Raw genomic sequence first — 72,089 nt, forward strand, 5'->3', positions numbered from 1 at the left:
GAGCGACTCCCCAGTTCACCTTAGCATAGCTTCCCGTCACTCATTAACTTAGTTGGAACTCCTCACATGGATTTGGGCAACCAAATAGAAAAGAGTGTGGCTGCTGCTGAGATCTCTTGGTCCTCCACCAGCCAAAAAAAGTGTGTAGAAGTGTAACGCAAAAAAACTGGATTTTTACACCTATTTTGAATTTTACTCGAATACAAATACAAATACAAATACTTTTCTCCCCTCAACAAATACAAATACAGATACAAATACCGGCTGCTTTGCACACCCCTAGTTGGCAGTGTATGTACAAATCTATCCTATAATGATAAAAATCCATGCAGTGGTTTTTAATTAATCTGTAAAAATAATATCCCCTTTTTCAAATCGAGCCGTTCTCAGATGCCTGTCGTTGTGGCGTCACACCCACAGAGGCCGCTCCCACAATAGTTGATTGACATCAGCGTCTTACCTCAGATCAGCTGTAACAGTCTGACCTCCATCGTTTTGATGCTGGAGCAGCGATGTAAGTTAAACAAGAATTGAGCGATTGAAGTGTTGTGTTGTTGGATGTAATAATGAACATAGGGGTTGTCATTTACTCATCTGAGCAGCTGAAGATGCAGTGGATTATGTTTGTGAAGGGAATGCGCCTCCCAATCTACATATATCGGTCTATGTTCATGCAAATCATTCGAGATCCAGCTTCACTTACAGCAGAAGTGAGTATAAGAGGGTTTTTTTTATTAATCTTTGCAGTCGCCTTTCCTAACAATGTGTTAGTTAGCAAGTTTAGCGGCTAAAGTAAACAAACAGGCTCGTCACTCCACAGAGAGAAGAGAGGGGCGGGGCGATCAGAGCTCATTTGCATTTAAAGCAGCCTCGACCAGAATGAGATGATTTTGCAGAGCTGATTTTGGCAAGGTAAAAAGGGTGTTGTTTTACACTACCATTGAGAATTTTTAACCAAAGTATATTATAGACTTTTCGTTGAGACCCAAATACCCTGCTGTGAAGCTGATGATGGAGTGGAAGTTGTGGAAACACAGTGGACAAGCATTGTGGTTTAAAAACAAATGTAACTGTTCAGGGACAGCAAGGCAGAATTAATTTGAGCAAATGCGCGCGTTAAGACGGTTTCAGCGTGATTTGTGCGGTGAGCGGAAGCTGAGGCGCGCTTTGCAGGACATAAAGGCGCCAGCGCAATCACTGGCATTTTTTCAGTGGAAACCATTGAAAATATTCCGTCTTTTTTGCTCATAAAGGTAAGAGTAATACATCATTCTGAACTGTAAATGGTCTAATTTTATATCAACAAAACGTTAACGGTGCTTTAATCTATAAAATAAAGAAAACAAACATGATGTCATCTCAACAAGCGCTTCACAAAAATGAATAGAAACTCAGCGAATAAAAGCTTGTCGAAGCAGTGTATCGATTCTTCCGGTTATGTATATATTATTCAATATGCTGTAATCACTACTTGAATAAAAGCCTGTTAAAATGATTCAAAATCCGGACATTTTGAGAGACAGGCGAAGAAATATTCTGATTATTACCGTGCACAGAATCTTCCATTTTTCTGAGAAACTCATGGCTCAAAAACTTGCGTGATTTCACCACACTGCGTCAGTCAGTGTGTGTGAGACCTGATGAATAAGATCAGAATCAACGTATTTATTTATTATTTATATTAAATTTTAATCTTTATTCTGTCATTTTTCATTCACAGTCATTTCACTGTATGTAATTCACGTTTATGCCAAAATTCTTAAATAATACTAAAATGTTCAACATTGTTATTTCTTTAAGGCAAAGTCCGCGCATTCATTCATCTTTTTTAATACCGCGCTTACGAAAATTAACCATGGTATGTGTAGTAAAACTATGACAATACAATTGGAAATCTTTTTTTTTTTTAATTCAGTTTCATCATCAAACAAAAAGACAAGGCCACATTGCACATTTCAAATTGCAAATTCAACTGCAAAAAAAATAAAATAAATAAAAATAAATAAATAACAGCAGAAAGAGAAAACACACAAAATGAACACAAAAATACCAAAAGAAAAAAAGAAATTCCAGGGCAGTTACATAAATTTGAAAAGCTTTAAATTTTTTTGTTTTTATGAGCTTCTTATTTTGAGATCTCACATTTACTATTGGAAATCAGTCCGCGGAAAAAATAAAAATATAACGTGATTACTACATTTACTATAGTAAATCCATGGTTAATTTAGTAATACATTTAAAATGTATTTTAATGTAAACAGGTATAAAATATGATGAGGAAGACATTGTTAATGAGAAGACGAAATTGACTGCAGCAGGTTAAATTTATTTATTATTCAGAATGCACATTTGAAAGAGAAATATATTAATAGGAACATTTCAGCGGGTGATATGAGATGTAGGACTAAACATCCTCAGTTTCGAAATGCTCCACGCGAAAGTGCTCCCGTGTAATATTTTAGAAGGACCTTAATTCATCCCACGCATCTCATCCGTGTTGTGTCAGGAAATCGTGAAAACTGAGGCAGTGTGTCATTGTTTAGAATAAAAGCAGCCAAACACACTGCAGTAACACCGGCGAAGGAAAGGAAAGAGAGGATTCTCCCATTAGTTTTCATTGCGCTGCGATGGGACCAGAAGTGGGGATACACTGCTTCGCTTACCGGATATAGGAAGTGAGATAAAGGTCCAATAAGAAAGCTTTGGTCATCGGTGAAAGAATGTGCTCATCTAACACTAGAGGGAGACATACCATAGTAATATATAGGTATGAAGACGTACAAATCTGTTTTTATCATTGTGCAAAACATTTGAGTCTGCATTTTCGTTATTTTTAAATATAATAATAATAATGTTATTTTTATTATTCCACACACCTGAATACCTTCTTAGTTAACAATTTTCTAATTATTCTACATGCAGTTTTCTATAGTCTCATTTTAATTTAAAGTTTACATTAAAAAAAAAAAAAACATTTGTTGCACTGCAGGCCATTTACCTAAAAAGTGAATTAAAAAGTGAATTAAACCTGGTTGAAACCTTAATGAAATTGAAAATAAATGGCAACCAGTATCAGAAATGAGCTTTTCCATTAAGAGGCAATATTTGCCCTCTGAAATTGATTTCCAGGGGCATTTTTTACATTTGCAAAGACAATTTTTATAATCACCTTATTATTATAAAAACCATATGTTGTCTTTAATGTCAAACATTTAAATTTGCTAGTGCTGTCAAATGATTAATCACAATTAATCGCATTCAAAATAAAAGTTTTTGTTTGCATAATATATGTGTCTGTGTATATTTATGTAGTAAATATATACACACATACAGTGTATATTTAGAGAATATTTACATGTATACATTTATATTCATATATATAAATATTTTTAATATATAAACAAACATTTTCTTAAACATATACATGCATGTACACACACACGTATATTATGTAAACAAAATATTTTACTTGAGATGTGATTAATCGCGATGAATCGTTTGACAGCACTAAAATTTATCCAATTAATTTAATATTTTAAACTGTTGTCAATAACAATAGACTGTTTAAGATGGTATCTAAATTATACATGTCAAAACCAGGAGCTCATAGAGCTGCAATATTGCTTTTTATATTGTAATAATGATTATATGAAATGTTTTGGTTTCATTTTGGGCACATCACATTCTGATTTCATAGACAAACATATAAACAGCCAAGTCTAACAAAAGTGATGCAAAAATTCCCGTTATAATCACTAAAGCTTATTTGCATAGTATCTGCACTGTGTTGTTTATGAGAGGATTCGCGAGCGTGCGCGCTCATCAACAGCTCCGGCGTTTTCATCGCTGACTAATCTAAGCGCCTCTGATTGGCCAATGCGTTCCTAAGTTCAACAGAAACGCGTTTGATTGGTTATAAGGCTCAACGCTGCACAAATCAGCACGTAAACGCAGTCTGATGCAGTGTGAGCGAATCTAAATGTAATTCCGCGAATTGACACTATTCATTCATTTTCACATTTGAATCGCGATAGCCATATATGTTGTTTAATTGTGCAGGGGCACTTTTTAGCCTCTTTGTCTTGAAATTATAGCGCATTTGCCACAAACCCTCATTAATTTCCAATCATAACTAGTTACAGCACCTAAAATATCAATTTTTCACATTAAACAATCTTGATATGGAAAAAATGGACCTGTTATTTCGCCGTGGCCTAATGGTCAGGGAGTCTGGCTTATAACTGAAAGGTTGCAGGTTCGAGTCCCAGTCCGGTAGGGATTGAAGGTGCAAGGCACTGATTCCCCCAACTGCTCCCTGGGCGCCACAGCGATAGCGATTTGGCTGCCCACTGCTCTGGGTGTGTACGCTTGGATGGGTTAAATGCAGAGCACATATTCTGAGTATGGGTCACCATACTTGGCCTCACGTCATGCCCTTTCCTTTTCCTAAATAATTAAGTTCTTCTTATATTAATAATGTTAATACAAGCAAAATTATAACGGCCTCCAATTAATGCACACTCACACTCACTTGTGAATCTGAGGACACACAGTAGTGCGATCCAAACAGTTTGTTGACTCACTCCCTCCGCATGTTCATGTTCAACCCACACTTTTACAGTAGGCTGCTAAGCTGCACCGAGATCTCCATAGCAACCCGTGGGCTGGCTAACTTTTACACTCTTTGTACCAAACTCTGCAAAGCAGCATTCGGCCCTGGAAAGTTCAAGTAAATAAAAATCAGCACTTCACCAGTGCAGCTCCAGCCAGGTTGATTTAGTAAGGTGATGCACCATGTGACTCACGCTCAGGTGATAGCACCATGTGCGATTATGTCAACAGGATAAGTCACTTTGAGAACCCTTTCCAAGAGATTGATCTGTATTAGATGTGTCAATGTTTGCAGTATCAGCATGTGATATGAGACTCGTGATTCTGTGTGAACACAAGCAGAGGTAGGATTGATAACGTTCAACTTTAGAGAAACGCAAGACAAAAACAAGAACTCGTTCAAAGCATTTTATTGCGTTTTTGTCGGTTTGTTTTGTACAAAACAATACAAAATTCTGTCACAACAGTCATAAATGTAGCTTCGAGTGAACTGCAGTCAACCACATGGTACAGTAAAGTGCTTTATAAATCAATACCTGTTGCCCCAAATGAGATTTTCCCCTCCAATTATTATTTTGGACAAAGTTTGGAATTTGGAAATGGACAAACAGTGCTCTTCAATAAGTGTTGTTGACAACACCCCAAAAACAATAGCCTTCAGACTAAAGGGTCACATTAGAATATAAAAAATAAAATAAAAACAAAACAACAATTGTGCGCCCGAATACTTTTATCCCAATAATCTTTGGGTTGGGGAAAAAGAAAAACAAACTTCATATTAAGATGCTTTACACTTGTTTGTAATGGCTAATATTGGGCTGTGTAAAACAGGAACATGAGAACTTTCTACATCCCCCCCAAAAAATTTTTGAGAATCCAAGTCAGATGTGTTAATACAAGGCAACCCATAACTATAATATGGGTAAAAGAGTGGTGAAATCTTTTGTCAGAGGCACAGGGGCTTTTAGAGGACCAGCCAAGCGCCACAGACTCTTCAGAAAATACATAACCCAAACACTTGGGATATCTGCAATATACCAAAGCCAAGGAGAAAGATAAAATACTGAACAGAAGTGGCGGAAATGGTACTTTCCAGACCAAAGATTGCTTTAAATCTCAGCTTATGAAAATTTTGCCATTTGTACAACGTAGCAAAAGAAGTTTCCTGAACAAAACATGAGGAAACTGCTGCACATACAATTCAAGTCTTACTATAAGACATAAAACCCCACAAGGATGCATGTGTAAAAAGATTCTTAAAGAAAGAAAGACAAAAAAAAAAAAAAAACATGGTTACAATCAGTGTCATAATAATCAGCATAATGGGCCCTTCAAAACCAAGGACTGCCATTAGGTTTTTCAAAGCATCTCAGAGCAACACGACAGAACGGCTGACGCTCTGAAAACATTCAACAGGATCATATGCTTGGGTGATTTGAACTCCCATTGGTGAAACTAATGCTTGCAAAGACTCACTCTGAATCCAGAGATCTGGACTCAAATGCTTCATACACCTCAGAGAGGGAATGATGGTCTGTGCTCAGATCAACCAAGTATGCTGTGTCTTAAGAATTGGCATGGGAAAGGCTAAACGGATTCAAGATCAGCGCTACCCAGAAACCTCAGTGCATTCAAAATGAGCGCACTTTGGCAAAAATTGTTGCGTCTTACTAAAAGCCACCAATCATTTGAGAAAAGGGGAGTTTAAACAACCCTGAAGTCATTTCCAAAGAACAAAAACAGTAAAACATCAAATCTGTACAGACTATAGACTCCCGCTCTTTGTTTCCTTCCTTCGTTTTAATCCTTCCTTTCTCCCCTAACTCCAGTCACATTTACATACGCCCTTCTTGCGCTTTACAGCATTTAAATCAACATTAATAAAGTAACAAAACCATAAAAAAGGAAAACGTTCCACCTGAACAGCACCTGCATAAAATAAGATAGAAAATAATATTCTTTCAATAAAAAGTTAAACAAAGCTCAACATCAGTGTGGCACACTCTGTATTGGAGTCAACCATTAACATATAAAAAAAAAAAAACCAAGTAAACTTTCTTAGACCATTTCACTCATACAGCTACATTTTCTTGGAAGACTTTTTTTTTTGTTTAGTTTTTTTGTCTTTAAATACTTTTGCTGGAATGCTTTTTCCATTTTTTTAGATTTTGTTTTTTTATGTTACTTGAAAATAATCTCTCCCTCCCCTCTTAATAGTTATATAATTTTCTTTTTGGTGGCATCCACAATCCGCTATTTTCGTACCATAATCACCCGCTAAAAGTGGGGTACAAGCTCAAAGCCTCAACTCTCTGATACCGACCATTGTCATTCATGTAGTCACATTGGCAGACGTGTGCTTGTGCAACCATCTGGTCGCTTCCCAGCATGCACTCAATCCCAGTTGTGCTCGGAAATGTTTATAGTCGCTCTTATCAGTTTTCTGGTGAAACCGTTACGGTTTCCCAGACTTCGATTTGGATGCATCCGATGCTGCGATTCCAATTTGAGTCTTGCGAGGCGAAAACCTCACATGAAATCAAATGCATTTACTGGTTCCTCAACTAGGAGAACCCATGTCTCGAAAGCAGACTGCTGGGATAGTCTGGCTCTAAGGACACACTCTGGAAGTGCTTGAACAACTGAGAAAACCTAGCTATTTGTAATTTTGTTGTCGCAACTAAAAGGATGTGGGAGAAGGACAGCGATTAAGTTAGGTGAGGCACTATTATCAGAGCTTCGCTCCACTTATACAAGATCTCTGCTAAAGTAATGCAAGTCATAATAGCCTTCATCAGGGTTGCATAAGCACATACCAGTATCTTCAGTATCTGCTGAAGGGGAGGGGGGATATTTGCACATAAACACCTACAGGCAAAACAGTCCTGAAAAACAAATGCATCTCTCACAGAGAAAATTCACAGTGGATCCAGTTGTAACGTGGAAGCAGCACAAAAAGAGGTTTGGGAAGGGGTGGGGTGGGAGGTATTAGACCTTTGGTGTCTGAGCTGGTATTTTACGCTCTACCTTTAGACAAATTTCCGAATGGCTTGTGTAACCCAGTCTCTATCCTAAACCAGTCCAGTTTATTCGCCTTGAGCTCTCAGGATGATTTCCATGCTGTCGAGAGTTGATCAAAGTGCTGTAGGAGCTCCTAAGGAAGCAAACTGGATTTGCAACAGGCACGACCTGAACTATTGTGTAGGAAAGGACTGGGTCCCATTCAAGTGGGCAGAAGAAACGGAGAGGGATTTGCACAAAAGGTAGCAGATACTTTGTCCGTTTGAAATTGGTAAAATTGTTCACGGGGAGCCCAGCTCAACCGATCAAGCACAGTCTCCCACAATGACCAGCGGTGCCAGGAGCTGCCTGAGCTCAGAGGCTGACACGGGTGCTCCTTTCAGCAGGCTACTCCTCTGTCTGCGCTTAGCCAGTTTGGAGTTGGAGGGAGGGGAGAGGCGCATGGACGTGGCACTGGCTGTGACGACCTGAGGAGAGTCCTGCAGCTGCTGTTCTTCCAGGTCGTCTTGCTCCGCTAGTTGCCGATTCATGGCAACGGCCTTGCCCGCAAAGAACGTCAGGTCCTTAGTGCTGCTATTCCTGCGAGCCAAGAAGGACAAGGTTAGCTTGATGTGGAAGCTACAGAACTAGCAAAATAGCTGGTACCAACTCAACTTACCTTTGCAGCAGGATAGAGGAAGGGAGACAGTCAAAGGCACCCTGGAGAAAGAAAGACGACAGTTTAAGCCTAAAATTACACTTGGAAGTTTTGTTTTAGTGAACACAATAAAAAATTCCGCTTCTTACCCCTTGTACCCAGGGGTGTTGGAGAACCTGAGCAGCGCTGAGACGCTTCTTGGCGTCCCGCACAAGCAGTTTGGAAATGAGGTCTTTGGCACTAGAGGAAATATGAGCCCACTCTTTCTCTGGAAACTCATACTTGCCCTCCTGGATGCTTTCAAACAAGGTGTTCTGTGGGGAAAAGCAAAGAAACAGGAGATGAGTTTTATTCATCGAGAAGCACGTGAATATGATACTTTTGACGTAGGTGCACCGTCACTGTGGTGAATAGACTAGGGTGTGTGATGTACCTGACACGCTTGACAAGGTTCTCCGTTCTCCCATCCACAGTCGCTTCCACAGCGGCCCACGAAGGGAGGGTAACCACTCAGCATGATGTAAAGAATGACTCCCAGGCTCCAAAGGTCACAGCGCTTGTCGTAGATGGTGGCCTCCTCGTTGAAGGCTTCTACAACTTCTGGCGCCATGTACTCAGCAGATCCACACTAAGGTGAGAGTGAGAAAAAGAGGAAGAAGAGGTGAGAAGAAAGTCATCAACTGGAACCTGGGTTGAGTGCATGTGTTAGTTACGTACAACAGAGTTTCAATTTTTTTTCTCCTAACTACAGGCATCCTTGCTCACATTCTTGCATTCAGCTGACAAGTGTCATGTGTTCTGAGGGACCCCTAAGCACGTCTGAGACCGACAGTGTGAGAATCACATGCTAAACAGCAGACTGCGCCAAGCTGGAGTGGGGGTTGTCGACAGATTAACTACTGAATGCAAAAGTATTCACCCCCGGTTCTTGCTCATGAAACGCATTTCTGCCGCAGTCCAGATGGAAAATGCGGTGGCATGCAGCATATTAAGTGAAGTACCACAGTAACGATTGTTATGTCACAGATGGAGGCGAGGTAGTGAGTCATGCAAGTGCAGACTGCTTTGTTGGTTCGGTCTCCGACCGCCTCTGCCCAAAAACTAGGTCACGATTGGGACAAGAAAAAAAAAAAAAAAAAAAAAAAAATAAAGCATGGTATGTAGGTTTTCTAGGACGCACAATCCTTTATTACATAACAGCAACACACACTTGGTTTGCAAACAGACCCGCACATTTTTGATGCAAAAGGATAAAACCTTTCTGAAGTAACAGTTCAGTAGTTCAGCAGGACCTTTCCGGAAGGATCTGCAGAACTGGGTTCCTTTTAGTTTTAACTCAACTAAACTGGGCCGGGCCATCTTGCTGCATTAAGCCCCTATAATTATGCAATTCAGGCTGAGGTAAGCATTACAAAATAACTTCCTTTAAGCAATTTTTCCAAGAGATCACATATCCCAGAACTTCCCGGAATTCGTCCGATTCAGTTCTAAAACATCAAGGCCAATATATGAACTCTGCATGATGTAAACGTATAATAACTCACCCACACAACAACTTTCCACTCATATACATTATCATACAAGGTTGAAGTTCAAAAGTGGGCATAAACCAATAATGTTAACCCATCCAATGTTGGGTATTTCCAACCCCCCACTGTTTTCACAGGTGTTCGAGTACAACATTATCATGTTTTGGTTTGCGTCTCCGAGGTTAAAGGAAGTGGTCGGTCTGCTCTGCTAGTCTCTTTTGTTATCCTCAACCCAGCTGCCGCTGTTGCTCCGCCTTCCTGCACTTATGTAATGCCGTTTCGCAGTGCAGGAATCCGAGTGCAGACAAAAGCTTCCACTGTTGTACCCAACCCCCATCGACACGGCTGTTTTTGCTCACCACCTCTCAACACACTTCACAACCACCCCCACTTCTCAACAAAAGACTTTCACAACCAATCCAGAGCTACATATACATTGCTACAGTATGTAACTAGTCAGTTTTGTACCCAACTGTAACCTGTAATTAAGGCTCGTGTTTTGCAGGCATCTAAACAGATTCCTCTGGCTCGCTTGCGAGCCTATCTCTGGGTCTTTGAGATAAGAGGGAGGGAGGGGAGGTCTCGAATGATAACTGCGCAAGCAGATTTTCACTTTCAAGGCAAACTTCAACTGTAAGAGCAGCATAGCATTGCATCAGTCACTTGCAGCGACTACACGTGCAGATTATATATGGGGCTTTCCAAGGAAGGACAAACTGGCTTGAGCAGTTGCGCATGCGGTTCATGTGTTTTTGTGGTTGGCAGGAAGGCATGCATCAGCTGAGCGAGCCAGCCACCTATACATGTATGAATTTCCCCTGTGGTTAAGAATAAAAATACATGCAGTGCAAAATTGTCAAGAGAAAGCAGTTTTCTGTATGGCTCAGGATGTGCATGCACTTCTCAGAAATCATGACTTCAAGCATTTATGGTATGACCACACTACATGCAACCACAAAAAGCTTGCAGTAACAGCAAAAAGAGTAAACAAAGCAAAAACCTTGTAAGAAGCAAAGCAATCGAGTGACAAACAGAGTTAACATCAAGCTAGCGATGAAAAAGACAAAAAAAATAACACCCTGATAAGATCCCTGGGATCCTGCCCAAGAAAAACATGTTGAGTGCATGACCAGAGTGCACTAGATGCTCCTCCCCCTTTCATCCTCCCTCTCACCAAACCAATCACAGAACAGTTGCTAGGTGTGGGGTGGTAACACTGACTGAAAGACTAATGCCCAGACAGGCTTGAGGAAATCCACAGAGACAAAAACAAATGAGAAATGAAGTCTAAACTGCGCTTGAGGGAAAAGGTACGACAGGAAATTGGAGCACAAAGGCCTGAAATGTTTGTTTGGGTTAAATTCTTGTCCTCTTCATGACGTCCACGGGTAGCATGCGAGTGTAACATGAACTGTATAAACACTACCTCAAAGTTAAAAAAAAAAAATAAAAAAAATAAAATAAAAATTCACAAAGAACTTTCTGATGAACATCCCATCTATTCCTGACAAAGGGAGTTGCATTTTTGGAACTCTGAATGATTTCTTGGAAAAAAACGAAAGCAGCCAAGAACAGAACATTCTAAGAAACGTGCATCTAGAAGCTTCCTACTTCAAGGGATTTTGTATCCCTTTAAAAACATGCAAGGCATTAAATCAAACCCTCTCCCCTACAGCAGAATCACGCGAGACTATTTGCCCATCAGCAAGCACGGGGCAAAAAGACAAACCCTACATTGTTTACTGACTAGATACACTAGAACCTTTCACCCTTTAGCCATTCAGTCCACAAATAGTCTTTTCAGCAAGCTGTTGGATGCAACTCGGGTTACCCTGAAAGCCCCTTGCTGTGGATTTCTCACTGTCCACCCCCGCCATATCACCTGTTCTAGCCCGTCTTGCCCCATTTATTCAAAGTCACGAAGCTGAAGCCAGATCTTTGTGTAAACATGCACACAGAGCAAAGACAAACTCAAAAGCTTAGAATATTAAAGCCAAACAAAGTGCTCATAATGTTCAGCCTCTACTGTGGTCATAAAACCATTCCTTAACTGGATCACAGAGTTTCGAATGATTAAATTAGCCAGTCAGAATGAGCTACCCTACTGACACCACTCAACGTCAACCAATCGCATTAAAGCAGGTCCTCCTGATAAGAAACGGCTTTGACAATGTGTACATCTTATCCATAAACTTCAAAACAACTGGCCGATGGCTGTTAACATCTTATGACATTTGTTTCTCAGTCAAACGCAATAGTTTGTTTGGGGTCACAAAGACACTTACTGGAGTGAGGAGCTCTGGAGTGGAGATGGGCGAACTGTCACTGTTGAGTTTGATTCCGCTGCCCAGATCAAAATCGCAAATCTTCACAGGCGAAATCTGCAAGAATTACGTCAACAGGAAGTCAGATCAAAACCCTCTGCTCAGAAATGACTTTCCACATGACAAAGTGTTTATAGTCACACATCGAATCATCTGATCAAACGTTTACCACAAATGCAAAGCTTAGTCTAAATCTCTGATTAGGCCATCGAGCTAACGTCGTCAAAGACTCACCCTGTCCTCGTGTTCACACAAGATGTTTTCAGGCTTCAGGTCTCTGTGGGCCATTCCTACAAAAGCACAAACAAGTCATGCGTTAGCTGTGGTATTCAGGCTAAGTGAGGATTGTCGACGAGAAAAGATAGGCGATGTTTCCAAAACAGATTGTTGCTAAGTGCTACTAAAATTAGCTTAGCATCCCCTCGCCCAACAGTACTGACAGGAAATCCAATGTGCATCCTTTAAGCTAGTCGACGAAATGTGATCAAATTAAAACAGTCTCCAGAAAGAGTCATCCCCCATGTGTAACACAATCTTCTTATCTCTCTTTTCCAGACACAAAGCACCCCTCCCATTGTGTTCTCATACCTTTATTATGAAGGAAGTCCAGCGCACTCGCAATGTCCTGCACCACAATGCTGGCTTCCTGCTCGCTGAAGTATCTCCTCTTATGAATGTGGGCCAAGACAGAGCCTGAAAAAAGAAAAACGCATTGTTACACATTAACACCGGAGCATGCGATCTTTACATTCCAACAGAGAAGGTCTCAATTTAATTACTCATGGCTGTGCCTAGTAAAGACTGGTTAATGTTTCTCAAAAGTAACATAACACTAGAGAAAACGCACGTACCTCCTCTCAGCTTCTCAAACACAAGGTAAAACTTGTCCTCCTCCTCAAAGAACTCAATCAGCTCCAGAATATTTCTGTTGGGTGGACAAAAGACATTGTTTCGAGTTAAAACCTGCAGTTTTTCACTGCCTACGTTTAGGGAATGTCAGAAAATAATAGGTTACCTGTGTCCCTGACACTGGTACAGCATTTCCACCTCTCTGAAAACACGACTCCTGCTGTGTCCTGGCCTTTTCTCAATGATCTATGAGGTGAAAAAAAAAAAAAGAAAAAAAAAGAAAGCCAATTTAGATGCAACTTTCTAAGGTGACAAGTCCTGAGTACAAATTAACTTCCAAAGGCAATAAACATCCGTTTACACCACTTTAAAGTAATAGCTCACCAAACAAGTGAACTATCAAGTGTTTTTTATTATATGCATGATGAATATACAAGTATGTTACTGTTATATGTTTGTCGCATTGCATCTGTGACCCTGGTCGTAAGTAGCACAGGTATATTTGTAGCAATAGCCAAAAACACATTGTAAAATATTTATTTTCTGACAAAAATCATTAGGATATTAAGTAAACTTGTTCCATGAAAGAATTTTGTAAACTTCCTACTGTAAATATATCCAAACGTAATTTGATTAGTAATATGCATTGATAAGAACTTCATTTAGACAACTTTAAAGGCGATTTTCTCAATATTTTAATTTTTTTTGCACCCTCAGAGTCCAGATTTTCAGATTTTTATTATATATAGACCCTTATGACTAGTTTTGTGCTCCAGGGTCACATAAAAGTTGATGTGCACATTTTAAAATTGAATAAAACAAATGGGATCTTAATGTTGAATTGGACTCCACTTTCACTGTATGGAGAAAATGATTATCGTACAGGTTTAGAACAATATGAAGGGGAGTAAAAACAGAATTTAAAGAGTAATTAACATTAAAGTTTATAAAACGTGACAAGAGGCCCCGAGTCCAACGACCAAATGCACAAGCAAAAGTTACTGTTGACATTGAATCACGTCCTCCCCCATGCGAGGCCTCTGTGTTTTCCTGACTCTGTGCAGCTCTTGGATTAGCAGTGCTATTGAGAGCGTGCAGGCGAGCACACAATGCATATCAGGGCTAAGAATGAGCCCTGCGGGCCAGCGCATTCCCAAAAACCCCAACGCTGCTGCCGAACGGCTGAGTCAGCAATCAATCTACTCAAAAGCCGCAAAAAAAAATAAATTACAGGGCATTATAAATGCTTGTGGGAACATGGGGGATGTGGTGACAGATTTCACCTAGTTGCTAAAGTCTAAACATGTTATTTGGCACTGAAAAGCTTTTAGAATATGTTGCTGAATACATGATGTGCTACACAATGCATCCACAAATCTCCATGTTAGTTTTAGAAGGGGCCCTATAGAGTCTGACCGCTGTCTGTAAATCAAACCACGCTTGTAAACACTACCTAAGCCCAGCTGAGGCAGCTACTGTGGTTGTTTTCATTCAGCCTTTCCTTTTGTTCAGACCGGGACGCCACAGATCTCTCTCCCCCCACAAGCAAAACTACGCAAAGAGGAGGAGGGGGTTGGCAGGACATCTGCTAAGAGTTGTCTGAAACCCATCCCAGCATAAACTGACCTAATGCTTGTAATGATCCACCCCCCTCAGGGATTGAAACACATCCCTAAATCATTGGATCGTCTTTGTTTGGCTGGCATACGAGGACTTCAGTTTGAAAAAATATGCTATTGTTGGATAAAAGCATCTGCTAATGCATGAATGCAAATTAAAACATGGATGATTTGCAATCTCGAATAATACAGAGGTTTTAGTAAGTAACACTTTAGTAGTTCACATCTGTTGAGCTTCCTCAAAAGCAAAACTAAAAGTAAAAACAAGAATTGTTTCTGGTACACAACATGCTAATGCTTTTGTTCTAGATTCCGCAATGTGTGAGAGAGACACAGAAAAAAAAAAAGAGAGAGAGAAAAAAAAAAAAAAAAAAAAAGTAGGTAAACACTTCAAGGATTTAACTCCACCCTTAACCCCCCCTTCTCGAGGTTTATGTTTCGACAGATTTGCCAGTACATTATGTTCCCGCCACGGTACGATCTACCAGCCAATAAGAACGCTGAACGGTAAGAGCGTGTGACTGTTCCACGTCTCTGATTGGTTGGCCTTCTATCCTGTCTAACACAAACAATGAAGTATTTCCGCTAAGCCTGCTCTGTAACTTGTAAAACTACAGTAGCACAACAGAGGAACTGTGTGTTTAAACATCCGTGTCTGTGAACAACTACATCACTCGGTTTAGAGAAATTACACAGGCAAGTGCAAACGGTTCCATTCGCAAAGTAAATACTATTCACAACTTTAAATAAATGCGTTACATAATGAATTCTGTAATATTAAATTTTGTTAAACCTTTCATAAGCGTGGCCTGAGTGTGACCCCACCATCCACAGCCTGCAGGAATCTAGCATGCCCTTACAAATGACATGCAACAGTGTCAGTCAGCACAAAACAACTAGAGTCACGTCTGCTCGCCAAAGAGGGAAATGTCATTCCCATAACCTATTTGATTCAATTTCCAAGAGAGGGCTTCAAAGAGAAAGTCCTTTCTAACAATAGCTCTCGAATGCCATATCTGCACGGATGCTTCACATGGAATATCTGTTTATGGAACGCAACTGCTATTTAAAGTTACACCGCATTGTCACAGCTCAGGTTAGTTGAGTTGAATTTAACACATGCAACCTATAAAGCATCTTACCTTCACAGCATATTCTTTGTGGGTGATTTGGTTGATACAGGTCTGGACTCTAGCATAGGCCCCTTCTCCCAGCACCTCATCTTGCAGCTTATACACATCTGAAATTAAAACAAAAGCGTTATTATTAGACTACTGAACCCATTTGGATCTGTCAAACTGTAAATGTATACTTGAATAATTCCCCCGGTGAAATTTTAACACCTCAGCCATGCAAAAATAGAAAATGTCATTCCATCTGATATGCACTTACCCTCAAAACGCCCTGAGAAGCTGTCTGTTGCCCTGCATCTCTTTTTCTTCTTGTTTCTCTTTTTGGCATCGGGGATGTCGATGGGCTGGCTGGATGGCATGTCTGTGCGGCACAACATAAAAACAATTCAACTTTTAAAAACTGATTCGCTGGCATTTAAACACCCGCAGAAACCGGCTTGATTACACGAAGGAAAAAAAATAAGCAGATGATATTCATCTAAAATATGTAAACATTGGTTTAAGGTCACGAATCACTAGTAGTTCTGTCTGTCAACTATAGGTCATCCGATTGGTTTTTCCATATTAGTTAGATTTTTAAAAAACAAAAAAACAACACCACACAACAACAACAACAACAACTACTTACCAAGTCGGGCGGAACAATCAAAATTGAAGGCAGATTCAAGGAGATGGGATCCTGTTTTGGAAAATTCCTCAGATTCAAAGGGATTTTGGCCCTGGAATGTTGTACATTCGTTAAATGTCCTGCTTTTACTTATAACTAGGCTTCTATTAAAAGACTAAGAGCTTCCTGGCATTCGGTTTAATGTTTAATCAATGTCCTATGATCTCTGATACCCATGCAATGGATCTCTTAACTTGTCTAAGTATAAATAAATTAAAACATTAAATATTCATTCATGCAACAGAGACAAGAGAGATCACACTCTCACCTTAAAAGAGCGATGGAATCCGGTAACTTCGGTGATCTTGTTCTGCACCATTTTGTTCTGATTTGTGGGACTGGTGGATGGCGGCAACAACGGTGGTCTTAGCTTTAGTGATAAAGCTCACTCAGCTAATCCAATGTCTTAGGAACCGTGGTGCTTTAAACGGGATACCTGAGGGGGGGAAAAAATAGCATCATTGTAAATCTGGCCATTACACGAAGCACTATAGTAATGTACTCTTACAACTACCTTCTAATAACCAAATGCATGTAAAGGATCATATGTTTATTATTACTCTTATGTCAGTATGAGTTATCATCATAAAGATGCAAAAAAGGATGTAGAATCACCCTAACAGTAGTCCAAACGAATAATGCTATACATTACAAATGTACTTTGCTTTAGCATTGTGTGAGGACAGACCAAAAATAAATTGTGCATCTCCAGTGAGCTAAAATCTAAAACCGAATCATTAAGTCAGCGAGTTGAACTCGAGAACCGAATCAGTCCGATTTATGGATGAATCATTCAGCGCAGTTTAAATGGTGTTATGAACAGAATCGATTCAAATGATTCATACGTTTGCTTCTCATGCACGCACATTTATTCCAGTCCGTTTTTAACACAACAACAATCGTGTGGCTCCAGAAACATTTGGAATAAAAAGACGAGTCGTGTGAACTACTTTTACGCTGATGTGAGTTCTTATAAACGCTTGGCATTTTCAGTCACCATTCATTGTCAAAGAACACAAAGACTCCAAGATTCCAAAATGTCGCAAAAGTAAAAGCTATATAAAGTATAGTTAAATAATAGTAAAATAATTTGTAACAACATGCGTTTGAGATAAAAAGCCAGAATTCTCATTTTTAGTAAACTGGCTCTTTAAATCATCATCTCAAACAAAAAAAAATTAAGACTACAGGCGCAGTAAAAGCAAGTCACGTCACCAGCAGAGACTTGCATTTACATGCCCCCGAGACTTGTGCCAAGAATAACTCCAGGAGAAAAAGCTCGCCATTTCCGTCCGTTATCCACTCAACCACATACGTTATTTCCTTCATGCGACTAATCGCATGCATTCGTGATGTTCAACGCATCACAACATTGAATGAACACAATGAATGATTCAAAAACAACAGACAACGCGGCGGCTGCATTGAGTCCACCAGCATCTACATCAGTGTGAACGAACACAAACCTCCGAAAGACATATAACAGCACTATATGAACTGGCCTAAACAAGTTTCTAGACATTTCCAGAGATCTCCCAATAATGAACCAAATCCAGCCACTGCGCCGCATCCTTTAAAATCAAAACCGTGGTGTTTCTGTTCAGTCCGCTCGTCTGTCAAACTCGATCTAACAGCTGAATGTAAAGCTCGTCCTTACCCCGTTGTTGTCGTTAAAGCTCCAGGCTTGACGCCGTTGTATGAGCCTCTGCTTCGGGAGCAGCAGATGGTGGCCGTGGGCGGTAGGGACTAAATGTGTGGAAGGTACAAACAGACATACGCCGATCCTCGGTTTTATAATCTCACGCCCCTTCCTACCCACCTCCTTTCCGTTAGACCGGCCCCCTTGTCTCTGTAAACACGTACCACACACACCACATCAACTGAGTGAGAGAGCGAGAGTCACGTGGGCTGGTGACGAATGTTATGATTAAAGCCTGAGGTGAATAGAAACGCTGGGGTGCTGTGGTCTGTTCGTTCTTCATCTCTAATAAATATTAAAGCCTTCTGAACTGATACTGGTACTGTAATAAGAATCCATTTTAAAGTATGATGGACACCGAAATGTTCATTAACCAAATCGTCATGTGTACGTAATAACTAGTCAAACTAGCATTCATTCTGCCTGATGCAATATTCTGCAACAGACAAATGAACAGTCAAAAACCCCAAATGACTAATCGCTAGCTTTTAAACAGCTGGTAATAACTGGTTTCTGTTAAGGAAGGAATCGCTAATGACGATGACTTGAAATGTGCATTACAATATTTTAGGGAAAAGACAAAAAGAAAAAAATAATTTTACAATTAATTACAAACAAACCACACTAACATCGAATTAAACGTGAAATAGTAAGACTATTGTATGTACACTACCAGTCAACAGTTTTTAAACAGTAGGATTTTTAATGTTTTTAAAATAATTTTCTTCTGCTCACCAAGCCTGCATTTATTTGATCCAAAGTACAGGAAAACAGCTAAATTTTGAAATATTTTTACTATTTAAAATAACTTTTTTTCTACTTTAATATGTTTTAAAATGTAATTTATTCCTGTGATTTCAAAGCTGAATTTTTAGCATCATTACTCCAGTCACACAGTCCTTCAGAAATCATTCTAATATTCTGATTTGCTGCTCAAAAATCATTTATTATTATGTTTAAAACAGCTGAGCAGAATTTGTTCAGGTTTCTTTGATGAATAGAAAGTTCAGAAGAACAGCATTTATATAAAATAGAAATCTTTTGTAACATTATAAATGTCTTTATCACCACTTTTGATCAATTTAAAGCAACCTCGCTAAATAAAAGTATTAATTTCAAGTATTTCTTTCCCAAAAAATTATACTGACTCTGAGCTTTTAAATGGTTAATGTTACAAAAGCGTTTTATTATAGATGAATGCTGATCTTTGGATCTTTCTATTCATCAAAGAATCCTGAAGAAAAAGTACTTGTTTTAAATATTGATAATAAATATAATAATAATAATAATAATAATAATAATAATAATAATAAATGTTTCTTGAACAGCAAATCAGCATATAAGAATGATTTCTGAAGGTTCATGTGACTGGAGTAATGATGCTGAACTTTTAGATTTGATCACAGGAATAAATGACATTTTAAAATATATTGAAATAGAATGCAGTTCATTCAGATAGTAAAACTATTTTACAATATTACCGCTTTTGCTGTATTTTGGATCAAATAAATGCAGGCAGAAGGCATGAGCAGAAGATAATTCTTTTAAAAAACATTAAAAATCATACTATTTATTTTCATTTCATTTTTAACTTTTGAATTATTTTAATTTTACATTTTGAGTGAATTAATTAGTAGCTTTTGACCAACAGTTTGGGAACCTTTCATGAAGAGCAATATTTTCTTGTAGATTATGTAGAAACAATCCATGGGCAATATCCACCATTAGAAAACAACATTTGTTACTCCATAAAACACAATTGTCTCATCTCAAATGGAATTTCAAAATTCCTTTCCCTTAACAGGGTGGAACCTTGATATACATGGATGTGAACGTTAGAATTCCCTGGCACGTACACGAACGTGACACCGGCACGTTTTACAGACATGCTGACTCAGACATAGTCAGGAGTATCTGATCCTCACGCTGGTGTTAATGAAAGCTTTGATGATTTCGATCCCTTGAATGAACCAAGTGAAATAACTGAGATATGAGCCCCAGACATAGCAGTTTTGATACCCGAGTCATTTGAGTGTACACTGTCACAGACACATCGTAAAACTTTCTTATCCTAAACTCCTAAACTAATACATTATGTTCTTCAGTGGCTCAGGCTTTATTTTCTCAGGTGGTTAAATAATATAAATGCCACTTAGAGCCATTTGGGTCTTAGGGACATCTTGTGACTTCCCCCACCCTCCTGTCTATGGTTGGCTTCTCAGTGTGTTTTGGCCTATATATTCAGCAATGAAAGCAGCACCAAAGATTACGCAAAGTTTAGAGCAAGGCTCCGGAGGAAAGAAGCACATGATGAAATGCCAAGTTATGTTGAAAACAAGCCACGTGATAAAGGAGGGGCAGAGGGTACTCTGGGTTAACAGAGTGGGGCCTTCGCAAAAGGGACCAAATGGTATTCTAACTCTCCATTGGGTAGGTATGCATAACAGAGTCAATAACAGCAGTACACACATGTACATCTCAAAGAGGGTGGACTCTGATTGGTGAGGTTCTGTGGGTGTGTAAGGAGGGTTTGTTTTGTAGGAGAGAACTAATCTGCATTTGAATGTACAGTGCAAGAACGTTAGTGATGTTTTTGCTGGGAGGAAAGGTGAGGAAAGTAGAGAAATTGAGAAAAAGAGGCGTTTCTGTGAGTGCAAAAGTGAGAGTGTGTGTGTTTAGAGAGAGAGAGAAAGACAGACGAGAGTGTGTGTGTGTGTGTGTGTGTGTGTGTGTGTGTGCTTGGACTGATCACGTTGGGAATTCTGTAGTCCTCTTCTGTTACATCAAGGGTGTGTAGGTTTTCCAAGGGGTCAGCTAGTACAAACACATATGATGATTTATTCACGCTTGTGCTGTAGTAGCTAAACCTTTCCTGGAATCAAAATCCATGTGGCAGGAAAGCACGAAGAGCTTATGAGGTGACTGTCATCAGAAACATCAGGCATTGACTGCAGAATACACCTCAATGTGATTACATCCACAATACCTGCTTAACCTGAGAGTGTGGATTAAATAATATTACAATTTGGGTGCACCGAATAAGCATACATAATTAGCCAAGGTTTGGCGAATTAACAGAAATTATACATGAAACTAATGAAGTTTGGTAGCAAAACAGTAACTGTGGAGGAAAGCAGGCACTTCCTCTTTCGAATTTCGTCCATCCCTCAAATATGTTTCTGATTAAGCAATGTGTCCTGGACCTCTATTGCATAAGTGTGCTTTTTTTTTCAGTTTCTCCTAGAAATCTGCTAGAAATTGGAAATCCTCCAGGCACCAAACAATAAGCCATGAAACTGAAACTACTAGTGGAACAAATGGAAAAAAAATATTTGCATGGCTGAGATAGTTAGAATAGCTCAAATTTACAAAAGAACAAAACAGTGCATGGGTAAATAAACAACAGCTTTAAAATTAAGCACAGGATCACATTGAAATCATTTTTAGATTAAGCCTATCACAATTCATTATATTTAAATACAGATATAGCCTAGATATGTAGGTATACATATCTCTAGATATGTACTAAATGTCCTTAGATAAGCCCATGTCTACATATTGTCTACACTTATCTAAGGACGTTTCTACAGCCTAATAAAACTCGTTTGTTCATTTTTTCCTCACGGTCTTATTAAACTATGCATTTAGCCATATTCAAAGAATAATTTTAGTTTTACAGTATTTTAGAGTCCCTGGGTTAGAGTAGTGTAGCTAACAGTATAAAATAGCATATTCAAATCCCAAGATAGATAACCTTACGCAACATTTACCCGCATTGAATCAGCTCGGAGGTGCTAATGCTTCATTACAGGGCGCGCACGCGCGTGTTTTGATCTCGTCCTGCACGTACCCACCGCTCGAACATGACGTCAAAGCTCCGCCCACTGACGTGCAGTTTCCTCTTCATTCCAGTTCTGGTACATTCCGAAAGAACAAAACAGTGTCGTTAGTGCGGTTCTTGCAGATCCAGATAATAACACGTAACACACAGCCAAGTGTTTTGTTTTGTTTTGTTTCTGTAAGCATAAGAAAACGCTTGTTATGGTGCGGAACTGCAGGAATATAACGGAGTTAGCAGAAGTGTCTGATGCAACTGACTACTAAACCAAGACATTTGGAACTCTTTCCAATAGCTATTTAAAGATTAATACATTTGTTGTGTCTGCATGCAAAATTTGCACAGGAGATTTGCTACAAAAGCAAAGCGAGTTCGTAGCATAACCAGTTCAAACCATTAAGGTTTTATGTAGCTAAGTTTCTAATATTTTACAGAAATGCACGATTTTAATAAGTCAATCATTTCCTTTGTGGGCCATTATTTAATGTAACCTGCTATGGTATATATTTATGGTAGTCATGGCCGTAGATAATAATAGTCTATATCAATGTGTATTGCCATATGGTATCATAACTGTACCAAAACAGTATATAAAAACAAAATAGTACAACTAGTGCGGTTTCCTAAAAATAGTAATACTCATACACACATCACCCAGGTCGAGGTTTCAGTTTACTTGATTTTGGAGGCTTTTTTTTTTTTTCAGGTAAACATACAGTTAAAGTCAAAAGCTTACATACACCTTGCAGAATCTGCAAAATGTTATTTTACCTAAATAAGAGGGATCATAGAAAAATGTAGTTTATTTAGTACTGACCTGATTAAGATATTTCACATAAAAGATGTCTACATATAGTCCACAAGAGAAAATAGTAGTTGAATTTCAAAAATGACCCCGTTCAAAAGTTTACACACACTTGATTCTTAACACTGTGCCGTTATCTGAATGATCCACAGCTGTGATTTTTTGTTTGTTTAGTGGAAGTTTTTCACGAGTCCCTTGTTTGTCCTTAACAGTTAAACTGTCCACTGTTCTTCAGAAAACTCCTACAGGTCCCACCAATTCTTTGGGTTTTTTGAATTTTTGTGTATTTGAACCCTTTCCAACAATGACTGTATGATTTTGAGATCCACATTTTCACACAGAGGACAACTGAGGGACTCACATGCAACTATTACAGAAGGTTCAAACTCTCACTGATGCTCCAGAAGAAAACATTAAGATCCGGGGGTGAAAACAATTTTAATTGAAAAACAATTTAACTAAAACGTAAGTATCTTCTGAAGGACACTACTAAATGAGAAAAAAAAAGTGATATTTAGGCAAAATAGGAAAAATGTACACAAAGTTTCACATAATTTTTAATGCATCATTCAGGAACAGGGTCATTTTTATAAATTTAACTTCTATTTTCTCTTGTGGACCATATGTAAGCATCTTTTATGTGAAATATCTTATTCAGGTGAGTACTAAATAAAATGAACTTTCTTTTTATACGCTCCCTCTTATTTTGGTAAAATAATTAATATTTTGTAGACTCTGCAAGGTGTGTCTAAACTTTTGACTTCAACTGCATATAAGGCCTATATGAAATTACACTATTTTATAATCCATAAAAATTAAATATCTTATATGTTGCAAGCTACTTTTGCAGCATACAGTAAAGATCTTACAGCTTAACTTTTTTTGTGGAGCATTTGGCACCTTACCTACATTTTGAGTAACACTGTGAAACACTAAAAGTACATATAAGAATGTGCTTAGTAAACATTTTTCCCAACAAAGCTTTCTGGATTCGCTTTAATCGGTAAGATCTTAACTTGGCTTTAAAAAAAAGGACTTTAATAAGCACATAAACTAGCATGACCTTATTGTTGCAGCGTTGAACGTCAGTGTTGCATGACTCTAAGACACGCCCTCTCATTATAATGCGGAGACTACCGGAAAAATCTGGAATTGCGGGCAGACGGAAGATTGCGACATAAAAGAGGTGATGTAGAAGTCAAGGGTGGAGCGCGATTAACAGTTAACGACTTCGTCATCCGGACAAACTGGAGCTGAATAATTTTTTCCTCAAAACTTGCAACTCAGCACTTATTCAGCATAGTATACAACAGAGCAAAGATCACTGCCAACGCACTGCAAATTAGCTGATTAGTCGTAGATGAAAAGAGCCTTGTCTAAAAATGAAAACTAGTTGCATAACCAAACTGTGGACCTAATTAATAAAATTCTTGGTCAGAACTCAAGGTAATGCAACATTTCATCATCCAAGTCTGTGTTGTGATCATAGATCGCCATCTAGTGGACAAAGGCAAATGTGCTTCACGTTCATGAATCATCAGGCTGAAAGGGCACAGTTATTTTTGACAGGCCTTTAACTGCATTCTTATTTAATTGTGAAGATTATGAGAAAATAAGACCGAGACAAAACCAGAAAACACAGTAAGCAGGAAAAACAGGATTGTCTTTCATTTAAGACACAGATAAGCTTAAAACAAAAGCAAAACAATCCATATGACATAGCAGGTTATGAAATAAAATGGCAGGGATGATTTATTGAATATCTTAACCTAGTAGTCAGATGTTAAGTCCTACTGCTTCATCAAGTTTTTAGCTAGAATTAGTAATGACCAGTAACCAAGAACAGAACTGATGACATACAGACAACAGGAAGTGGGTTTAATATCTCAACCACATACATAAATAGTCAAATAGAATCTGTATGTTAAAGATTACAACAAAAGGAATGATTCAGAACAAATTTGGGAAACAAAAACAATCGATAATACTGATTTCTAATAAAAAATACTCTCCATATGTCTACACATGAGAATACAGAGAGATGTACATGTCTCTGCCTAAATAGAATATTACAGTACTTTAAAAGCGTATAAAAATAAAGTCTTTAAAGGTTTGGTTTCTGTCTCATCTGTTTTTAAATTGTAAATTTGCATGGTTCTGATCTGTCTGGAATGTAAAGGTCCGCTCTCTTTTTCAGTGGCACATCCGTGTTGTCATCTCTTTCTGTTGAGAGAAAAAAAACACTGCATCAGCATGACATAAACCACCATAAAACCACAAACTTCAACCATCATCACATACACTTTCAGTCAAAAGTTTAAATGTTTATTTATTTGTTCAATTATTTGATCCAAAACAGCAAAAGCAGTGAAATGTTTTTACTATTTAAAAGACCTGCTTTCTATTTGAATATATTTTAAAATGTAATTTATTGCTGTGATCAAATCTAAAATTTCAGCATCATTACTCCAGTCTTAAGTGTCACACGATCCTTCAGAAATCATTATAATATGCTGATTTGCTGTTCAAGAAACATTCTTATTATCACTACTATCAATATGTAAAACAGTTGAGTACATTTATTGAAAATAAAAAGCTTTTGTAACATTATACACTATACCATTCAAAAGCTTGGAGTCAGTATATATATATATTCTATAAAGAAATATATATATATCAAATTATAGAAATGAATACTTTTATTTAGCAGGGATGCTTTAAATTGATCAAACAATATTTATAATATTACAAAAGATTTCTATTTCAGATAAATGCTGTTCTTCTAAACTTTCTATTTATCAAAGAAACCTGGAAAAAATTCTACACAGCTGTTTTCAACATAATAATAAATGTTTTGTTAGGAGCAAATTAGAATATTACAATGATTTCTGAAGGATCATGTGACTGGAGTAATGATGATAAAAAAATCAGCTTTGAAATAGGAATAAATTACATTAAAAAAAGTTATTTTAAACAGTAAAAATATTTCAAAATGTAGCTGTTTTGCTGTACTTTGGATCAAATAAATGCAGACTTGGTGAGCAGAAGAGATTTTTTAAAAAACATTAAAAATCTTACTGTTCAAAAACTTTTGACTGGTAGTGTATCTACATTTCAAAAGCTTGTTTTAAATATAATATATAATAATTAAAATATAATATATAATAATTTAAATATAATATATAATGTTTAACTCTTATATAATAATTTAGTTCCTTATTCATTTATAGAATTTAACATATTGTTTTTACATTTTAAATACATGAAGATCATCTTCCCTGTGTTTATATATACTTCACAGATGCAAAAACTTTGGAAACGCACTATGCAAACATCCACAAGCTCCTGATGTCAGTAACAGGACCTGCAGGGCGACACCTGATCCCACGGCAGCAATTCAACTGTGACTACTAAGAGAATAATTGCTGCGTCTACAGATGAAGGGTTTTTCTGTATTAGGAGCTCAGACGCTCATTAACCGCCTGTGAGAAAATGATAGAGGCTGGAATATCAAACCCACTGACTCATCCTGCCCTAGTGTGACCCTACCAATTAGCAAAGCCATTATAAAATGGGCTTGTTAGCAACTAATAATGACATGACGCATTAGCACTGGTTTCTGTATCAGTGGCTCTTTGTTTCTCACTTTCTGCTCTCATCAGGTTATGGAAAATGATGACATATTTTCAAAAGCGCACACATAAAATGACGCAGGTACATAATTAATAGTGAGTTATGAAATAATAAAATGCTTTCTATAGCATTCTACTGCACATATAATTGCTAATGTAATATGCTTACCAGAGGTTCCAGCTCTTTGTGGTCTATGAGGCTGAATTCAGTAACAAAGTAATAGAAATGTTTGTAACAGGTGTTCACATGGGCCTCTGCTCCCATCTGGCTCACGCGGTCAAAGTGGTGGATGTAGACATGGACAAAGACTCGGAACAAACGAGACAAGATCTTCTTAGCTACCTGCATGAAGGTCTTAGGGAATGGCGTACCTAAAAAAAAAAAAAAAAACAACACGTAAAAATGAATAACTTCAAAGAGGTAAAAGAGTGAAAGCTAAAACACAAAATCATTGTTGATCAAAATTTGTAAGCGTTTTTACAGACAAAGTTACACAGACTAACATTAAAAAGTTAAAAAAAAAAATTCTGGATCATGTGACGTCACTGAAAATTGTAGTAATGGCTGCTGGAAATCCAGCTTTATCATCACTGGGATATATGAAAATTAAAAATACATTATAATGGAACATTTATTTTAAATTGTAATAATATTTCACAATATTTCACGAAGTCTTACGACCCCTAGGTACTCTAGATCTCCAGATGTAACCGAAGTGCAAATAGATTTATGAGGGTTAGTGATTTCTTATTGTGACTTCACATCCTTATCAGGTCCTAACATACAAAGCGACATCAAACAAGTTATTTGTAGATTAAAGGCCGATCCGAGATAGCATGACATCATCAGAGGAAACAAGTGCCTCATATTTCTGTATGGGAGGAAACTCTCTCATCCGCACGTCCTCACATCACACGTTTCTCATCTGGGACATGTGCTATACGATGGATTATAAATCGCAGAATCATATTTCCCCAGCGCCGTTTATTAATAGAGTCCAGCGATCTGACCTGTATGTAGACAACCATGTCCTTATACACGGGCAGAGTCTCGCTGCATTCTAAGAATCTGTTCCATTTGCAGGGTTGTTCTATTTATATCCCACTGTAAATTGTATGACCCGATTTGAACGATGGCACACATGTCAGACAGCAGGTTGAGGGTGAGACAAAGCCTGGGAAGTCCAACGCTAAACTCAGTGACCTCAAGTGTGTTCTGCTTATTTGACTATCTATAGCTGGAGTTGTAGTGTAATCATCATTTAAATGTTGCTGCAAATGGTCAGCAAGTTTCTTTTTAAGGTGATCTATATGATGGGCATTTTGAGACGTCTGTGCAATACTAGAAGCGTCTTTAAATGTCCACATAGCTTATTCTGTGACCTACAGGGATTTAGGTTTGGAGGTCTAAAAAGAAAACATACAGCAGTGTCAAAAGGTACAGTATTGGACATCTAAACCACATTTCTGATGACTTTTGAATGCTTGAATGTCACTGCATTGCAAGAATCCAATAGAGTGACATTAATTTTAAGAATTGTAAGCATAAGCACACTTTTCAAGCCTCTTTGTTAGTTTTTAAGAGATAAAACAACTGAGCCTTTGCAAAAACCTGCCCTTCTTAGATACTGTTGCTATGTCCGACAAATAATGCTGCTCTCACACTACTCACCATGTTCTTACGCAGTAAAAAAAACATGACGCACCAACAGACCAGACAGAGCAGGTTACTTCTGGTATAAAACAAGGTCTCAGCTTTAAAATTTTGTCCTTTTTTTTTTTAAGAAATCCAAACAAAACATACTGTTTTGTGTCTCTTTAATGTGTCATGACAGATCGCTGTATTGCCTCAGTTTAAGCACCATGTGTGAACCGATCGTCTTTTTATATTTGCTTAACGCATGAAATAAAAATGAATGAACATACTGTATTTTATTTTAAATTATATTAATTAGTATTTTATTATTCATGCACCCATTAGTATTTTAGCATTTTTCAAATTTAAGTCCACCAAAGTTGGTACTCTCCTGTCTGATTTGTTAGTCGGACAGAATGGCGGATTTGACGTTATGATTGGTCAGATTGCCGGCCAATCAAACTCTTTGCAAATGGTCAACTGACATACTAATAAAAGACTGATTTCATACTGTATGTCGACTAAAAAGCCATTCAAATCAATTGGATAAAGAATGCAAATGACTCTAAAAAGAGAAAAAAAAATTGTTTTGATATTTTGCTATGTGAGCAATGTAATTCATTTATTTCAAGTGTGACTTTGGTGATCAAAGAACCTTAAAGAACCTTTTGGTGGAGAATGATCTTGTGCGATGAAAAGGTTCCATGGATGTTAAAGGAGAAGTTGACTTCCAGAATAAAAATTCAGAGATAATTTACTCACCCCCTTGTCATCCAAGATGTTCATGTCTTTTTTGAGTCTGAAAGAAATTATGTTTCTTGAAGAAAATATTTTAGGAATTTTCTTCATATAGTGGACTTCTATGGTGCCCGCGAGTTTAAACTTGCAGTTTAAATCCAGCTACAAAGGGCTCCAAACGATCCCAGCTGAAGAAGGTCTTATCTAGTGAAACGATCTGTTATTTTCTAAAAAAAAAATACAATTTATATTCTTTATATTTATAACCTTAAATGCTCGTCTTGTCTAACTCTGCGATGCACATGCCTACTATGTGTAATATGAGTTAAAGTTAGGGTAGGTCGAAAAATTCCCATCTCATTTTCTCCTCCAGCTTCAAAATCGTCCTACTTCGCTGTTTTACCTTTACGCTGTTTTTTAGAAAATTAAATAGGAGTTTTTTGACCTACCCTAACTGTATTGACCCGGATTACACAGAGTACGTATGTGCATCGCAGAGCTATACAAGATAAGCATTTGAGGTTAAAAAGTATACAAAATCTAATTTTTTTTAAGGAAATAACCGATCATTTCGCTAGATCCTTGGCTGGGATGTTCAAACTCGCAGGCACCATAGAAGTCCACTATATGGAGATCATTCCTGAAATGTTTTCCTCAAGAAACATAATTTCTTATGACTGAAAAAGGAAAGATATGAACATCTTGGATGACAAGGGGGTGAGTAAATCATCTGTAATTTTTTGTTCTGGAAGTGAACTTCTCCTTTAATGGTTATTTAATGAACCAATAAGTGAATGAGTGTAAACAAACTAACTCAAGCCTTATTCCTACGATATTTGCGATCAAATCTACCGTGAAGTAAACTGTAAATTACAGTAGACTTGTCAATAATCCTGTATTTAAAGAATTTCGGCTTTAAACTTGATTAATGACTAAATGCAAGTCAACAAATCAAGGACGTTTTAGTCTTGTTTGGATCATTTGGTCCTTACCAACATTAGTGGGGAAGATATGCTCATTGTTGATCTGGACCTCAATCCAGTCCATTAGCAGGCTCATGTATTTTGGTGCCGGGAGAGCAGTGGGCTTCTTGTACTTTTGTTCGTCCTGCCAACGGTACTCGTACTTGGGCCCGCCGGACATAACCGGGCAGGTCTGATCTGTGCAGGAGTCGCTGATGGTGCCGTAGATGAGGTTGATGCGGTTAAAGAAGTCCACCACGTGAACGGCCACCCAGTCGTTGAGGTCTTCGCCGTGCGGCAGCTGCACCGCCTGCTTCAGGTCCAGGCCGGCGTTAAGGGACGCCTGCGCTTTCTTGTGCAGCTCAAACCGCTGCGTTCCAGGCTCAAACTTGCGCTTGGGCCGGAATGTCCTGTCCTTGTTGAAGACTTGTTTGAGAGCCATGGACATGGTTGCTGGGGGATGGGATTGTGTCTAAAATGAGCCTTTTGATAGGGGTGCCTGAAATGAGAAATTAAAGGACGGATAAACAAGGACAATATTGTGTGGAGGAAGGACGGATGCTGAATGAGAAAAAGGGAGGGAAAGTAAAACCAGGTCAAACTTTGTCTCCTCCAGGGTTGCTAGACCTTTTGAAAGAGGATTTGATTTTATAAGACGCCACACATTTTCTCGCAAATATTTTTAGCAAGACTACATTAACTGAAGAGGTTTCTATTAATTGGCAGGACTTGTCCAAGACTTTTTCTAATATTTCTATGTTGACAGACAGGAAAACCTGATGGAAACACATTGAAAAAGAGTGTTTTTAATATTTTCTGATTTTCTTCTGGCTGTGACATTGAAATAACTTCACATTTTTCTCAAACTCAAGGATTAATTCCAATCTGCTGTGGTAGATTAACGCATGTAGCGAGAAACAGCATTGTGAGTATTTTTTAGTGAGCCTAAACAAACAATATATCGTATCTGTATGTTAAATAAATGTCAGTTACTAAACAGGTTGTATACAGAGGTATTACATTTAGAATATTAGGGGAATTACTGAGTAATTTCCTGTTGGACACCATGAGTGGCATTTACTAGCCAGGGCAGGGGGATTCCATCAACTTCGATAATATTTACAGTGTTTATTAATAACCTAGCACACATCTACCTATTTTGAAAGTAGGACTATGCATTTAAAATTTAAAACATTTGAATATTTTTTTAAGTTAAACATATTAATGTACATACATTAAATTAACTTCAAATGTAAGTGTATTAAACATTGTAAACATGTAAATATGTACATGTTTGTAAATGAATGGATGCCAGTAGCATACATCAAAAGCGAAACAACATGTTGCTCCAGACGCTCGTCTGTCTACACGGTAATTCCGTATGACGATGTCGTTTTTAATGGCGTGACCAGGACAGATAATCACACGAATTTAACTTTCATTGAAACATAGAAGTGCAATAACAAAAATATGATTGTAAAATCGCGCATTGAATACCCAGAACGTACAAAACAGCGATGTTGTTAAGCAAATGTTTTCGTAGCGTACAGTGAAGTTGAAGGAAACTTACCGAGCGAGCGCCTTTCTTGTTCCGCTTTGATGTAAACCGCCTTTTTACACCGCCCTCTGTTTTGTTCGTTATTGATAGAGCGTTTTCGGTTATTGTAATTACATTGTATTTGCGATTGTTATAGAGTTAAAAAGGAACGTGGCCTTCGCACTGTAACAATTATTAAGTCCACACTTTCTAAGGAAACCACAAGCCCCTCCCTGCTGAGCAAAGTACACTTCCTCTATTGAAACATCAGTGGAGCCTCTCCAGTCTGCCACTGAACATGAAGGAAGTGTATTGGATGCACTATGGTTACACACTAACATCAAAACATTTAATGCGTCGGAGATATTTACTGCAAAAAACAGTTTAAAAGCAGCCTTTTAAAATCATATTAAAGTAAACTATTTGTAAACGCAAAAGTGTGGGGGAGAAGAGGAAGTGGGGTTAGCTGGCAGAACTTTTACTCATTTTCAAATTTGACATTTAAAACAACTGTGACAACTTGCCCCAGTCTGACATTGATGAAAATGAACCTTAAAATGTACATAGTTTCCTCTTGAATGTGTTTTAGTGTGGTTTAGCTGTGGTCTCCTCTATGTATTTGTATAATTATTAAAAATATGTAATTATGTAACTCTTTTTATGTTAAAGTGGAAAAAATATTCATATAACAATCAGTTCCAGTGGATCTGTTTAACATTGTTTTATTGCATGTGCAGTTTATTGCAAGTTTAAAAAAAAAAAAAAAAAAAAAAAAAAAAAAAAATCACAAAATTAATTATAATAGAAATGTTTAAGAACATATATTGTTAAAAAGAATATCGAAAATTGCAGGAAACTTAGAATCAGATTATGTTGTAGCTTTATAAAATTAAGGTTGAACCATTGATGTCACATGGACTATTTTAACAATGTCCTTACTACATTTCTAGGCCTTGAATGTGTCAGTTGCATTGCTGTCTATGCAGGGTCAGAAAGCTCTTGGATTTCATTAAAAATATCTTAATTTGCGTTCTGAAGATGAACAAAGGTCTTACAGGTTTGGAACGACATGAGGGTGAGTAATTAATGACAGAATTTTCATTTTTTTATTGCATGTGCAGTTTATTGCAAGTTTAAAAAAAAAAAAAAAAAAAAAAAAAAAACTCCAGAAGTGTCACAAAATGAATTATCATACAAATGTTTAGGAAAATGTTTTGTTAAAAGGAATATTACAAATTGCAGGAAACTTACAATCAAATTATCTATCAAAAAAACAAGACCGTAAAGTTTGAATAAGCATTTCTTTTTATCTTGAAAGAAGATACTTCCATCTGATGTCAATAACAGAAACACTTGCAGCAAGAAAAACATTTCATAGCATATAAATAGTAAGTAGGCACTGAACACAAATAGTATTATGAGCACTGATAATAGCAGGCCAATCATTTAAAAAAAGCTGACTTGCATTGCTCAATAGTTTGAAGCAGGTATTTTAAAACTGTTATTCACATTCTGTCCTTGTTCAAAACACACTTCAAAGGAACCAACTGGGGGGGAAAAAAAAAATCTGTACAAAAACGGAAAAGGTTCTGACCATTTTTCTGCCAGCACATCATCCATTAAGTTTGCAGACATTTCCTTTAACCCTAAAACACAATGCAAGGCTAAATTCAAAATACATTATAGATTTGCCCTTGTGATCATTTAGGAGGCTTTCCGTTCTCTGTTTTCATGTAATCTGGAATCTTTTTGGAAATGGAGTAATAGAAAGTTCTCATCTTCTCCTCCACTTTGACAAATCCTGGCCGGTCTTCATGCCTGAAGAAGACAGAGGTCAATCAGCAAACAGACAAGTATTATGAATATAATAATATTAATGTAAGAAACGTAATGGCATTAGACTATATTTACTTGTACGTCCAGCACTCCTTCATCAGTTCATACATGGTTTCAGGACATCCCGCAGGGCAATCCATGCGACTACCACTTTCAATAAAGCTCATTACCTCTGGGCCTTTCATTTTCTGAAAATAAATGGTTGAAAAGTCACATGAACACATTGAAGTTGGTTTTAAGTAATGTGACAGTGTAAATATTTACCTTATAAGGCTTTCCTCCATAGGAGAAGGCCTCCCACATAGTAATGCCAAAGCTCCAAACGTCACTTTTGCTGGAGAACTTATGAAACTGAATGCACTCTGGAGCGTACCACTTCAGAGGCCATTTACCTCCTGTACGGGCCTACAAACATACAAAACCACACACTGATTGAGTATCCGCTTTTTACCTCAAACCTGCACCATCAATGAGTAGCATCTGACTATTTAGTCAGCTTGTTAAGCATTATATTGCCATATTGGGCCACTGATGATCATGTAACTAGTCATTAAAATAGAAACAAGGAACTAATCCCACTGTAAGTATATTTAACAGTGCAATATCAACCAGTGCAATGTTTTGGACAGCTAAAAACAGCTGGAAGCGGATGAGACCGGAAGCTAGACACGTTCAATTTACAAATGGCTACACCCACTCTTAAGAGAAAAATAAGGTGTATACTGTAGACACACAATGGACTAACTGATAATAATTATAATTAGAACTGAATTGCATTCAGAGTCAAAAGGCGGTGTGTTTCTCCAGAGCAGCCCACCTTGTAATAGTTGTTATCTGCACCCAGTGCCTTGGAGAGGCCGAAGTCACTGATCTTGGCATACTGCTGGTTGACTAATAGTACATTACGGGCTGCCAGGTCTCTGTGCACAAAGTTCCTTCCTTCTAAATACTTCATCCCCATTGAGACTTGATGCATTAACGTCACAATGTTTTCTGTAGTGATCTGGTCCCTGAAAAGTGCAAAAAGAGTTAGTGTAAACTGAAGTTATAGTGATCAACTTGGGAATCAGATTTAGTCAAAACAAGGTTTTAAACAATGACTCTATTTAAAGGGATAGTTCACCCAAAAATGAAAATTCTGTCATTAATTACTCACCCTCATGTCGTTCCAAACCTGTAAGACCTTTCATCTTCGGAACATAAGAACATCAGTAGTTCTGTAATTTTATGAAGGTACTAGAATATTTTTTCCCTCAAAACCCCCCCAAAATAACAACTTTAATAATTGTTCTCTTTACTCTCGGGAACACACGTCGAACTCTAATACGGAAGAGAAGGAATTGTTGCATAAAGTTGTTATTATTGTTTTCTTTGCGCACAGAAAGTATTCTCATAGCTACATAACATTACGGTTGAACCATTGATGTCACGTGGACTATTTTAACAATGTCCTTACTACCTTTCTGGGCCTTGAACATGTCAGTTGCATTGCTGTCTATGCAGGGTCAGGAAGCTCTTGTATTTTTTCAAAAATATTTAAATTTGTGTTCCGAGGATGAAGGTTTTACGGGTTTGTAATTAATTACAGAATATTCATTTTTGGGTGAACTATCCCTTTACCGAAATCACTATTAAATCACAGTTAAAATGTCACTTACAATATATTTTATACTGTATATATCTTAGACTATAACATATATGTTTTAATATATAATATAGACTATATGTAGAAAAATATTCATATATTCTTTGATTATAACATTAATAATACAAATGTAAAAATTTACTCACTTCTTTCCAGAGAGAAACTTGTTGAGTGGGCCAGCGGGGGCCATTTCCATTACCAACATGAGCGCTTCAGCCTCACAGAGTCCAATCATGCGTACGATGAACGGATCACTCAGCTGATGCATAATCTGGGCCTCTCGCATCATTTCATCCTTTACTGATTTTTCATTCTCATTCTTCAGCACTTTAATTGCCACATCGATTTGCTTGCTACACAAGGGAAGGAAATGTGAGCTTAGGAAGTAAAATGGTTAGTAAAATATTAGGACGAAATTCTTCCACTCTTTGCACCTTTCCATTTTGAATACGCCTTTCTTGACACATCCGAAGTTGCCCGAGCCAAGCTCCACCTCGTCGATCATGAGCTTGTCTCTCTTGATGAACAGGGTCTTCTTCTTGCATTCGTTTGGATCATCATAAGGACTGGTGAATGCATCATGGTCCATAGGCAAAGATGGACGTGGAGATTCAGCTCCCAAAGGCTTGGGCACTGGGGAAGATCACAGCAGATGTTACATACATGAAGTTATGAAAGTGATAACTTTTGGTTAAACTAGTTTAAACACTGGAATTTCTAGTTTAACACACAGTGGTTAAAATTCAAGCTTTAACCACAGACCTTATTTTACTCATAAACTGAAAACCAGCATTCTGAAAACCCATAGAATTTCCAGCACAAACGTGGTTAATGCAAATTCTCTTCTTCGGAATTACAATCTCCACAGCTTTATAGTAAATATTATAAGGTGGTTTTAAGCCATTTACCCTTGTTGTTCTTTGTGCTAAACTATGTGGAGAGAGTTTAGCAGTAATAGCCAAAACTTTGTGCATTTATCACTAAGACAGCACAGAGGCTCTGAGATTTGGACTGTTTTTGTTTTAAACATATTTCAAGCAGACATAAATTTCTAGGCATATTTGTTGATTTTAGATGGTTTCAACTTTCAAATGTTGTACTGATATAAACTTACCCATAGGGGGTGGTGTGTATCCATTACCTCCTATTCGCCTCCTCTGAAACACACAAACGGGTCCCCTAACGATTAACCACACGCACAATATTGTTAAATGTCTTCAAAAAATAGATGTGTTCTGTCAGCCAGACTTACCGGATTAGCCGCAAGAGCTAAAAGTGAAGAAAAGAAAAAATAAGCTCTGAAATATGATCTCAGCCATTTTCAATCATACCAAGCTCCAAGAATCATTGTTCATGTGTATATGAAGAGGTCAGATGCAAAAACCTCTTAATCCATTTGACGTATTTCTTTAAAGTAAGCATTTGTTTCTGGCTACTTTGTATAGGTTTCAATCCAGTACTGGTCCTTCTGATTGGGCTGATGCTGAAATTTAGTGAGTATGAAGTAAAAGTATTTGATGGACGTACACTATGTGTCAGGAGCATTCACTCAGTATCATTCTCATTTTTGACCGAGATGGCTTTTAGCTGGTTTTGCATCTGAACTCTTCATATACAGAAAGGTACTTTTGGGTAAGATATATTTACATAAAATGTTTTAACATTTAGGTTAATACCTGATGCTGCGTTGGTTTGGTTGACACACGGTTCTCTCAGGACAGTCACAAGACCATCAGGCTTCATCTTTAAATATTCCACCAGCTGCCCTCCAGAGGAATATAATTATTGCAAAAAACATCAATGATAACTACTAAAATAAAATCACACAACAACACACACAAGTCTTTATATATCTACATTCATTGCAGGAGTACCACAACGCAGCGTCGTGGTACTCTTGTGAACTCGGGGGCCGAGATTGGCGCGTGAGAGAAGAAATTGTTGAATAAAGTCGCTATTTTTATTTTCTTTGCGCACAAAGATATTCTCGTAGCTTCATATAATTACGGATGAACCACTGATGTCACATGGACTATTTTATTGATATCCTTACTACCTTTTTGGGCCTTGAATGTGTTTACATTGCTGTCTATGCAGGGTCAGCTTTCGGATTTCATCAGAAATATGTTAATTTATGTTCTGAAGATGAAGGTCATAGGCATAGCCTTTTCTCGTCATACTAAATATAATAAATTAAAATGAATGGTAATCTCATTTTGTAAAAGCAATCACATTCTAGCGGCATTGTGCAAGGGGTATTTTTACCCTTCAGTCTTTTTTTACCTCTTCATAAAGTATGAAATGACAGACTCTTTGATGGGTAAAGCATACCTGCCACACAGTGTCAAATTTAGTTCCCTCTGGCATTGCGTATTTCCCTGATTTGTCGTGTAAGATCTGATAATGATATACTGTTTTTCCGTATGTCACTGACAGCGCGTACGTGCCAAATTCGTCTCTCTCTCGGACTCTGGAAAACAAAACAAATCAAGATTACGGATCAGATATTTGCTTACCGATGTGCTTTCTGAGCGGGCTAAATGATGTTATAGAAGTAACATGCATATTTCATCTTGTGTATTTCTGAATATAATAAGCGCATGTTGCAGACGAAGCTTCTCGAAGGAATGTAGATGAGCGAATGCAACATCTATAGCCAACATAATTTTTGTAATCACTCACTTTGCATTGATTTTACTCATTACATCACCCAAAACCCCAATGAACGAAGGTCATAGGCATACTCTTTTCATGTAATGAATTAAAATACATAAATGTTAAATCTCATTTTGTAAAAGCAATTACTTTCTAGCAAATCTAGTAATCTAGCTCTGCTGCAAACAATATGGTTCATTAAATTTGCCTCTGAAAGCAGCCTATTCGCCATCATGATATTTCCACCGTAACTCTGCAGGAAAACTTTAGACTGATGACCGCTCATGCTCTTCACTCACAGGAACTTTCCATCCGGCTGAGATCCCGAGTACAGTCGTCTCTCACCCTCCTGGCGAGGGATCTTGCCATGGAACCAGGGCATTTTCTCATGCGCTGTGGTGGCAATCAGTTTCTCTAGCTGTGGGGCCTGGCTAATGACGGCTTGTTCCATGGCTTCTCCCTAAAAAAAGGTAACATAATAGTATATTTTTATGATCTCTTATGGTCAAAATGGTCAAAAATCTGACCCTGGACCACAAAACCTTAGGTAGCACGGGTATGTTTGTAGCAATAGCCACAATACATTGTGTGGGTCAAAATTATTGATTTTTTTATTATGCCAAAAATCATTAGGATATTAATTAAAGATCATGTTCCATTAATCTATTTTGTAAATTTCCTACCATACATATATCAAAACTTAATTTTCGATTAGTAATATGCATTGCTAAGAACTTAATTTGGACAACTTTATAGGCGATTTCTCAATATTTAGATTTTTGTGCACCCTCAGATTCCAGATGTTCAAATAGATGTATCTCAGCCAAATATTGTTTTTTCCGAACAAACCATACATTAATGGAAAGCCTATTCAGCATTTGAATGATATATAAATCTCAATTTCAGATTTTGACTGATTTTGTGGTCCAGGGTCACAAATGTTCTCACTGTTGGAGTTCGACAATAAAAATGAATTTTTCAAAGTGCATAAAATATGGTGTAAAACACATTTAAATAAGAGGAATTGGCCATAATGGTACCTCTAAAGTGTTATTTGTATTTGTACGCAAGACAACTTTTTCTAATGTTTCAACTAGAGGTAGGTTATTTTTCTGATAGACACAATTAACCGGTAGAAATCTGTCAACCGGTAAAGACTGTCGTTTCTATTGCGGTTACATGCTCATGTGACATTGCTGTGCCACGTGTACGTGAAAACGTATCGGTTGCATGCGTGTTTAAGCACTGCGGTTTAAGCATTGTGATTTTAAGCCGTTGAAACTCATTTTGCTATATGCGCATGCTGTCTGAGAGACGGTGCTTATAGAGCGTGGGAGTATTGAACTGAGTTATTTTTGCCACTCTATAGGCCTTGAACGGTGAAATACACACAGGTATATGAAATACACATAGGTTTTAAGTGAAAGCCAACAGCTGAGAAAGAATTATATCGGATACGGGTAGCTCTTAAAGTAAGAGCAGTCATTCATGTTAATCAAACAACAAAAGAGAAAAAATCTCTTACTGCTCTTGACTAAATCACTTCTGTAACTTTAATATTAAGAAAAATATATATCTGACCCTGGACCACAAAACCAGTCGTAAGGGTCAGTTTTTTTAAATTGAGATTTATACATCATCTGAAAGCTGAATGAATAAGCTTTCAAAACTTGGTTGAGATACAACTATTTGAAAATCTGGAATTGTGCAAGGAGTGCAAAAAAAACTAAATATTGAGAAAATTACCTTTAAAGCTCTTCACAATGCATATTAGTAATCAAAAATTAAGTTTTGATATATTTACAGTAGGAAATTTACAAAATGAGCTATCTTTACTTAATAAGCTAATGATTTTTGGCATAAAAGAAAAATCGCTAACATCATAAAGTGATCAAAAGTGATATATATTGTAACCGTGAATAAAATCACTCATATCATGATTTTTTGATCAAATCGTTCTCCCCTAGTTTCAGTGCTAATGTCACTTTAAGTTAACAAAAAAATGTAAAGCATGATTTCTAAAGAATAACTGACTAACTGAACATTTGTGCAGATGTAATTTTGGCTACAATGCGATGCATTTAATTAAAAGAATTTAACATTTTCCTCTAAACTGTGATTAAACAGATATCCCGCCTTAAAAAAAGAAAATTCTGTCATTATTCATTCACCCCTTATGTTGTTCATTTCTTCTGTGAAACATAAAATAAGATTTTCAGATTTTTTTTGTCCATACAATGGAAGTCAATGGTAACCAAAACTATTTTATGTATCTTTTCTGTTCCGCAGAAGAAAGTAAGTTTGGAAACAGGTTTGGAATGACATGAGGGTGAGTAAATGATGACAGAATTTTCATTTTTGGGTGAACTATCCCTTCAGTGCACGTATATCGCTATAGAATTTGTGTAAATCAGGCCATATTTCAGGTTTACATAACTACAAAATGTTTTTGTGCTGTGTTGAACTACTTTCTCACATCCCCGATTATGTATTTTGCTTGACACACACAAAACTGTGGTTACTAGGCTGGAAAAAATCATTTGAAACCATAACATGGTCATCAAAACTAGAATTATTTCATAGCCACACAGCCAAAACCTTGCTTTCAACCAATCAGAATCAAACCTGTTATCAACCCCTTACCTCCAGGTTCCAAGTTTGACGCACATATTCCCTGAGCATATTGTCCCTCAGGCTGTCAAAGACGCCCGTCTTGATTGGTGTGTCAGACGTACGCAGGCAGGGTTTTTTCAAGGTGCACACGAGCCCGTCTGGGTCTTTGCTGTAGTACTCACAGAGCTCAGCAGGTCCGCAGTGAGGCTTCCCACCTGCGATGCAGTATGTGCCGTTCAGCTGCTTTTCAATGGAGTAATGGTAGAAGTCCAGGTTCCAAACCAGGGACAGGACATAGCCGCCCAAGCTGCGGAGGCACTGGCGCAGGAGGAAGATGCCGTCTCCCATGCCGGCCAGCTTCAGGTGCTCCTCGGCCTCCGAGCGACTGATGCTGCCATAGAAGAACGGGAGGTCCGCGGCAGGATCGGACATGATGGAGACGACGAGGGGTCGAAGAGTCTCTCTAGATCAGAAACTGTCAAAAATGATGTTTAAGAAAGAAAGAGAGAAAAACACAGAGCGAGAGAGATTGAAGTGACTGATAACTTCAGCAAAATGGGGCAAACTGTTGTGAGCATGTGTTTTTGCTGATGTGGGATGTGGGAGGATGTTTCCCGTCTGACAGCATCTCTCCCTCTTTTTCTCAGTTTCCCTCTTTGTATATCCCCAACACAGACTTTTTTAGCTTTTGATGCCCCAATGTGTTTAAGAAATTGGTATATAGAGGTATATAGAGTTAATAACTCTATATAACTCTATGACAACGTGTTAAGGTTGGTGTGGTTTATGCTTTAGTGCTTTGCAACCGGCAAAGTCTCGCATTCGGATCAAATCACCACAACAGGAAACTCAGACATATCCTTCACCGCCCCCGCCAGCTCTTAAATGACAACCCTCCACCCTGCGCAGGTGCTGATGCTTCAAGAATGTTCCTAAGCTTGTCAACAGACACATGCTTTACTAAGACGCATGTCTGGGACTGAAAGAAAATAAAGCAGGCATTAAAAATGCTGTACTTGTAGATACCAAAAAGGCATAAAGATGTAACAGAGGCATTATGAAACACGCATCTATAACGGACTTCCTCATGCAGTGATCAACATTTTCCAGTCACTAAATGCTGTGTAGGAGAGTAGGAGGTCAATAATGAAACATATAGGCACCATGTTTTCACCAGAAAGTGAAAACTGCACAAAAAACAAAACAACAAAAAAATCCCTACTGTTTTTTCAACGCCTAACACTAAAGATTCCATCGTTTCATGCAAATGATCTGGCGGTGTCTTCTAGACACAATGGTACATGCCCTGAGGAGTGACAACAAGTGGAAGACCTTAGATAGGCCTCTTTGATTTAAACCACAGCTTCCTGGACACAGAGCTGCCCACATACAGGGATGACAACAGTTAAAGACACAGAGAAAGACCCACAGACACACATAGACAAACACACACCCAAACCTTGTCTTAAACCACCACAGGCCACAGCAAAGACACTGGGGGACAGTGCACTGTATGAGGGGAAACATGAGACTCATGAGGCAATTTCATCCTTTCCATTTTACATTTGGAACTTAATGTAGGTGTGATGTTGCAATTTTTTACTATTATTGTTTGTTACTCCTGATTATAGCACAACATGAAAGATTTATAAAATATGAAAAAATAAATGATTTCATAAGTTATAAGTTACTAGATTTTAGCTATATGAATGACTTAAATTTTAACACACACACATTTAATATATTAATAAAAAATAATATTTTTTTTAAAGAAGTCTCACTTAAGCACCGTTCACACTACAAGCAACAGGCAGCGACAAAGCGACAATATCCCATTCATTTCAATGGAGGGTTGGCGATTTCCGGTGACAAAAGCAACATCGAACTACAGCGACCGTTGGCGACCGGATGGGGCGTGTCCAGCGACGCGACAAAGTTGAAGCTGCGTTCGAAGTGGCTGGCGACGAGGTTGCTAGTGGGCGTTCTCACTTCTGGTTGCCTTGACAGCGAATCAGGTTTCTTGCCGCTAAATTCCAACATTTTGGAGGCAAAAGACTAAACATAATATAAATATAAATTAAATCAGTACATACAAACAAAAACGAATGAGAAGCAGAGCCTATTTTTTTCATTGAGTATGTTTATCTATGGCTGAGAGAGGAGAACGATCACATGAGCTCTACCGTCTTCTTTCCTATTGGCTGTCGCTCCCGAAAGTCGCTCTTCATTTGCATAAAGTTGAGGGATTTTGAACTTTGTCGCGTCGCTGGACACGCCCCATCCGGTCGCCGTCGCTCGCTGAATCAGTCAACTTTATGCAAATGAAGAGCGACTTTCAGGAGCGACAGCCAATAGGAAAGAAGACGGTAGAGCTCATGTGATCGTTCTCCTCTCTCAGCCATAGATAAACATACTCAATGAAAAAGTAGGCTCTGCTTCTCATTCGTTTTTGTTTGTATGTACAGATTTAATTTATATTTATATTATATTTAGTCTTTTGCCTCCAAAATGTTTGTATTTATCGGCGAGAAACCTCCTTCGCTGTTAAGCCAATCAGTAGTGAAAACGCCCTTCTTTTAAAAAAACATTAAAATCTTACTGATCCTAAACTTTTGAATGGTTGTGTATAATTATATATATATTAAAATGTATGCAATTTACATAAAATTAGATATTAAAATGTAAGTAATTTATGCTTAAAAATACAATAAAAGCATCAGTTACACACACACACACACACACACACACTAGGCCCTTTGGCCCTACAGGATAAGCAGTTTGGAATGGAATGGATAGATGGATATTATTTAAATATTGTACATACATTATTAAACATTAAGTATGTGTACATTTAAAAAGTACATAATTAAATAATTTAACATATGTAAAAAGTATATAACTTACATTTTAACACTAATTCTAGTTCAGATGCAAAAGCCTGTAAATCCATCTGACTTATTTCTTTAAAATTAGCATTTTCTTTCTGGCTACTTTGTATAGGTTTCTATGTAAGTACTGGTACTTCTGATTGGGCTGAGGCTGAAATTTAATGAAAAGTATTTGATGGACGTATAATATGTGTCAGGAGCATTCACTCAGTATCATTATCTCATTTTTGACCGAGATGGCTTTTAGCTGGTTTTGCATCTGAACTCTTCATATATATATATATATATATATATATATATATATATACACACACACACACACACACACACAAATACATACACTGCCGTTGAAAAGTTTGGGATCAGAAGGATTTAGTAAAGAAGACTTTTCAGCTTATCAAGGCTGCATTTATGTGTTTAAAAATACAGAAAAAAGAGTAATATTGTGAAATATTATTGCGTTTTTAAAACATTGGTTCTCTTTTTTAAAATACTTTAAAATAGAATTTATCCTTGTGATGAAATCTGAATTTTTAGCATCATTACTCCAGTCTTCAGTGTCACATGATCCTTCAGAAATCATTCTAATATGCTGATTTATTGTCAATGTTGGAAACAGTTGTGCTGCTTAATATTTTTAGGGAATCTGTGATACTTTTTCCAGGATTCTTTGATGAATAAAACATTAAAAAGAACAGCATTTATTCAAAACATAAATTCTGTCTAACAATATAAGTCTTCACTATGAGTTTTTATCCATTTAACACATCCTTACTGAATAAAAGTATTAATTTCTTTAAAAAAAAAAGAAAGAAAGAAAAAATTGACTGACCCTAGACTTTTGAATAGTAGAGTATATTGTAAAATCCAATACAAAATTTCTATTTTGAATAAATACTGTTCTTTTTATTTATCAAAGAATCCTAAAAAAAGTATCACAGGTCCCAAAAAATTTTAAGCAGCATAACTGTTTCCAACACTGATTATAAATCAGTGTATTAGAATGATTTTTGAAGGCTCATGTGATATTGAAAACTGCAGTAATGATGCTGAAAATTCAGCTTTGCAGGAATAAATTATATTTTGAAGTATATTATAGAAAACGCTCATTTTAAATTGCAATGATATTTCACAAAATTAACGTTTTTTCTTTATTTCTGATCACATAAATGCAGCTATTTATTATTTTGCATATATTTTCAGTAATTTTCAGAACGCAGTATTTAAGCCTACTAGCTTAAATTTGTAATTTCAGTGGTCAAATATGTATCTTCAAGCTTTATCAATGCTCAGTAGAAAGTGTAATGGAATTTAATGATTTGTTTGTGTAAACTTTATTTTCCGGTGTGAAAGATGGGTGATGATACTGCGGCCGAGCCTCATCGAAACTTCCGCAATGGGGGTAATTTTATCATTGCGAATAAAATGCCTCATGCATTCAGAAGTAAGCAACCATCTGAGATGGGTGTTCACTGTCTATTTAATCTATAAAAGGAGCTTTGAAATTGAGCGCCTTTGAAAACTATTCAAGACATAAATAACATCAAGGTGTTAAGGCACATGCTCGATTTTTAGGTTGTTTAGAAGTACATGGAGAATTTAGAGACGAATTTCTAGCTAAGAAACCTGAATCAGTACAGCTCATTTGATTGAGTTCACTAAAATGCCCCAATAATGGTTTCAGCATTTTTACAGATATTCCATGTTCTGAACGCAAGAATCTGAACTATGATACTTAATGACGCCTGAAATATTCAGTGTTTATGTCCATAGACCAAAACTCAGCTGCCTTGAATGGAAACTTTTGCCTCAAACAGGCAAAGTAGCCTACAATGGAAACGAAAACCTTCTTTTTCCTATACGTAAAAGGCTATTTGACCCCTGGCCTTTTCAAGACTGCTAACTTTGATTTTTTTTTATTACTCCTCTTTTTGTCCAACTTTGCATGATTTCGTGCCCATATTTAGTTGGTTTCACAGGACCATTGAAATATCAAGGGCATTTGGGCAGTGAAACAGTCTGGATTCTTGCCATCAAACTCAGAGCAGTGAAACCTTGTGATGCAGTGTTCCACAAAAAATACAAAAATAATTCTGGTAAACATTAATTTCAGACAAGCTGAATTGTGTCAACTGTTTTGTGCTATGACATAAGTTGAGCAAAATTATTCAAATGCTTCATTGTCAAAAACACAATATACATATACAATATTTTAGAATCCTGTTCATTTAGAATGAAAATGGTGCTCTGCACTTCAAAATTACAACAAACCAATTAACAGCAGCTGAAACTTTGCAGATCTTCTGCACCTGTTCTGCAGTTCAATAAATACTTTATCTTTGTCTCTGAAGCCACAGATGAATTTTGTGCTATGCTGTGGTGCAAGTGATGCTATTTTATGTTTGCAGAGACACATATTAACCGTCCGACTGAATGTTATGTACATTTTAAATGCATTTGCGAAATAAAATGTAAAAATGAAAAAGTATAAACTGACCAAATGCATAATATATTTGCACATGGCTGCAAACTGGATGCATGCAATCAATCAAACAGTCATTTCTGATAATAATTCTATCTGTGAAACAATATACAAATGTTAGCAGTGCTTAAAATTATTTTTAAAAATAATAAATGTAGACTACACAACTTCAAGATAAGGTTTGAAAATTGCACACTTGACTTTCCGTGTTAAGAACATGCTTTACGACACGCCACATCTGTTCAGACAATCCTCAAATGTGTTGCTTAACATGCATACATATGTGCCAGCAAGATGTTACAAATTAGGCTGATATCTACAATATTAATTTAGCGTAATGGTTATGTGTCTGTACGGTATTTGACCTCTGCTGAACATTCGTTTGCTAATATATCTTCGCATTTGCACGTTACATGTCTGACATTTTGATCGACTTTGAAAGGTTGTGAATTTGCCTCAGGATAAGATAAGAACAGACGGTTCTTGGCAGACAGAGCCAAAAAAAGCCAGAATAATCTTATTAAACACTCACCGTGGCCTGTAGCTGAAATCCAGGAAGAGAGGGATAGAGAGAAAAAGAGAGAGAGTGAGAAAAAAAAAGAGTGGAGACACGGCACGGATGAACTGGTGAAGGAGTTATAACAAATGTATTTGGTCTGCCGAAGTGATGAAGCTCTCTGATCTGGCTTGTACGCTAGACGGCTTCTACGCTTGCCAAGTTTTAGTGTGTATGCGTGAGTGTGTGTGTGTGTGTGTGAGCTTGAGAGAAAACGTATGCACTTATGTGCAAGTATGACTCTCTGTGTGTGTTTCTACGCACACAGGTGAACTGTGTGGGCTGCTCGAATCACTCAAATTTGCATTCCCTTCAGGCTTCTCAGAAACTGTAACTTACTTTCTCACCCAAGTCTTGGGATGTAACCGCTGAATGCTTTGAAAAGCTGTGCTGCAGACTAATGCATAAAACAGCTGCAAGAAATTGGTTCATATATTTTGCATTCAATTGGTTTAGGGACCCATTAAGGCATTTGAGACAGATCTTTTGAGCAATGCACAGTGAAAATGCTCTTGAACAAATATCATTATATGGTTTTATTATCATGCACAGAAAAAGGTTAAAATAAATCTTCAAACTGGAAAACATCAAAGCCAGAATCGGTTAATTTACCTCGTGCTCTGTTGAGTCTGTTTTAGTGTATTTATGTTTGGGTTCCCGAAGACCCCTTATGCCTAAAGTGTATAATAATAAATAATAATAATTTCCTAATCATTTTCTCTTATTAAATAGGTTTCTCTGACCTAATAAAACATTTATTTAAATTATTGAGGTTTTAATGTTTTTATTTCCCCTGCTAAGTTTATTAAGAAATGTTACTGTTATTTAATATGCACTGTAAAACATTTACATCATTTTCTAAGTTGTAAATAAAATAAATATTATTGGAGTTAGTTGAGCACTGAGTGTTTAAATGAAAATTGTTTTAAAGTAAATCAATCTAGTTTGTTATTTATTTATTTTCAGTGTAACAATGCTTCTGATTTGGGGGTCAATTTGGACACAGCAAAAATACAATTTAAAAATTACAATAAAATAAAATTGTACAAACTATGACCAAGAAATATTACTATGTAAATGTACACTGCATTTATTAACGTTTTTACCTATAGAGTCTTGGAGACCGCAAACAGAACCCTTTCGAAATGTTTCAACAAGTTAAAATTGTTTTTATAAGTTCTCAAAGGACCGAAGAAAGTCTTGAAGTTTCAACCTGATACTTCAATGTGTTGTTTTAGATCAAAAGAGACTCGTCTCTTTAGATCCAACACGAAAATAACTTTTTTTCACGCCTGTTCTTCATTTCTATGTGAAGGTAAAGGAATCACGTTTTCCTCTGAGGGTTCATAACTGTTGACGACAGCGCATCTGGTATCCGGCTCTGTTTGGGGGGGTATCCGATATCCAACAGGTGATCGAGGCGGCCTCCTCTGAGCACGAGTTCATCAAAGCGAATGTAACGGTGCGACGCACAGAGCGCGATTGTTCTTCGCGGTGGCTCCTCCCTGCGTTCACAGTCTGTCTTCCTGCAAATGAGCGTTGTGCAGAAACCCAGAACCGCTGCTGCATGGGGAAGTCCGAGTCATTTTAAAGAATCGATTCGTTCGGACGCTTCGTTTCAAATTAAGCCGTTCAAAAAAAGATTCGAACTGTTCCAAGAAATCCCCGCGTGGCGTTTTACGCTTGTTCTGAAACGCTCCTGTTTACCGCCAGGTGTTTGAATGTTTTAGAGATATTCTAACAGATTTTCTCAAAATGTTTTGTTATTTTGGAGAGCGAGCAGCAGTGTTTGTTGCAACATCATTATAGTTTAACAACTAGAAATAATCCACAGGGATAAATTACTAGATTTCTCCTGAGCTCTGAGAGTACAAATTATACATCTTTTGTAACAAATATAAGTGATTTATAGAACAAAAAACATTCTGTGATACAGAAGGTTTGCATTTATTTCACCGTGTGGTCAGTTACCCAGATGCGCAGCCATAATGGAGATGGATGTAAACAACAGCACTGATTGCAATTAGTACAGCCCAAAACATAACAATAATCGACCATTTTTAGCAGAAATAATCAGCAAAATTTGCGTGTTCCGTTCCGTTCAGTGGCATTGTTTACGTTCAGTGCTGGCAATACAGCTGATTAATGATGTGTTGTGAATACACTCTATTTGGATCAGCAACCATGCTAATGAATATTAAATAATGAATTCGTATGCTAATGAATATTAATAGAATTATTAGCATCAGCATGTTTTCACTTGAATTCAGAGTACTGACCACCATAAATAACTGACAGGCAAAACACGCCTCAAAAAGCTATATTCTACATTCTCAAGTTTGCTGACGACACCGTCATTGTAAGTTTGTTGGTCGTGAGGAGAGGGACCATGGGCCTGTAGTTGAATACTTTGCAAACTGGTGTCGAGAGCCTGGTCTACTTCTGAATGTAGAAAAAAACCAAGAACATGTGCATCGACCTGAGGAGGAACCAGGCAGTAGTCCCAGGTACGAAAGTAGTAGGTCGAAAGTTACAAGTACTTTGGCACTATTATTGATAATAAATTGAATTTTGCTGAGAATACTGATAGATTGTGTAAGATGAGCCAACAAAGACTTTATTGTCTGTGGAAAGTATGATATGATAAGAACAAACAAGAATGTTGTCAAGATTTTTGCCCTGGAAATCCTGGTTCAGTTTGGCCAACAACTGAGCAGTTTCTTGCACTCTTCTCCTTGATTTTTTTTTTATTTTTTTTTCTGGTCTGACCAATTAGTACAGCCCAAAACATAACAATAATCAACCATTTTTAGCAGAAATATTTAGCAAAATTTGCGTGTTCCATTTAGTTCAGTGGCATTGTTTATGTTCAGTGCCAGCAATATAGATGACTGATGACGTGTCGTGAAAACACTCTATTTGGATCAGCGATCATGCTAATGAATACTAAATAATTAATTTGTATGCTAATGAATATTAATAGAATTATTTGCATCAGCATGTTTTCTTGTTTAATTGAATGCACTAGTCTTTCACTGAATTAGACACGCCTCTCTTTCCACTACATTGCCACTATGGCATTACCAGAGCTGTTGAAAAACATTAATTTTGGTCGTTTCCTGTCATCTTTTATGCACTTTCAATTTTACAATGAAAAGGTTTACTGACGTTCACTCTCGCCATTGTTTACCTCTGCTTTCCTCTTCTTTTTAGGGCGTGTAGGTCGTTGCTGATAAGTAGTGAATATTTCGCACCCTCCAAACTCATATAAACCACTTGAATTCAGAGTACTGACCACCATAAATAACTGACAGGCAAAACATGCCTCAAAAAGCTATATTCTACATTCTTAAGTTTGCTGACGACACCGTCATTGTAAGTTTGTTGGTTGTGAGGAGAGGGACCATGGGCCTGTAGTTGAATACTTTGCAAACTGGTGTCGAGAGGCTGGTCTACTTCTGAATGTAGAAAAAAACCAAGAACATGTGCATCGACCTGAGGAGGAACCAGGCAGTAGTCCCAGGTACAATTGTCGATAATCATTTGATTGAAGTGGTCGAAAGTTACAAGTACTTAGGCACTATTATTGATAATAAATTGAATTTTGCTGAGAATACTGATAGATTGTGTAAGATGAGCCAATAAAGACTTTATTGTCTGTGGAAAGTATGATATGATAAGAACAAACAAGAATGTTGTCAAGATTTTTGCCCTGGAAATCCTGGTTCAGTTTGGCCAACAACTGAGCAGTTTCTCAGACAGTTTCTTGCACTCTTCTCCTTGATTTGTTTTTATTTTTTTCTTCTGGTCTGACCAATTAGTACAGCCCAAAACATAACAATAATCAACCATTTTTAGCAGAAATATTTAGCAAAATTTGCGTGTTCCATTTAGTTCAGTGGCATTGTTTATGTTCAGTGCCGGCAATATAGATGACTGATGACGTGTCGTGAAAACACTCTATTTGGATCAGCGATCATGCTAATGAATATTAAATAATGAATTTGTATGCTAATGAATATTAATAGAATTATTTGCATCAGCATGTTTTCTTGTTTAATTGAATGCACTAGTCTTTCACTGAATTAGACACGCCTCTCTTTCCACTACATTGCCACTATGGCATTACCAGAGCTGTTGAAAAACACTAATTTTGGTCGTTTCCTGTCATCTTTTATGCACTTTCAATTTTACAATGAAAAGGTTTACTGACGTTCACTCTCGCCATTGTTTACCTCTGCTTTCCTCTTCTTTTTAGGGCGTGTAGGTCGTTGCTGATAAGTAGTGAATATTTCGCACCCTCCAAACTCATATAAACCACTTGAATTCAGAGTACTGACCACCATAAATAACTGACAGGCAAAACATGCCTCAAAAAGCTATATTCTACATTCTTAAGTTTGCTGACGACACCGTCATTGTAAGTTTGTTGGTTGTGAGGAGAGGGACCATGGGCCTGTAGTTGAATACTTTGCAAACTGGTGTCGAGAGCCTGGTCTACTTCTGAATGTAGAAAAAAACCAAGAACATGTGCATCGACCTGAGGAGGAACCAGGCAGTAGTCCCAGGTACGAAAGTAGTAGGTCGAAAGTTACAAGTACTTTGGCACTATTATTGATAATAAATTGAATTTTGCTGAGAATACTGATAGATTGTGTAAGATGAGCCAACAAAGACTTTATTGTCTGTGGAAAGTATGATATGATAAGAACAAACAAGAATGTTGTCAAGATTTTTGCCCTGGAAATCCTGGTTCAGTTTGGCCAACAACTGAACAGTTTTTCAGACAGTTTCTTGCACTCTTCTCCTTGATTTTTTTTTTTTTTTTTTCTGGTACAGCCCATAACATAACAATAATCGACCATTTTTAGCAGAAATAATCAGCAAAATTTGCGTGTTCCGTTCCGTTCAGTGGCATTGTTTACGTTCGGTGCTGGCAATACAGCTGATTAATGATGTGTTGTGAATACACTCTATTTGGATCAGCAACCATGCTAATGAATATTAAATAATGAATTCATATGCTAATGAATATTGATAGAATTATTTGCATCAGCATGTTTTCTTGTTTAACTGAATGCAATGTCTTTTACTGAATTAGACACGCCTGTCTTTCCACTACGTCCCCGCCATGGCATTACCAGAACTGTTGAAAAACACTAATTTTGGTGTTACCTGTCATCTTTTATGTGCTTTCAGTTTCTTAACTCTCTCCAACGATGAAAAGCTTTACTGACGTTTACTCACGTCGTTGTTTGTCTCTGCTTTTCTCTTATTTTTAGGACATGTAGGCCCTGGTTGACAAGAAACTAGTGAACATTTCGCACCCTCTAATCTCACGTAATTTGACCACTTATTTTAATGTTACATATGACTGTGACAGAGAACAGCGTGATCTATTGCTATTACAAGTATATTTTTCCTTGTGCAGACTTATTTCTGTGCATCTTTCCATAAATATAGCTTTCTGCACTTTTGATGTATATTTTATAGAGTGTTTTCACGACGTGTCATCAATCAGCCATATTGGTGGCACTGAGTGTAAACAATGCCACTGAACTAAACAAAACTTCCATATTTTGCTGATTATTGCTGATGAAAATGGTCAATTATTGTCATGTTTTGGGCTGCACTAATTGGACCAGGAAAAGCATTTGGAGCACTATAGACTGCCAAAAGTTATAACAAATCAAGGAGAAGAGTGCAAAAAACTGTCTGAGGAACAAAAAGCGTTTGTGGTTGGCCAAACTGAACCAGGATTTCCAGGGCAAGAATCTTGACAACATTCGTGTTTGTTCTTAACATTTCCAGTCAGGTAAGTGAAATATTAGGCAAAAATCTTAATCTATACTGCTCGTATGTATCTTTACCATCTATTAACTTTAGTTTGTCAAAATATTGCGTCCTTTACTGCTTACTCCCACACAGAAATAACCTATATAAACATATATGTTTTAATATAGGTTTTGATATAGGTTTTTAATATATGTGACATATGTAAAATTGGCCGTTTTCCTATATTATACGTTCATATATGTGCATATATGTAGATATAATATAGGAAAACGGCCAATTTTACATGTCACATATATTAGAAACCTATATCAAAACCTATATTAAAACATATATGTTTATATAGGTTATTTCCGTGTGGGTAAATTCCATAACATGCCAATTACATGTGATACCAATTTCACGTGTTCGCACATAAGTTTTTTGCATTTTTTAGTTCTTAGTTATTGCCTTGATAATAGAAAATATGAGCTAGGCATCATGTATGACAGTTGCCAAAGTGAGATATGAGCTAAAATGACCAGATCCTGCCATGAGCTATATAGGAGACATATCTTGTATGTACATATAGGGCTTTTTTGTGGATATAAAGAAGCAATACAGGTGACCTATATGGCCTGTATAAGCACATATATGCACCTCAATTTTGCCTATTTGTGGCATATATACGCATATATGCAGCATATATATTATCATATATGTGCATATATACTGCATATAGGTTTCATATATGCGCATATATCCTCATATAGGTTCTTTCCATGTGGGCTAAGTCTCTCTCTATATGATTTAGCAGCTTCCACATGGTTTTTCCATGGTTTAGACAGCATGAACTAGCAGAACAATGTATTCTGTAGTATATTAACCGTGTAATCTAAAACGTGACGTAAGTGCAGTTTATATAACTTTTTCCAGTATGATTTGTTGTTTCAGTTAACGTTTGTCATTATTTTATCTTTTTTTTTTTAAAAAACTGTTCAAAATGAAGTAGGTTTGAAATAATGAAGGAACAACTAAATTTGATTACTTGAGGTAATAAATCACTAGTTGGAGACATGTCTCCCTTATCGTGTGCGAATCGGCTCAGTCGAATCCCTAAAAAGAACTTGTTCAACAGAATGATTCGTTCGCGAATCGGACATCACCAGAGTGCAGTCCGAGCTCAGTTCCTCTCTTCAGCGGTAAGACTGAAAGAAGCAGAGAAACCACGCAGCACCAGAGCACAGTCCACCGGCTCATCTCAGTATGTGGCAGAGAACTACCCGGTGTTGAAGGAGGACGACAGAACAGACGGAGGTCGGCAAATCTCAGGGTCGCCAAATTGCCCGTTCCTGGACACTTAAACGGTAAGGTCGTTGTCAAACAACTTTGCTCATTTATCCTTATATTATGGCAGAATGCAAATGAATGCATTACAACCGTGCATGGTTATCATTCTCATTTTTGATACAAACCTTTTAGGCATACATATGCATGTCTATTCTGCTGTCAATTTGTTACATGCAGTTATTTGAAACTGAAATGATGAAGGCAGCAGCGCTGTCAGACCAGCTGGTGATCACTCTAGCAGAAAGCAGAAATATCTCTCTTTGTCTGTGGGGTTCAGAGTCGAAGACTTTGCCAAGAGTCTCTGAGGAACGCGTCCAGTTCCCTAGGCTACTTAATAAATTATCTGCTCTTGTAATATTTCCATTAATGCCTGATTACAGCTGCTATCAAATGGAATGACTGGTAGACAAAAATGAAGACTTACAGAGCAACAGTCTCCCCCATGAAATATATAATTATTATACAAGCATAAAACTGCACCGTTTTTCAAAACGCAGCTGTTTGAAAGTTTTGTAGTTTTTTTATTATGTAGTTTGAATGCATAAGTTGGCAACGAGGAAACCCGGGAGACCTGCTCCCTGTCAGGTAGAGCAGTGGTTCCCAAATCTGTTCCTGGAGGTCCCCCAACAATACACATTTTGGACGTCTCCCTAATCAAACGCACCTGATTCAACTCATCAGTTTGTTAGTGGAGGCTCCAAGATTTGAAATGGGTGTGTCAAATGAGAAATCCAAAATGTGTGCTGTTGGGGGGCCTCCAGAAACAGGTTTGGGAACCGCTAAGGTAAAGCGAGTACTTCTCCTGGAACAACTCCATGCCTGTCCGTGCGCTTCTACCTGTGATGGAGAGAGCTTGGCGATCTTAGGGTAGCTGTTGGAAAGTTTTCTTTGATATCAGACATAGCCTTATGTTTGTTATTTAGGATGGTGACTTGCAGAGCGTCTTTATTTGCGGAGAACTTTTTATCCAAAGTTACTAAAAGAACCACTTATGGAAAATCAGTAAATATCAGGTACAAAGAGGAAAAGATGCTTCCAGGGCTTGAAATTGGAATGAAAATTGATTGTTAGTGAATATAAAGTATATTTCATTGGTTTGAAATGTGTCTTTTGAATATTCTTTGGGTTACTAAATCAATACGTTAAAAATAAACAAATATGTAATACATTAGCAAATGAGTAGGTGAGTAAGAAACAATAATGTAGAAACGGCAGAATTGATACATGTATTTGTAATGTACTATTCACAATATTCATCTTTATACATGAATATGTAGCTACCTTTTAAAATTTTAGGATGAGGGTCCCTCACACTAGGATGAGCATATTTGGGGGTCCGTGGCATGTAAAAGATTGAAAAGCCTTGCACTAGACTACCACCCTCTGCTGGTGAACACCATGAACATCATAAGAAAACTGAAGAGGCTCATTGTTTAGGTCAATAAATAAACAATGTATTGTTTTCACAAGAGAAAACAAAGTGAGTTTATAGGGTTGGTGTAGTAAATTCTGTCTGGTTCAGGGGTGTGTGTTTTGCAAACTGCCTAAAATGTTCATGCTCCACAGCCGGTCGTGAATAGCTCTCACATTATGGTCTCCGTTGATGGATTCAGAGTTCATTACCGGTCGTTACATAAGTCATTTCTGCTGACAGTGCATCAGTGATCATTATCTTAATTCCCTTGTTTGTGCTTTGTTTATTTAAAAGAGCGAGCGGAAAATGAATTGAGAAGTGCGATACACCACCTTTTTGTTCTTGGGGTCTTTCCCAGTTTGAATCCTCTGGTTTGTGTAAATCACGTCTTGTTGTGAGTGGGTAAGACAGTGTTTGTGGAGGCCAGTGGTCTGTGGCTCTTTCATACAGTTACAGTGCAGTGTCAAGCTTAAGTGAGGAGACTTTCTGCTCGTATGTCATCCAAATGGAGATGAAGAGAGACTGCCTAGTTTCCAGAGAGGATTGAGACCCAAGATTTCTCCATTGCAGAGAGGGCTTTACATTCAGTCTGTCATATGGGTTTAATTATCAGAGTTTTACTCGTGCCTGATGGCTCCCCGTCTCTGCCGGTAGAGTCTGACAGCACAAAATGCTTCTTGCCGTCTCAAATCACACGTATTCTCGTACCTCATGTCTGCGCTAACAGTTTACAAGGCCCTTCCTGAAAGTTCATGTCACATTTAGTGTATGTCGACACGCCATCTGTAGCTCGCAGATGCTTCTCGTTCTTGATTTGCCCCCAAGAGCAGCCAATTATGAAATCTTCGAACTCCTTCAAGGCCACAGCTGAAGGAGAAGATGTTGCTCTACGAGGTCATGTCTTCCTGTGGCCTCTGTGGCTTGAGCTCCTTCTCTTGCATAGTGGGCCCATGTTTTATCACAAAACAGACCGCAGATGGACAAGTGAATCATGATTCCTCTTAAAGGGATAGTTCATCCAAAAATGTTGATATGTGTATATGACTTTCTTCTTTCAGACGAATACTATCAGAGTGATATTAAAAATGGCCTGGCTCTTCCCAGCTTTATAATGGCAGTGAATGGCTCTTGAGACGTTGAAGTCCAATGAAGTGCGTCCGTCTATCATAAAAAGTACTCCACACAGCTCCAGGAGGTTAATAAAGACCGTACGAAGTGAATTGAAGTGTTTGTGTATTCGCTAATTCGCTAAAAAGAATAGGCTCAAAGAATTTGTTTGCTTTACAGTTGTATAGCAGTGGTTGCACTATAAGTACAAATTAAACAAATATAACACTAGTCATACTTTAACTGCGTATTAAACAAATAAAAATGTATTGATTTTGTTGATGCATTAATTTGATTTACTAAAAAGAACCAAATTAGAGTAATTTGTTTGGGAATTGAATTACACTGTCTGTTTTGTACTGTAGATTCAGTGTCGGTGTTAATAAATTGTGTAGAAAAAGTATTTTAGTACAATTATTTGTTGAATGCATACAGTATGTAAAAATATTAACCCTAAAAATGATGACAGTTATGACCGTCCGTGATTTTCCTGCGGAATTAACTACTTTAACACTGTTGCCGCGGGTTGTTTTTTTTATGTCCGTGGGTTGAAGCGACCCCAAGTAGTATTTAGCTCCTGGAATGCTAATTTTACCAGGGGAATCCTTTCAAAAAATGTGTATTTTACCTCCTTTTACATGATTTTTACTGAGAGACCCCCCCTCGAAACACAGCTACTTTTGGGCTAGCAATTGGGTGGGTTTTGTTGTGAAACCTGGCAACCCTGGCCGATATTGAATTATTTCCTTTTGTTTCGAAACAACACCAAGTCTCTCCTGTGCAAAAAATTATAAGCAACTTATTTATATATATATTTTTTTAAATTTTTTTGTCAGAATTAAGCAAACAATAATGAAGTTCTTTGAAGCTTTGAAAATAACTATAATTAAACTATATATTAATCGCTGCATTTTTTTCAGAAACATGCAGTGGTAACCATAACATTTTATATTAAAATGTAACATTTGTAGATGGTCTAAAGCAAAAGAGTTGTAGAAATATAACATATTACACATGAATGAATAAATTGGTATATGTAAAATTATTGAATTTACATGTGTCATGTATACAACTGTGTGATTTTTTTATGTAAGCTATAGCTATATAGCTTTTAAATCAAAACATACTCATGATTTTATAACATCAGTTACTGCTTTATTTAATCAGAAACAGTCTAAATGTTATTTGTGCATTTAACTTTCATTTCATTAGAAATATGCCAACAGCGCCCCCTACGGATTTAAAACTCCTTACCGAACGGGCATTAGGACCCGGAGGAGGCTGCCGCTGCCGCCGCTGCACATCAGTGTTGCCAAGTCTGCAGTTTTCCCGCAGAATTGGGCTACTTTAACACTGTTGTTGCGGGTTGTTTTTGAAGCGAACCAAATAACGTTATATTTAGCCCCTGAAATAAGTATTTAGCAGGGGAACTCTGACAAAACAAAAACGTGTATTTTTCCCCCGGAATGCATTTTTTTTAACGTGATTAGGCAGGTTTTGTTGTGAAAACCTAGCAAACCCTGCTGCACACGCTATTACTGTTTACTCTATCACACACCGAATGAGTCATTCTGTATGTGCGTTCTCAGATTAAAAGGCAAAACTTTGCTTCAAGAATGAGCCACGCTCCTGACGTGATCTAATCGCTAGCATATGTGAGTTATTCCTCTTATCAGCAAGATATATCGGGAATAATTTTTCATATCAGGCCAATGCCGATATTTACATTTAAAGCCATTATCGGCGATTTGGTCCGATATTATCATGCATCCCTACTAAAAATAGAAAAGAAACTAAAAACTTTCAGTTCCCAACCTTTATTATAACATAATGTTGGCCTTTTAGATTGATCAAGCCTCAAAGCTGCATAGTTCGTGACAAACAAATGTAGAACACAGAGTACCAAATCTTGAACCTTCTTTGCCAAGATTTAAATAGGACAATGTTTTAATGAAAACCACAGATCTTAGTCTAGTAACTTTACATTAAAACAAGACTCTAACAAGAGGTAATGTAAGTAAAGAGGCTTTTGCCAAGCAGGAAATAACAGTAAAAATCCTGGAGGGGTTGAAAGGGTGTGGAGAGCACAGGGGCATGTAGTCCATCACTATTTGTAGGGGACAAAGACCTCTTAGTGTTTTAAGATTACTTGCTGCACTTAAGCTGTTTCAATGCAGCCCATAGGAAATGAGGCGAACTTAAAACCAGCATCAGCCTCTGAGGCCACTTTTGGGTCCTGACCTATTTGTTGCTGCAATTTTTTTTCAATGAAGGCAGACAGTGTTTGATTTTTAATGGAGACGATTGTACAATATTGTCGGGCAGTTTAACATGGCTTATTTTGTGGCAACAGAAATCTTGGATGGGTTTCGCACAGTGGTTTCAAATTGATTTCCAAAACAGTTTTTCCATAGAAATTAGACAAAGCTCCCTCACACACACTCCTTTAGCCATTGTCTTTTTTTGTACTACTAGTCAAAAATAGTTATCCTTGATGGACAAATGAGTGCACAAACTCTTTCTTTCTCTCACCCTTTTCCAAATTGTCTCCCTTTCCTTCTACTTTAACCCTTCCAAACTCACCCCCCTTTCTTGAGTTTGAGTTCATCCTTTTTTTCATCAGGAGGCAACTTGTATCCTTATGTTGCCAAATCATTTTCCATCTGTTCTTGATTACCTTTGTCTGCACTTGGTTTCTCTTCACCCATCAGAGCTTGTATGGCATCTCTTTTTACCTCTTCCCAGAAAGCATGGAGTGAGGGATAGATAGAGAACGAAAGAAAAAAAGAGGACGAGAGGGAGGTAGATGAGGTTTTGTTGATGTTGATCACATTGCTGATTAAGAAGACCATACTACTCATACTGAGTATACTTGCAGTATAAAGTGTGTATACTTTTACACACTTATATTTTTCTTTATGCATGACATTTGAATGAAAATGAAAGACACATTAAAGTGCATGAAAGTATACAATCAGATCATGCTGCAAGGAATATGCTATCCAACAATGCAATGCACCTAACCTATAATTTTCAGTGGGATGAATGAATTGCAGATAATTTCAACTGCATTCCAGGAGTTTTCACCATATAGTGGACTTCAATGCGGATCAGCGAGTTGAAAGTCCAAATTGCAGTTTTAATGCAGCTTTAAAGGGCTCTACACGATCCCAGCCGAGGAATAAGGCTCTTATCTAGCAAAACGATGAGTCATTTTCTAAAAAAAATACAAATTTATATACTTTTTAACCACAAATGCTCATCTTGCACTAACGGTAAAGTGCGATTTAACAGATTATGTAATCACGTTGGAAAGGTCAGGCTTGGTTAGTTCTTTATCTGTGTAATTAGGTTCAAAAATAGTGTGGTAGGGCGAAAAACATCTAATTTTCTCCTCCAACTCCTCCAACGCCAAAAGTTGTAATACCTTTTTTTTTCTAAAGGGCGTTTCTTTGCATGTTCGCTTTGTAAATACTGGGTTGGTGTTTCCAACTACGCCACACGTGACCACGTGACTACGTAATGCTTGAAGTTGTGAATGCAAAACTAGTGCAAGATTAGCATTTGTGTTTTTTTTTTTTTTTTTAAAAATGACCGATTGTTTTGCTAGATAAGACCCTTATTTCTCACCCGGGGCAGTGTAGAGCCCTTTGAAGCTGCACTGAAACAAAAATTTGGACCTTCAACCTGCTGATTCCCAATGAAGTCCACAACATGACAATATGACAACTATTTTGTAGGGCTGTGTATTGCCAAGAATCTGGCGATACGATGCGCACCACGATACAGGGGTTGCGATATGATATGTTGCGATACATTGCGATATTGTAAAAAAGGCGATATATTGGTATATTTCTTATTTTATGAGTAGGACATAATTTTAGGAAAGCTGTAATTAAGAACATATCACCATATGTAAACCATTCAATGCTATTGAATCACTTTTCGTGCAGTATGAGAAGGGGGAAAATAAAGTGCTTGCAAGATTCTTTAGTTATTAAATGTATAAAATGTAAGCTTTTATAAACAGACCATATATATTTTTAGACCCTGCTTTACAATTTAAGTTTACAATTGCAACCGTGTCAGATAATTTTGATCTGATCTTAATCTGCTTAATATAAAGTGATAAAAATAAATAAATAAATAAAGTGCTTACAGGATTCCTAAAGAAAACTAAAAGAATTGAAAAACAATAAAATAAATAGAGATTTGGATATTCTAAGAACTTTTTTGTTCTGAGAATTTTGCAAGTTTTGGATTTTGCAAGTGTTTCAGTTTCTAATTATGCTGCGCGTGAAATCGCGATTTGCCAAGACCGTGACACCAGCACCACCTCAACTGTACAAAAAAACAACCCCACCACGGGATGCTGCAAGCAGCGGAACCGCGGCGCGGGCGCCTCTGCTGCACAGATGGGTGGCGGCCGCACGTCGGTTCCGCTGCTTCCTGGAGCGAACGTTACATGAAAAGCCAAAATGACCCCACACTTTACACCGTGGCGGGAGCAGGAACTATTCTTTCATCCATTAACGCTAACATTAGCGGCGTGCCCTTATGCTAGCATTTCCTGTCACTGTTTAAGTTCAGAGATAAGAAGACTGCAATCTAGCGGTCAGGATATAAGCTCAAAACGAAGCAACTGTCATGAATCTTGTATGATTATTTATTTTTAAATTTCGATATGCCGTTTTTGAGAATCGATACAGTATCGCCAAACAAAATATCGCGATACACACGTGTATCGATATTTTCTTACACCCCTACTATTTTGTGTGTGCACTCACATACTACTATCAAAAATTGTAGGCAGTCTACAGTATGTACAACAGTATGCATTATGCAGCCAAACACAGCCTATGGCTGCCTCTCTCTTTGAGTCCCATTAGGGTGCCACACGAGTGCACCACACTTGTAGTATTTCTCAAATTAGGACATTTTGTTTTATGGCCTGCCCAGACGTCAGCTTGCCCTCTTGACCCCACAATGCTTTGCTTTCTTTTGCACTCTTCCGGTGAAGGACAGAGTGAAGAGAAACAGCAGCCCCCAGGTTTGAAAGCGTTTTTTCCCCTTTCCTCTTGAATGTGAAAGGAGGAATGATTGATTAGCTCTAGCAACAGGACGCAAGCATCAGCCTCCCAAGGCAATATGTTTGACCAGTCAGAGAGGAACCGTTTAGCCAAGAAACTCGCCGCTCTAACATGTTTTTTTTTTTTTTTTTTTTTTAATAGGGAGGATCTTCATATTTATGATCCCCGGTTGTACACATCTTAGAACTGCCCGTCCTCTACCTCCAACCCCGAGAGGCGAAGCGTCACGATCCACGTAGACGTGAAGCCACCATGGCTCCAGAATTCTGTGCGTCACTTTGGTGAGCGTGGGGCCGTCAGAGGGAAGAAGACATGTTGGGACAGAGGGCTGGGCACCGCATTGAAGCTTGCTGTAGTAACCATGGAAACGGTGTGGAGGAGTTTGGCCTGCGTTGGCATCATCGCCATGGTTGCCAGTGGAGTGGCAGAGAGTTGGAGTCCTGAGGAGTTTGCACAGTCTCAAGGTGAGATTCCTGATTGTTTTATTGTAATGAAGTTAAAAGGGATAGTTCACCCAAAAATGAAAATTCTGTCATTGATTACTCACCCTCATGTCGTTCCATAACTATAAGACCTTCATCTTCAGAACACAAATTAAGATATTTTTGATGAAATCCGACAGCTTTCTGATCCTGCATAGACAGCAACGCAACTACCACGTTCAAAACACAGAAAGATAGTAAGGACATTGTAAAAATAGTCCATGTTACATCAGTGTAGGTAGGGCTGATAACGATAATTACTGTGCGATTTAAATTAACTTGATAAACGATAATGAGTTGGATAAATGTTTGATATAATATTAATGTGACAAAGGTGGAACGAAAGAATGCTAGTCATTTAAAGTGCGCCGCTTGGACCGTTTATCTGCTCGGATCAAAGTTCAAACGGTGGCGCGACGCGAATTTACTAGAGCAGATGTGTTCACTCTCTGATGAGTCTCAGTCACTAAAGAGTGCTGTGAGAACCAGTGTAAAGCACCTGAATTTCGTGAAGAACGCAAATAAGTCTACAGCCAGATGATACAGCACTGACAAACAGGAAACACTATGCACAGCGATACAATCAAAAGGAATTTTTAATCTACAAATCGCCATCATGTACCATTTCCAAAGTCCATTTCCAAAACAAAGATTCACATATAATGTACTCACCCCCTTGTCATCCAAGATGTTCATGTCTTTCTTTTTTCAGTCGTAAAGAAATGAGGTGTTTTGAGGAAAACATTTCTGCATTTTTCTCCATATAATGGACTGATATGGTGCCCCGATTTTGAACTTCCAAAATGCAGTTTAAATGCAGCTTCAAACGATCCCAAATGCGGTTGTAGACGATTCCAGCCAAGAAAGAAGTGTCTTATCTAGCGAAACAATCGGTTATTTTCATAAAAATAATATAATTTCTATACTTTTTAATGCCAAACGCTCGTCTCGTCTTACTCTGCCTGGACTGGCAAGACGAGCGTTTGAGATTAAAAAGTATTTCAGTTGTATTTTTTTAATGAAAATAACCTTCTTCCTCGGCTAGGCTTGTTTACAACCGCATCTGGGATCGTTTGAAGCCATATTTAAACTGCTTTTTGGAAGTTCAAAATTGGGCATGATATCAGTCCATTATATGGAGAAACATGCTGAATTGTTTTCCTCAAAAAAACAATTTCTTTATGACTGAAGAAAGAAAGACATGAACATCTTGGATGACAAGGGGCTGAGTACACTATATGTGAATTTTTGTTTTGGAATTGGACTTCTCCTTTAATGTAGACATGTATTAAATGTATTGAAGGAGGAGTAATGGAATATAATTACAGTATTTTTTCTGATTAAGCTGTAGCGTTTATGCATTTATACTAAATGTATTTAAACTACTGTTTTTCATACAAATACCTAGAAACCATGTTACGTTTTTACCATGGTATTGAGGTGCTACATTTGTGGTTTTAATTATTATTATCATGATTTAAATGTATGCTACTATGGAAGACCAATGGTTAATTAAAAAAAAAAAAAAAAAAAACTCAGTCAAAATAATTCAATTTCACCATATAAAAATGAGGTTGCTACAGTTTTTACAGATATTACTGATTTTGATAATGAAAATAAATCTACATCTGCATCCTAACTCAAGCTACTATCAAATGTGTATTTCTAAGAGACTTTATATTTTCTAAGAAAATGATTATTATTAATATTATCAGGCAACGCAAACCTGTTTCTTGATTTGAAACTATATTACTCACTAAAACATGCAGAACTAAGAAATAATTTTTTATATTAAAATATTTGCTTTGTTCATGAAAAATTACTGTGTAAATGTGTAAAAAAATTCAAAAACATGAAGTGTTTGTCATGTTCTGACCGTAAAGAATAGTTTCAAGCCACAATTAACAATTAACAAGCCACAGTTAATAATGGTTTTTACAACTTTCCCATTGTAGCAAAAATCTGCCTTTAAACTTGAAAGAAAGACAAATTTGACATTTCTTGTAATAATTATCAATATCGACTGACATGAAAAAAATTATCGTGATCATTTTTTGGCCATATCGCCCATCCCTATTACGAAGCTACGAGAATACTTTTTGTGTGGAAATAAAACAAAAATAAAACAGAATTTCTTCTCCTCCGTGTCAGTGTTCGACATTCTTACTACCCTTCTGGGCCTTGAACGTGTCAGTTGCATTGCTGTTTATGCAGGGTCAGAAAGCTCTAAATTTCATAAAAAATATCTTAATTTGTGTGCCAAAGATGAACGAAGGTCTTACGGGTTTGGAACGACATGAGGGTGAGTCACTAATGGCAGAATTTTCATTTTTGGGTGAACTAACCCTTTAAGAAAACTTGCTGACCCCAAACTTTTGGTTACGTCCCTGTATTGGCCAAAGAAAAACAATAATAAGCAACATCTCATACCTAGCAAAAATGGACTAATATTTCAGTTTGACTAATAAAGACTGAAATCAGCTTATAAAATGCAAGTAAACATGATTCTAGTTGCAATAGAAGTTACCTGAGAAACTTTCTGTTTCACATTGTACAATGGATGCAGCAATGGCAACCCATCAAAGTGTAAAACAGAATGAATTGTTACCCTCAAGCCCTGAACAGTAACAAACCATTTAGACAACCAGGAACAGATGCACTGCGACGTCAGTTAGCCATCGCAAGAGCCAGCCAGACTCGATGACCCATCTTTCCACGAAACCGACCACTGTCTCTTTTCATACAATTAGTGACCCAGTTATCTCTCTGATGAGACTCATATGAGGCACATCCAATATCAAGATGTAAATTCCCGCTATATACTAATCCTATTATGTCTTTCGAATATGTGAGATTTACAGAGATACAAAGGTTACGTAATAAGAACATGTTCAAGCATGTGGATTTGACTTCATTGCGTCGTCTGGTCCAGTTCAGGACGAGCGTGTGAGCAGGCCTGGCTGAGTTTCTGTCTGTTCATTCAAAAGGCGGACGGGACAAATATGCAGACCAGCCATAGCTGCTGTTCAACGTAATTTTTGGCTTATGAATAGCTTAATAATGCATTTTTCCTTCACATAACCAGTTACATCATTACGTGTAAAGTTATTAAAGACGAGCACTGAGTTTATGTATAATCTCGCCACATGCAGTGACCGGTCACCGCAGGCGTATATTTAAATCTCATAGTCCAAATAGCAGTGTGGCAGACGGTACACAAACAGGATATGGATGGGTTTTGAGTCGCTGACAGGGCCTCTGTTCAAGAAAGACTGACTTCTCAGCCTGGCATGGGGAAGAGTTTTCTCCTCCACAAGTCTGGGCGCACTCGTTGACTTGATGCAGCTGTTGCACATCTGGGAAAGGTGGAGAGACCTCTCTCTCTCTTTCTCCAGCCCGGTTTCCACAGGAAAACTTCGGTTTAAAAAAAGGGGGGGTTCACTTTAGATTCCCGCACGGTCCTAATTAAAGGTTGTTCTCTTTAACCTTCTAAAATAAACTTTCAAACCCTGGGCGGCTCCTGACGGTGGTTTATTTGAATGAAAAGTGAAGTCTTTATTCTTTTAATGGGGCTCTGTCCGTGGTGAGGGAGTTTATGGGGAAGTAACGCAGGCATCCTCCTGGTCTCGGGTTCCTTGTTGAGATTAAAGACACATCAAAGGCTCTGTAGGATCGGTGCTCCCTGTAGGTGTAAGAGCAGGGAGTACCCTTCCATCAATTGTGGGCCTTATGTTTATTTAAGATAGCGCCGGTTGATGGCAGTCGGAGGGCTGGGCGTGTTGTACAGTTTGAGCTCCGCTTTCATGCTTCAACATAAGACCCAGCTGTGCCCCTGGCTCCTGTTACTGGCACTGTCTGGATTCAAGTTATAGAGAGAGACGAGATTACCTTTAAGCCTGCATTGGCTAATTTGCAGACACTTTTAAACAGAGTGACTTAAAGTACAGTTTTAGTACACAGATGGTCCCTCTTGAGTAACTTGGGGCTAAATGCATTACTTAAAATCATTCACACTAACTGAAATTCTATCACTGCATGTTTATTCTGAATAGAAACACTGAGATAAAATTTCCAAAATGTGCATAAAAAGTGTTTTTTAAATGGATAGTTTAACCAAAAATGAAAATTCTGTCATTAATTACTCACCCTCATGTCGTTCCAAACCTGTAAGACCTTCGTTCATCTTCAGAACACAAATTAAGATATTTTTGATTAAATCCGAGAGCTTTCTGACCTTACAAAGACAGCAATGCAACTACCACCTTCAAGGTCCAGAAAGGTAGTAAGGACATCGTAAAAATAGTCCATGTGACAAGTGGTGATACTCTTGTGAAAGCGCATCGACTGACATGGAACAGAAGAAATTGTTAAATAAAGTCATTATTTTTGGTATCTTTGCACACAAAGTGTTCTCTAGCTTCATAACATTTCAACTGAACCACTGATGTCATACGGACTATTTTAACAATGTCCTTACTAGCTTTCTGGGCCTTGAATGTGGTGCAGGGTCAGAAAGCTTAAAATCTTAATTTGATTCATTTTGAAGATGAACAAAGGTCTTACAGGTTTGGAATGACATGTGGGTGTGTAATTAATGACAGAATTTTCATTTTTGGGTGAACTATCCCTTTAAATAAAGTAACAAAATAAGTCATGTCTTACGATGTTAATTGTAAAAAGTGGCCTGTTATCTTGCATGTTCAATCTTAAAGGGGTCATCGGATGCTAACTTCACTTTTACATGTTGTTTGAACATTAATGTGTGTTGGCAGTGTATGTACAAATCTCCCCTTTAATGATAAAAATCCATGCAGTGGTTTTTAATTAATCTGTAAAAATGATATCCCCTTTTTAAACCATTCTCAGATGCCTGTGGCATCACACCGACAGAGGCCGCTCCCACGATAGTTGATTGACATGAGCGTCTTACCACAGATCAGCTGTAACAGTCCGCCCTCTTTGTTTCAATGCCGGAGCAGGGATGTAAGTTAGACAAGATTATCTCCAACTGAGCGATTGAGGTGTTGTGTTGCTGGATGTAATAATGAACATAGTGGTCGTCATTTACTCCCGACATCTAAGCCGCTGAAGATGCAGTGGATTACGTTTGTTTGTGAAGGGAATGTGCCTCCCGATCTACATATATTCATCTGTGTTCGCGCAAATCATTCATGATCCAGCTTCACTTACAGCAAAAGTGAGTATAAGGGTTTTTTTTATGAATCTTTGCGATCGTCTTTCCTAATAATGTGCTAGTTAGCAAGTTTAGCGGCTAAACGTGGCTAACACGGCTAAACACGGCTAAAGTAAACAAGCTCGTCACTCCACTGAGAGAAGAGAGGGGCGGGGCGAGCAGAGCTCATTTGCATTTAAAGCAGCCTCGACCAGAATGGGATGATTTTTGCAGAGCTGATTTTGGCAAGGTAAAAAGGGTGTTGTTTTACACAACCGTTGAGAATTTTTAACCAAAGTATATTATAGACTTTTCATTAAGACCCTAAAGAATCATATCAACTTGTGGAAAATGGGCATCCGATGACCCCTTTAAATGTGATTCTGAACTTTTGATCCTGATCATGATTGCTTTTACAATTCATTGTAAGTTTTAAACCCAGAAAACATTTACTGTCGGACTGTAGGGTGTATACGTTTTACTTTAAAGGGGTCCTATTATGCTCTTTTACAAAGTCTTGATTTTGTTTTGGGGGTGTACTAGAACATGCTCTCATGCTTGGTGGTTTAAAAAATGCATTATTTTCACATAATTTACATTATTACAATACCTTTCTCCCCAGGCTGGTGCAAATGGCTCAGTTAGTTCCGGGTTTGATGAAGGCCCGCCTTCCAAGAAAACTAAATGTGTTGTGATTGGTTAGCTGTCCCAGTGCGTTGTGATTGGTGAACAGCTTAGACAGTGTTTCAGTACTGCGACGCCCCTTGCCAAAGCAGCAAGTTCCATCTGCTCCATTATAGTTAAGGATATATTAAGATATAGTTGATGCTACAGTAGTGCTGGGTCCTATTGTCAGCCACGAGATTGCCCATACATGATATTATCGTCAATGCTTTGTGTTGTTACCAGCCACACCACGGCTCATTGAAGCGTCCCAGAAGCAGCATCGCTAAAGTTAGGCTCCACCTCGTCCCTACCCACCCTTATTTTAACGATATTGTAATGGGCAACGTCGTGACATCACAACACCCGGAAAACAATGTTGCAGTCCAAAGGAGCTGTTTGTCGTAGTTCTTGAAAGGGGATTTTTAAAAAATGAAATATGTTCTTTTGGAGCGGACTTTGAGACTTGTAACTTTGTAGATCTTTTTTATGCCCAAACATAGACACCACACACTGACTAAAATTCCCCTTTAATCAAAAGGATGAACCTCATCTGTTGGTCCGATGATGGTTTTGAGTCTACACAGGTTATAAAAACCCAATGAAAACACATGTGGGGTTCAGAAGCAGCAGCTCTTTCGGTAATTAGACAGTCTTATTAAGTGGTCCAGTCTGAGTAACTGCTGTGAGGAAGGAAAGATGTGATCTTTTATGTTTTCAGCACTTGGTTTCACTTGGTTCTTGGTTTCACTTGGAGCCTTCATTCCCTCCTTATGGAAGGCTTAATGAAATGGACCATATTCTCTAAGGTTACTTGTCCTTCTCTTGCCATTGTACACAATGCCAAATTTAATATAAGTCATATGGTTCGTCTGCTGATGTATTTCTACAGCTTTGAGAGATTACGGAAAGTAGTAAGACGAGCTGAATGAAGGTCACTCACAAGTCTCATCTTCATGCTTCTGGGCCCAAACAAAAGAGACATTGCTGTCGCCCTGCTCACAGTGTTTGAACTGGCAGGATGGAGTAAACAAACCAATGGAACAAACCTTGTTTCACATTAAGAACACTGATCCTGGATGCATAAAAGGGTTTGGTTTGGTTTCAGGATGTTTGTCTCTTTGGCAATCTCCACCCCTTGGGTGCAGTTTTTCAAATGCTGCATTTGGACAATTAATCTCCAGGCATGCTGTCGGGGACAGGAAGTATACAATTTCAGGATTTCCATAGCAACAGGCAGCCCTTGGCCTTTGGGCTGCTAACTTGCTTTTCTTCTCCGTGGTCTACTCAATGGTTTCACTGTGAACTCTTTTGTTCGCCAATTGACACGGTCAGAGTACATAACTGCAACTGAATAAAATCCTTGTTAGTAACCAGAGGTTGTTTGCATGTGCCCCAGCTGATCCAAGAGACGGCGATCTACTTAAAATAGTCTGTCTACGGCTGTATTGTTGATTTGAATTAAAAGTTCTCACTTTTTTGGATCTTCAAAAGGTGCATTTAGTCATTTTTTATGTTTTCTTGGTCTTGGAGTGATACTTGCAACTAGAAGTGTAGATTCCTTCACATCCCTCATCTCTTGCGTCTTAATTTAAAACTTTGTTCAAGATTCATTATACTTTCAGCTAGCAGTAAGTGTCTTGTGCTCTTAGTTATTCTTTAGTCCCACATATATTTATATTTAGATCCAATCTTCCTAAAATTGTTTTCCCTAAAATCAAAAATGTGGAATTATAATTATAGAAATTAATACTTTTTTGCAAGGATGCTTTAAATTGATCAAAAGTGATGATAAAGATAAATGTTGTTCTTCTGAACTTTCTATTCATCAAAGAAACCTGGAATTTTACTCAGCTGAACTTTTCAACATAGTAATAATAATAATAATAATAAATGTTTTTGAGCAGCCAATCAGAATATTAGAATGACTTCTGAAGGATCATGCGACTGGAGTAATGATGCTAAAAATTCAGCCTTGAAATCACAGGAATAAATTACATTTTAAAATATATTCAAATAGAAAACAGTTATTTTAAATAGCAAAAATATTTCAAAATTTTTCTGTTTTGCTGTGCTTTGGATCAAATAAATGCAGGCTTGGTCAACAGAAGAGACCTTAAAAAACATAAAAAATCTGACTGATAGTGTAAATGTACATTTATATTCCAATTTTTAATATTATATAATATTTTACAATTTTATAGTATACTAAAATTGTATAATATCCACTATTGTTTGAAGGTTTAGGGTATGTTTTTGTTTTCAGAATCATGTGACACTGAAGTTATGGCTGCTGAAAGCTTTCCCATCACAGGAATAAACTACATTTTAAAATATATTAAAATAGTAAGTAGTTATATTAAACAATATTTCACAATATTACTCCTTTTATTGTATCTTTTATAAAATAATGCAGCCTTGCTGCAAAACAATAAACAACCCAAACGTTTTAATGGTAGTGTATATTGTAGTGTAAAAGAACTGTTATTTGTGCATAAATCCTTTTTTTTTATTAGAAAATTTCATTTGCATGTTAACTGCTAACTGTAACTAATCTCAAGGACATTTTTTGTGTTTCCACAGCTGAGTTTCTGTCCAGCTTGGGCCAGTATGAGATCGCCATCCCAGTGCGCGTGGGGCCGCATGGGGAAACGCTATCGGAAGAGGAGACCTCTCACAGGAATGGCCGACACCGGCGTAGCACGGAAACGCAGAGCGTTCCAGAGCCGCAGCTGTACTATCAGCTCTCCACGTCGAGCGCTGACCTTTTGCTCAACCTCACGCTGCAGGGAGGACTGCTCTCGCGACAGTTCCGTGTGGAATACTGGAAGAGGGGCCACTTGGCTTGGAGTCACCCATACTTGCCCAACTGCCACTATGTGGGTCACCTGCAGCACCAGCCTCACTCGAGTTCCGTGGCTCTTAGCAACTGTAATGGCCTGGTAAGATCCATTAGAGTTATGTAGCAAACATTGCTGTTTCTGAAATGATGTGCTAATTACTGTTCACCTAACCTGACGTATGCAGAAGTCTGCAAAATGGGCTGCACCTATAGCCTTAAAGGAATAGTCCAGTAAAGTAAAAGTATTTCAGTTAAAGGGTCATGAACCGCCTTTTTTATTATTTTGTACTGTTATTTGAGTAGGCATGGTGGTTTGTAGACTCGGAAGTAAACGCCCACTGCTGTGATTGGTTAATAGTTGTGTATGTTTGACAGCCTACATCCTTTACAGATGGACGCGTAAATACTCAGCACATATCAAACGATCTGTAACATCAGACAAAGCAAGTGACCGTGTAATACAAACAGATACTCAGACTCATGTGCTGCGACATTACTGTGGGATCCAATATGGTGGGCACGGCATAGTCTTTTAGTTTCAATTTTTCTGAAAATCCTGCGTCAAATTGTGCCTTGTTTGTAAACAAATCTGCAGTAAAATGAAATGAACAAAGGACCAAGTTTTTACTGATGTGGTCTGTAACTTCAGTAAAAATGAAGTTCATCCACGCATTTCTAATGTTGGGATCAGAAGGATAGCTTTGAAAGTCTGTGTTTTTCCACAACTTGGCATTGCACAGCATCTTGTTGTCTTCAGAGCCATTATTTATTGTTTGGTTTCTGCATAGACCTGCATTTGCCTCTCTCGTTATTTACCCACAACATGCATAAATTGGTGAGTAGGGTTAAACGGGCAGTGATGTACAAGCAGGCATTGCCACAACCAGCTGTTTTTAGACTAACCAGAAAGTTTGAGTTCTGAAACTGAATGTTTTTATAGTACAGTGACCTCTTATGTGTCAAAAGATTAAGGGAATTTTGATTTCTTAGCTCATGACCTCTTTCAATGGCTTTATCACTTTGCTAGACATTTCCATCACATGAGGCTCAGATGATATCCATAATGCCGTGTGCTAAAGTAATGATGCATTATACAACATAATCTCTTTCTTTCTACACTTGAGTGAGTTGTCGTGGCGCCCCTGTAGATCTGAAACGGGCAGCTGTTGCTAAAGTCTGTCTCTCCCAGCTGGTGTAAAGCTCAACTCTAAAAACAGGTGTTTTGGAGCCTAATGATGGATTTAGTTTCTAGCAGCATGCTGTGGCTTGCTCATTACTTGCCTAAGCTCGTAATACACCTGCGTAAACAGATTATAAAGTCAAGACCAATGCTTGTTTATCCAGACCGTTTGAGTACAGTGTTAAGTCTCTGTGATAAGTGCCATCGGACGTCCTAGATACAGTATTGGGAGATTCAACTACCTGGCATCACAGGTGCTAATAGATGAGCGGGCTGGTCGATAATTTATCCATTTTTAATTGTGTGTGCACCAACACAAGTAAATACAATGGAGGATTAAGCTTGCTCATGAAGGCGGTAAGAAACTTCCAGGTTAATTATCAGTGATCAGAGTAGCATGACTAAATTCATCAGGGAATGCTCAGTGTGTCCACAAGAGCATCACTAAGCACATTACAGGATTATGTGGACTTGAAAAGTGTGACTGAGAGAGATGAAGAGAGGAAACAATGAAACATGCTAAGATCCTTTGGCCATCTGCCATGAGTTCCCATTTCATCCAGGATTATTAGCCCAGTGCAAGCTCATTATTTTAGAGGGGAGACTAATGATGGGATGATTTGATCTTGTCAGGGACTTCAGTGTCTCTAGCGTGTAAAATCAGATTGGCCAGGGAGGCCAACTGTTTCATTTTTTCACATGCAAGCAAAAGCATGTCATATATTTCAATATAGCTCAGACTCTTTATGCTAATCTTAAGTGCGAATCAATGTTTTTTTGTTTTTCAGCAAGGGGTCATTGTAGCAGGAGGTGAGGAGTACCTTATCGAACCCCTTGTTTCTGCTAAAAATTTCACTAACGAGGATGGCAGAGAAGGGCGCCCCCATGTGGTGTACAAACGGTCGTCTCTGAGATACCAGAACATGGACCAGTCCTGTGGAGTCATCGGTAAGAACTAAAAAGATCATGAAAATGTGTTTTAAACCTTTAAAACATCAACTCATGAATGGAAATGCTGGCTTCATTTGGGCTTGCAGTATGTATGCAATCCCATTTCATTCTTAACATTAAAGGGAAGCCTGTGTATTGAGACTTGTATGACTT

General features: G+C 37.7%; 4 protein-coding genes across 5 annotated transcripts in view; 1 reads left to right on the plus strand and 3 right to left on the minus strand.

Moving 5' to 3' along the window:
* Positions 1-6,759: 6,759 nt before the first annotated feature.
* mknk2b (MAPK interacting serine/threonine kinase 2b) lies at positions 6,760-18,212 on the minus strand. Its single transcript, XM_051116347.1, has 14 exons — positions 18,048-18,212; positions 16,659-16,826; positions 16,352-16,442; positions 15,983-16,084; positions 15,733-15,830; positions 13,138-13,217; positions 12,974-13,047; positions 12,711-12,815; positions 12,357-12,412; positions 12,084-12,179; positions 8,703-8,897; positions 8,419-8,583; positions 8,291-8,331; positions 6,760-8,211 (listed from the first exon to the last, which is right to left on the minus strand). The coding sequence occupies exons 2-14, from the start codon at positions 16,707-16,709 to the stop codon at positions 7,938-7,940; spliced, it is 1,428 nt and encodes a 475-aa protein (XP_050972304.1). The 5' UTR covers positions 16,710-16,826; positions 18,048-18,212; the 3' UTR covers positions 6,760-7,937.
* Positions 18,213-24,383: 6,171 nt separating this feature from the next.
* Positions 24,384-31,491, minus strand: mob3a (MOB kinase activator 3A). The gene is made up of 4 exons (XM_051118084.1): positions 31,271-31,491; positions 29,731-30,199; positions 26,534-26,736; positions 24,384-24,955 (listed from the first exon to the last, which is right to left on the minus strand). The coding sequence occupies exons 2-4, from the start codon at positions 30,146-30,148 to the stop codon at positions 24,926-24,928; spliced, it is 651 nt and encodes a 216-aa protein (XP_050974041.1). The 5' UTR covers positions 30,149-30,199; positions 31,271-31,491; the 3' UTR covers positions 24,384-24,925.
* Positions 31,492-32,406: 915 nt separating this feature from the next.
* On the minus strand, positions 32,407-46,223 carry LOC127170088 (tyrosine-protein kinase ZAP-70). Of its 2 annotated transcripts, XM_051117858.1 has the most exons (13): positions 45,889-46,223; positions 40,017-40,461; positions 37,673-37,833; positions 37,050-37,188; positions 36,395-36,479; positions 35,971-35,987; positions 35,833-35,875; positions 35,153-35,351; positions 34,865-35,071; positions 33,891-34,083; positions 33,338-33,478; positions 33,149-33,261; positions 32,407-33,055 (listed from the first exon to the last, which is right to left on the minus strand). In XM_051117858.1, the coding sequence occupies exons 2-13, from the start codon at positions 40,416-40,418 to the stop codon at positions 32,938-32,940; spliced, it is 1,818 nt and encodes a 605-aa protein (XP_050973815.1). In that variant the 5' UTR covers positions 40,419-40,461; positions 45,889-46,223; the 3' UTR covers positions 32,407-32,937. The 2 variants fall into 2 exon arrangements, with proteins under 2 accessions (XP_050973815.1, XP_050973816.1); XM_051117859.1 differs by lacking the exon at positions 45,889-46,223 and having other exon boundaries at positions 40,017-41,894.
* A 6,629-nt stretch (positions 46,224-52,852) lies between these two features.
* Positions 52,853-72,089, plus strand: part of adamts10 (ADAM metallopeptidase with thrombospondin type 1 motif, 10) — a 70,502-nt gene continuing 51,265 nt past the window's right edge. The window contains exons 1-4 of the mRNA XM_051117836.1: positions 52,853-53,051; positions 60,787-61,109; positions 69,547-69,905; positions 71,774-71,933. Of these exons, the coding sequence (XP_050973793.1) occupies positions 61,007-61,109; positions 69,547-69,905; positions 71,774-71,933 (622 nt within the window). The 5' untranslated portion in view covers positions 52,853-53,051; positions 60,787-61,006. The remainder of the gene's footprint in view (positions 53,052-60,786; positions 61,110-69,546; positions 69,906-71,773; positions 71,934-72,089) is intronic.

Source organism: Labeo rohita, chromosome 8 (assembly GCF_022985175.1).
Source record: "Labeo rohita strain BAU-BD-2019 chromosome 8, IGBB_LRoh.1.0, whole genome shotgun sequence".
Classification (NCBI taxonomy): Eukaryota; Metazoa; Chordata; class Actinopteri; order Cypriniformes; family Cyprinidae; genus Labeo; species Labeo rohita.

Coding starts and splice junctions, on each gene's coding strand:
- mob3a (XM_051118084.1), bottom strand. CDS start 30,148: ATGTCCATGGCTCTCAAACAAGTCTTCAACAAGGACAGGACATTCCGG. Junction 26,737..29,730: donor TATCTTCCCCACTAATGTTG/GTAAGGACCAAA, acceptor TTTTTTTTTTAG/GTACGCCATTCCCTAAGACC. Junction 24,956..26,533: donor ACAAAGAGCTGGAACCTCTG/GTAAGCATATTA, acceptor TTCTCTCAACAG/AAAGAGATGACAACACGGAT.
- mknk2b (XM_051116347.1), bottom strand. CDS start 16,709: ATGGTGCAGAACAAGATCACCGAAGTTACCGGATTCCATCGCTCTTTT. Junction 15,831..15,982: donor CTTCTCAGGGCGTTTTGAGG/GTAAGTGCATAT, acceptor TTTTAATTTCAG/ATGTGTATAAGCTGCAAGAT. Junction 8,584..8,702: donor AACCTTGTCAAGCGTGTCAG/GTACATCACACA, acceptor TTTTCCCCACAG/AACACCTTGTTTGAAAGCAT.
- LOC127170088 (XM_051117858.1), bottom strand. CDS start 40,418: ATGTCCGATCCTGCCGCGGACCTCCCGTTCTTCTATGGCAGCATCAGT. Junction 37,834..40,016: donor GTCAAACTTGGAACCTGGAG/GTAAGGGGTTGA, acceptor ACCTTTTTTTAG/GGAGAAGCCATGGAACAAGC. Junction 33,262..33,337: donor ATGGAGGAAAGCCTTATAAG/GTAAATATTTAC, acceptor ATTTATTTTCAG/AAAATGAAAGGCCCAGAGGT.